The 70,914-nt window shown below is 37.0% G+C and overlaps 9 protein-coding genes and 1 pseudogene across 10 annotated transcripts in view; 6 read left to right on the forward strand and 4 right to left on the reverse strand.

Annotated features, from left to right (window-relative positions):
* Positions 1-9,620: 9,620 nt before the first annotated feature.
* LOC113329607 lies at positions 9,621-11,400 on the reverse strand. The gene is made up of 4 exons (XM_026576466.1): positions 11,188-11,400; positions 11,005-11,105; positions 10,709-10,926; positions 9,621-9,844 (listed from the first exon to the last, which is right to left on the reverse strand). Exons 1-4 carry the CDS (start codon positions 11,389-11,391, stop codon positions 9,837-9,839), a joined length of 531 nt encoding a protein of 176 aa, XP_026432251.1. The 5' UTR covers positions 11,392-11,400; the 3' UTR covers positions 9,621-9,836.
* Positions 11,401-13,846: 2,446 nt separating this feature from the next.
* LOC113330021 lies at positions 13,847-15,517 on the reverse strand. 2 transcript variants are annotated; one of them, XM_026576874.1, is made up of 4 exons: positions 15,283-15,517; positions 14,767-14,831; positions 14,278-14,336; positions 13,847-14,137 (listed from the first exon to the last, which is right to left on the reverse strand). In XM_026576874.1, exons 1-4 carry the CDS (start codon positions 15,463-15,465, stop codon positions 14,118-14,120), a joined length of 327 nt encoding a protein of 108 aa, XP_026432659.1. In that variant the 5' UTR covers positions 15,466-15,517; the 3' UTR covers positions 13,847-14,117. The 2 variants fall into 2 exon arrangements, with proteins under 2 accessions (XP_026432659.1, XP_026432658.1); XM_026576873.1 differs by lacking the exon at positions 14,767-14,831.
* A 2,518-nt stretch (positions 15,518-18,035) lies between these two features.
* LOC113329736 lies at positions 18,036-26,886 on the forward strand (annotated as a pseudogene).
* LOC113330020 lies at positions 18,370-20,257 on the reverse strand. Its single transcript, XM_026576872.1, has 5 exons — positions 20,029-20,257; positions 19,531-19,595; positions 19,330-19,435; positions 18,801-18,859; positions 18,370-18,660 (listed from the first exon to the last, which is right to left on the reverse strand). Exons 1-5 carry the CDS (start codon positions 20,209-20,211, stop codon positions 18,552-18,554), a joined length of 522 nt encoding a protein of 173 aa, XP_026432657.1. The 5' UTR covers positions 20,212-20,257; the 3' UTR covers positions 18,370-18,551.
* Positions 26,887-32,440: 5,554 nt separating the features above from the next.
* On the reverse strand, positions 32,441-33,145 carry LOC113329737 (zinc finger protein ZAT9-like). Its single transcript, XM_026576573.1, has one exon. It carries the CDS (start codon positions 33,143-33,145, stop codon positions 32,441-32,443), a length of 705 nt encoding a protein of 234 aa, XP_026432358.1.
* A 17,956-nt stretch (positions 33,146-51,101) lies between these two features.
* LOC113329490 (leucine-rich repeat extensin-like protein 3) lies at positions 51,102-52,745 on the forward strand. The gene is made up of 5 exons (XM_026576361.1): positions 51,102-51,181; positions 51,286-51,522; positions 51,626-51,763; positions 51,897-52,076; positions 52,214-52,745. The coding sequence occupies exons 1-5, from the start codon at positions 51,112-51,114 to the stop codon at positions 52,600-52,602; spliced, it is 1,014 nt and encodes a 337-aa protein (XP_026432146.1). The 5' UTR covers positions 51,102-51,111; the 3' UTR covers positions 52,603-52,745.
* A 505-nt stretch (positions 52,746-53,250) lies between these two features.
* LOC113329738 (receptor kinase-like protein Xa21) lies at positions 53,251-56,506 on the forward strand. The gene is made up of 3 exons (XM_026576574.1): positions 53,251-54,252; positions 55,330-55,993; positions 56,091-56,506. Exons 1-3 carry the CDS (start codon positions 53,251-53,253, stop codon positions 56,504-56,506), a joined length of 2,082 nt encoding a protein of 693 aa, XP_026432359.1.
* A 5,298-nt stretch (positions 56,507-61,804) lies between these two features.
* LOC113330187 (probable LRR receptor-like serine/threonine-protein kinase At3g47570) lies at positions 61,805-62,161 on the forward strand. The gene has a single exon (XM_026577031.1). The coding sequence runs from the start codon at positions 61,805-61,807 to the stop codon at positions 62,159-62,161; it is 357 nt and encodes a 118-aa protein (XP_026432816.1).
* Positions 62,162-63,929: 1,768 nt separating this feature from the next.
* LOC113329739 (F-box protein At3g07870-like) lies at positions 63,930-65,016 on the forward strand. The gene is made up of 2 exons (XM_026576575.1): positions 63,930-64,362; positions 64,457-65,016. The coding sequence occupies exons 1-2, from the start codon at positions 63,930-63,932 to the stop codon at positions 65,014-65,016; spliced, it is 993 nt and encodes a 330-aa protein (XP_026432360.1).
* Positions 65,017-70,453: 5,437 nt separating this feature from the next.
* LOC113329740 (probable LRR receptor-like serine/threonine-protein kinase At3g47570) overlaps positions 70,454-70,914 on the forward strand; it is a 996-nt gene continuing 535 nt past the window's right edge. Inside the window, exon 1 of the mRNA XM_026576576.1 lies at positions 70,454-70,914. This exon is cut by the window's right edge and continues 535 nt beyond it. Within this exon, the coding sequence (XP_026432361.1) occupies positions 70,454-70,914 (461 nt within the window).

Here is a 70,914-nt window from a genome sequence, read left to right on the forward strand (position 1 = left end):
GGCGCTCTCACTGCGAGCGCGGGCGGCACCAGTGCGAGCGCGGCGACAGCGAACGCCCCTCGCATATTCTCTCTCCAAAACCTGATTATTATAATTATGATTTATTATTTATTATTTATTTTATTAGTTAAGTAATCTGTGGGACCAAACTCTTATTAGTTTATATAAATAAAATTATTAGTGAAAGCCAACTCTTATTAGTTCATGTTAATAAAATCAATAGTGGGACCGTAAAATATCAGATTTGTTCATTTTACCTTGTTTCTCATAGTGGAGAATTGAGTTTGTTCATCCACATGGAACTGCTCTAAAAAATGGGTATACAACACTTAGACCTTGTTTGTTTGCAGCTGACTCGGCATCTGGGTCTGAGTCAACCCCTGACTCGCGCCGAGTCAGCTGTCAGATTGTTTGTTTTGCACTTTTTACAACCTCTGACTCGGCATCTGAGTCAAGGCTAACCCCTGACTCGGGCCTTATAGAGTCAGGCACTTCCATGTCCCTGAGTCACTCACTAGTACCTCTGAGTCGCTGGAATTGGCAAAAATGCCCTCGACACCTTATAACAAAATTTTTTCATTTCTCATTTTCTTTGTCGAGAGAAGAGATGGGTGATACATAACCAAACCCTAGTTGATATCTCCTGCATCTTTCTCATCAAATCCACTGATTTCTATCCATCATCACCCTCGTTTCATCTCTTTCAAATCTGCTTCATCCATATTCATCTTTCAAATCACCCTCGTTTCATCTCTTTCATCTTTAAATCACCTTCGTTTAGAATCGTTATCATATTCAGGTATAATTCTTCATCCATATTCATTTTCGTATGGGTTTTATGTGATTTGGAACATGGGTTTTATCCTTCAGACAGATTTGAAGAATATCTCACATCCACTCGTCCTCTCTCTCTTTCTTCAGACAGATCTGATTACAAGTTGTGGATGATGATTAGGTTTTGGTTTTTCTTTGTTTAAATCGATTGATGATGTTATTATTGTTTGGGTTTGGTAGATTGAAAGTTAGGGTTTTGTGTATTTTGTTTAAATCGATTAATGATGTCTTTTTTTTTGTGTGTTTTGGCAGATTGATAGTTACGGTTGTGTGTATTTTTGATTAAATCGATTAGTCATGTATTTTTTTTGTGTATTTTGGTAGATTGATAGTCAGGGTTTTCTGTATTTTGTTAAAATCAGTTAAACAAGTATTTTTTTTTGTATATTTTGGTAGATTTATAGTTGGGGTTTCATTTTTATGTTTGTTGATGGTTTTTTATGTTGTTTCACCCAGTTAGTGTAGAACAGAGCTAAGATGCTAGTTCAGGTTGATATTGACGAATCCACTTATGCTGTTGTTTCACCCAGTTAGTGTAGAACATAGCTAAGATGCTAGTTGAATTGATATAGACATGTATGTTGTTGTTTCACCCAGTTAAAATGCAAGTACCATACCAGGAGTTGAATTGCTACTGAATGTGTAATCACTTATGCTACTTTTTCTTCTTATGCAGCGGATACAAGAGGAGATAAAAGAAAACCCAGGATCTCATCCTTTTGATGAGGTAATCATCTCTTACTCAATCATGTTTATTATTTTTATATGTGGACATTTAGAGGAGGTTGAGCACTTTATATTCGTGTGAATCATGTTCCTTAGGTACAAATTTGTTTAGAGTTTTTTTTTTACTCAGTCAAAAAATTTGTTTATAGCTTTCTATTGTTTCATGGGGCAAACTTATTTTATCCGCTTTCAATTACTGTAACTGGTAACATCAGATTGTCCACTTGTTACACAGATACTTTACTGTAATACTGGAAATCCTCAACCTGAACTAGCATCAATTTCAGAAAAAATTAAAAACAAAATTAGAACGATCGTAGTTACTGTGCGATCTTATAATAATGTAATACAATACATTCATGGATGTGTACTCTAATTTGTTTGTAAGTACTGTACCCGCGGAGAAAATCAAAAGAACCAAGAAAAAGCATAAGATGACTGCAGTGTTCTTCTTGGCCATCTTCTTCTTTGCGCCCAAAATAAAATTAACTTCTCTTGTTTGTTTTTCTTTCTTTTGTGTAGTTGTTCTGGTATGTGACTCATATTCTACATACACTAGAATTCATTTATATACAGCATGACTAGAAGATACCATAGACATAATGTACATCTAAAACAAGATAAATGATGCCAGAGATAAGATGTACATTTACTTATGCTTACACTAGTTCTGCCCACATTCTACATTGCTATTTCAGTAATCTGTCTCTGCTGCATACTACTACTTCGATTGTAAGAGCATGCTAAGTATCTATGTTTCTATATGTATTGCTCTCGTTGTGTTTAAAGTATCTCTATTTGGAATCTATCAAACTATTTTTACCACAACTATTTTACTCTTGCTTTGTTAAGATGCTTTCCTTGTCAACAATAATCACCAAACTCATATCTAGGCTCTATATATTTAACATTCTTTGTTCTTTAGCTGCTATTAGTCATCTTTAGCTGCTAATAGCCATAGTAAATGGATATTCATCCCTTTTCTTATAGGTTCTTGATTAGTGATCTAAGGTGGTTCTGGCTGTGTTTGTATTAATTCATTTTCGATTATGTTTTGCAGATATTTTTGAATTTCTTACGTACTATTCTGCTGCTTATATCTCATCTGAAACTTCCCCCTTCGACTAGATTTCTCTTTAAGTATTTCATTTTTAGGGTTTTCGATTTTTAATTCTGTAAGGTTTGAGCTTATTTTGGGTCTGATGTTAATTTATGAAATTGACTGATTGGTTGTTTGCTCGTTTGTAAATCAATTTATTCTGTATCTAAAGATGCTCTTACAATCTAGTGATAGATTGAGAGATAAGAATCAAAGTCTTTCCAATAAAAAACCCATTAGAAACCAACAATACATGTAGTGATTCTTATACTGTTTCACCTTGCCACAGCTTTCTCTTGTTGCTTCTTCTTTTAACAGAAAAGGGATATGATCAATGATAAGTAGGACAACCTAAACACTAAACTTGATGGATTCACAGTGTAGTTTTATATGAATAGAACTAAGTATGCGTCAGATGATGCCTATATGCCTATTCATATGTTTAATAATATTATCTTTAATAATATTAATTACCGAGTTAGTGTTTAATGTTTATAAATAAATGTTGTTTGGCTGCATTGCAGGGATAGTTCACATACAACCTTATACATTATCTCAGTATGCAGACATTTGTTGCCATCACTGGATCCTAAAGTAGGTGTTTTCTGCTCGGCCTTTCTCCCATTACATTTAAAATAACAATGTACATACTCTGTTTACTTTCTCAATAGCTAGCACACTCTCTTCTGTTTCAAATTACCCACGTCTTGCCATTATAAACTGTGCTGCCATTATAACATTCAGTCCAAGTATTTTCCATCTTAGGCTGTGTGCAGTGTTCATCAATTGGTCACAATATCGAACTCTACTTAGATTATTTCAGGCCACCCCTGTGCCTGTTAGGATGGGGAATCTGTTCTTTGAACCACCTGTTAAACTACCCACCAAACTTACCAGTGTTAGAATATATGATGTTGTAGTTAAAGTGTAAGCTTTCTCAGTTCTGCATTTCTGCAAGGGATAGAGTAGAGATGCCTGATGTGGATTTCTTTGTTTGTCTTCCGCTTTTTTTTTATTTTAGCTATCTTCTTTGTAGTCTTTTGGCTATCAATTAATAAAGTTCGTGAATTAGCAAAAACAAAAGAACCCTCATTTCATAGAAAGGTGAATAAGGCTTTTGTCAAAATTGTCTACAAAGAGGGCAACTAGGATTTATTGTTGGTAATATCCCCTAAGCACAGTTTCATCTGAATGTTTGTATTCTTGGCTATAAAGAAATAAGAGATACATACCCAGTCTCTCATCATTCATTGTGCCCTTTGCTAATCATTTTGGTTTCATCCTCTGTTAGGCTCCATTGAGATGTGTAATTTATTTTGATTATATTGGCTTGTCATTTAGTAACCAGTACTACTTCTTGAATCAAGCACAAAATTCATCAATTGTTCAACTTCATAATGTTTTTGTTGAAAATTTGCAGAAAAATACTACCTATGTGATGTTGCGTACTCTCATATACAGGGGTTTATGTGTCTGTATCGCAACATAAGGTATTGGATAGGTGATTATCGAAGAGTACCTCCAACAACAAAAGAGGAGAAGTTTAATCAAGCCCATGTTCGATTGAGGAATGTGATTGAGAGACCAATCGGGGTATTGAAAGTAAGATTTCCCGTCTTAAGTAAAATGCCTTCTTACTCATTTGAGACTCAAAGAGATATCGTCATTGCTTGCATGTCAATACATAACTTTCTACGTCGTAATGCATTGGATGATTGGATATTTAAAGAATATGAGAATGAGACATTTGATATGAATGAGACACAGGTGGAAGTCGAAGTGGAAGCGGAAACGGAAGAAAATGCACCTCGTCTGTTTGGACGACAAGAGCAGATATATATGAACAACTTACGTGATGAGATAGCTAGCCTCCTTTAGATTTTGTTGCTTCTTTTATGTTTGTAGGAATGAAGTCTTTAGATTTTATTGTTTGGTAATGTTTAATTCCATCCAAAAGAGAAGTTGTTTAGACTGGAATGGAACAATTTGTGATGTTACAGTAGGTTTGAAATGTGCACAAGGGCATTTTCTGTCCAAAAAAAACAACTCAGCTGAGTCAGATCTGACTCACAAAACAAACATATTTTCTGATTCAGACCTTAGTGAGTCAGATCCATATGAGTCAGGTGATTTCACTCAGATCCATACGACTCAGATGAGTCAGCTGCAAACAAACACCACCTTACTTAGAGGTCCAAAGCTAATTAATTAGTTACACCTGGTTTACATCATAATCTTAATTGGTCATTACTAACGCCAGTTAGCAAAACAATAGGTGGACACTACAGCCCCGTCAGAGTCTAAACCCGTCCACCGAACCATACGACCCAGTCCGATCAAAAATTGGTTCGACGCACCCTAACAGAATAAAATTCTGCAAAATCAAAACAAACAAATTAAGCTTTTTTTAGTGAAATTGATCTAATCAGACTAATGCACACATCAATTTATTCCGTATGAAATAATATCAGGTCAATTGGACGAAAATTTAAAATGATAAATCACCAACTAATTACAGAGAAAGAAAGAGAGAAAAATCTTGGTAAACATCAGGGGTTTTCTGCATACTAATTTTTGGCTAATCACGTAAATTAATTGGTCGTGGTTTTCATTAAGTTTCGATCGAAGATGGGTAATCCTTTTCTAATTAGTTCCAGGTGCATAGTATATGAGCTTAGTTCCGGTAGCCATAATCCTGAGTTAGTTGCTTCGTATGTTCTGCTGGTAGATCCCCATATGTTGATTTTACGTAGTTTGAAATAGTTGATTTGCTTGAACCTGTTACTTCATTTAAAGATCTAATTGCTCTATAAAAATCATCTGCAAATCACAAGAAAATAACAAAATTAGTACAAATCTTTCACTGATACTGATAAAGATAAAAATAGGCGTGTTAGTGTCTGTATATATACCTGTGGGTACTGTGTTAGTGAATAGTGATCGAGGGTTTTCCTTAGCCATTAACAAAAAGGATGAGACAAACGCAACAGAATAAGGGGAAGAGTTTGTTTGGGGAGTAGATGAGAATCAAAGAGAAGAAAAGATATAAAAAACGGGGGGGGGGGGGGGGGGGGGGTTGATGAGTTTTGGATACAATCTGATTTAGAGCTTCTCCAATGAAATGTGTGTGAGTCTATATTCACATAGAATACACATCAATTTTCTCCAAAATCCTTCTGAAATCCTAACTTCTTAAATGAATGTGGAGTGACGTGGCTTAATTTTGAGAAGACAACATTCACCCTGACAATGTCTTCCTATCCTAGTCATTTTTATGTTAGTAAAATAAGTTATAAAATAAAAATAGAATGAATGTTAACCAATTATTAAATGACACTTAAGAAACAAAAGATTAGAAGGTGGAGATGGATTTTTTTAGTTCCCAATATCTAAATAAGGAAATTTTTACCAAGAGAAAGTCAAGACAATATTGACGCATATGAAATAAGCACATCAACCATTGGAGAAGCTCTTAGAAAAACAAGAGGGTGTTCCGAAGTAATAGACGGTTAGATCGGATTGAGAGAGAGATATGAATATGAAAAATAAAGGAGAGAAGGGAAGGGAAGGTAAATGAGTGGACCGGAGAGTAGATCTGTTTACATTTCAAATGACCAGCCTAGCCTGCTGCTCAAGGAATCCAATTGAAGCGGGTGCCAAACATGCATCGAGTATTCCAACACGTATTTAGCATCAACGTTTTCCCTTTTCAGTACAACATAGCAAGTACACGCGGCAAATTAACGTGGTATTGTTGTGTTTACAAAAATGACCAGTGGGATTCCAAAATTGTCTTCATATATTTAGTGAGCTAAAATTATTTTGGATTATACGCAGAAATAGGCCTGTTCTGGATCCTCACTTTCGTTTCTAGGCCAGTTTTTTTATTTATTGCAAATCTAAGCCTATTGAACGGAGTCCATCCAAATCCGTTATCTCAGTCAATATCTCTTGTTGACTTGTCAATATCTCTCCAAAATCTCGTATTGAGAGATCTCATGCAGGTGTTAAGATTACTAAATTGTCCTTTTTGTATGTGTGTCAGTAGATAGTTAATATCACCCACGTTCTGAAAGCCTAATCTAAGAGTGCTGAAATCTCGAAGATAATTGAACGTCTACGATGAAGTCCATAGGACTTAGCGTCACGCGTGTCGGTCTCAGAATGAGTAATCTGACATATCCACATCTCAGAGAAATTGGACGGTCTAGATGCTATGATAACAAGATGATACAGGGGAAAACCCATATAATTGCAGAAAACAGAGAGATCGATTTTCTTCTTCCTGGTTTTCTCTGGATATGAACTGAGAAAGCCATGACTTTCCGTTGATTTGAGAGATGGTGATGAAACACAAGTAGTTTATGGTGGATTTAAGTTGGGTTTCGATCGAATTTGCAATATGACTCTAGTTGGAGATGTTACATAGAAATTAGGGTTGTGTGGTTATCTGCAATCGAGATGAAATTCATGAGGAATTGAAATGATTTTCAGAGATTCGACGGTTTTATTGTGATGAGAAGATGGAGATGTTGATGTCGATCGATTAGATAAATTTAATCTCCTTCTGTACTTTCATCTCATTCTTGAGTTCAGAAGAATCAATATATCAAGGGTTAGGGTTTGTTGCAAAATCTGGAAAAGAAGTCTAGTAACTTGATTCAAAGATGGAGAAGAGAGATTTCAGGAATATAACAGATGAGATTTTCCCAATTCGAAGTTCCACATGAATCTGGGAAGGAATTTGTGGATTTTTGAAGAAATGGGTTTAAATAAGAAAAGATGATGAGCTGATGTTGTTGTTAACCCTTTCTGAGTTCAACAGGATTGAGTTGAAGTTGTTGTTCAAGAAGAACTCACGAAGAAGATAAATTAGGAATTAAGGTTCTTTAATCGTGTTTGAATCTGAAATTTAGAAGGGGCATTTGGAACTGAAGGATTTTGCAGACTGAAGCAGCTGAAAAGTTGAAAGGTTTCTGAAGTTGAATTAGGTTATGAAGATTATGAAGATTATGAAGTTGTTGTTGCTGTTGCAGTGGCTGTTGGTGGTTTTGAGTTGGTTCTGCAACTGGAACAAGGAATTGGCCTGAGTTATGAAGAATGAGTTAGATTGATGGTACGAATTGCAGGCCATAATGCCAATTTGCTGATATTGTTGCAATAGATTGTACAGCTACATATGGTGCAGTTTGCAATGTCTGAAGATGCAGAAAGAGATGGGGTTGTTCTGAATCAGGTAATTATGCAAAAACGAAGAAGGATTGCAGGAACAAGGTTCTGGTGCTGCTGTAATTGGCAGATGATTGTGACGGAATGAGAATAAATCAACCTGAACTCGGCCAGAGAAACGCCAGAAAAATCCAAAACTTTGTCTGAATCAGAGTTAGCCGAGTCAACTCACCGATATTTTTTAGCTCCATTTTGACAATTTGTGTAGTTGATGGAACATTGAAGGACTAAAACGTCTTTTAATCTGGGGAATCCTGAAGACTTCAAGGTCTAGGTAAATAAATATTCCACGTCCAACGATGAGGAAACCGTAATATTTTATCGTCTGAAATAAACTTTTGTTGGTTTTTATGAAAGGAAAGTTTTTGTGAGATAGTTACCAATGTATGACTGGTTTACAAAGAATAAAAAAAGGAAACCAAAATATATTTGGAATTTATGAAGTGATAATATTTAGGTGAATACACTTGGCAACCGTACGACTGGTTTGAAAATTATAAACCTAAAAGGAAAACATAACTTATCATGTTTGGAATTTTATGGAAGTCTAAATTCAATTTGGAAATTGAATAATTTTTATATTAAGACTATTTTTTAAAAAGTAATATATAAATAGGAAAAAAATCCATATATTTTCTACAAAAGTAAATTTTTTTTTTTGCATATATCCTCCACCTATTTAACGTATTTTCCCCGCCACACCAAATCAAAAATACATCTCCACATAGCGGGGCAAAGCCCCGCGCACACCAAATCGAAAATGCATTGCCACGGGGCGGGGCATTGAGTTGAAAAGAAAATATAAAATAAAATTTGCATATATATTTCCAATTATTTAATGTATTTTCCCCGACACACAAATCAAAAATACGTCTCCACCAAATCAAAAATGCATTGCTACTGGGAGGGCGAAGCCCCGCGCAGGCCAAATCAAAGATACATGTCCACTGGGCAGGGAAGAAATCGAAAATGCATTGCCACGGGACGGGGCACACACCAAGTTAAAAGGAAAAAATAAAATAAAATCGGTATATATTTTCCACTTATTTAATGAATTTTCCCCGACCTACTAATCAAAAATATGTCTCCACCAAATCAAAAATGCATCGCTACGGGGCGGACGAAGCCCCGCGCACATCACATCATACATCATCAAGGGGCACACGTCAAAAAATACATCGCGATGGAGTGGGTAAAAAAATAATATGCCCGGTGTGTAGCACGGGCACAAATCTAGTAATGTTTAAGGTTTTACCAAAAGTGAGAAACGAGGAATTCATACTAGACCAGACCTTGCAAAGGGGAATGGTATACTACAGCTAGCCCCTATAAGCCGTGACAGCAATTCAAGACCAAAGATTAAAATGGGAAAATCAAAAAAATCTACTATCAGATAGCTACAATCCTGCATATGGAAGGAAGCCTTAAGGGGACATATAGAAACCCTTTAAGCCATATTACATCACCTAATGTTGGGTGTATGACTTCACAATTATTGACGCAATTTTATCGGTCAAACAAAAAAACCACTCAGCACAAATCAAAAAATCACAAAACAACATTCTCATTGATAAACCTCAAAGTCTTCTTGAGCATGAATCATGTTCTGCCATAATATCGAACTCAAAAACAATAGCTATCTCAAACACAAAATAATTTTCAGACATCTGAAACCTTTCTTCCCAATTAGCAAAACAGTGCCGAATCTCTTAAAGAACAACTAAGTATGTGAACATGCAAAAGAAAGCATAAGTTGTGAAATATTACGCTTTAATAGGTTAATTATGTCTATATAGAAGACATGGAGGTTCTGAGCATATTTAAGTTTTACGGTAAGAGTGATTTTGGGAATTAATAAAGAAGTGCTCATAATTACTGGTAGGGTATGTTACTTAGTGTAAAGCTGAAAAAGACTTCATCTCCATCATCCGCCAAAAATCAACCAGCTTCAGTGGGCTGCAGTAAGAAGAAACTCATTAAGCAACGGGAATGGTTTTATGTTTCAGCAGTATAATATATAGCATTTCAAACTAAGTTTCATATTTCAGACCCAGTTTGAGCACATTGCACTATCACTGCATATGAATGCGGACATGTCAGCGCAACAGGAGCACTTTTGACAATGCAAGTTTCTCACATTTTCTATAATAGAGATAACTTAGTACAAGTAAATGCAATACATGGTGCAGAATCGTAATAGCATGGCAGAAGCGGAACCAACTTCTAGAAGCAAAATTGAATGATCCAGTTTACATTCAATGTGGTAGGAAGTTGAAAATATGACGCATTGAGAATCTAGAATACATATAACCTACAGGATCCTTGTGTTAATCCAATTTGGGTACATTCAATACATTGGTTAGTTGGACACAGACAACATTCAGAATCTGAATACATTTAACCAACTGAATCCAGGTGTGATCCATTTTGGGTACATTCACTAGAATAGTAAGTTGCACAGGTGCAGCATTGAGAACCCATATACAGTTAAGCACCCAAATCCTGGTACTGATCCAATTTCAATACATTCAATACAATATTACTTGGACACGACATTGAGATCTGAACACATTTAATAAACTGAATCCTGGTGTTGATTCAGTTGGACTGAAAGGTAGTGATGACCAGTGGATAATGAGGAAGATATCGGACTGCTTTAAGTTCCATTTTTTAGTTCCTAAAATCATTCTAGGAGGTGAAACTTAAACGCAACAAGAAGACCAAAGCGAATTTAAGTAGCAAAATTTGTATTTACTGTATTGAATTGAATTTAATTAAGTAACTTAAACTTAAGACTATTGAATGCAGATTAATTTATACCTTGATACTTGACAACAGTGGACATATCCAAGAGGGGCTGTTCGTAAGGTTGAAGTTGTCCCCATGGATCCGGAGCAAACCTCTGAAACCCAACGTTGTCGTTGCAGAAATTGCAAAAGATTGGAAGAACGATCACTTCATCAGACATAATTTCAAAAGAAATTCTCTCACCAAACATTGATAATGCTCCACGGTGTGCTTCCAAGTGAGTATTCCACCTATAAATTTTGAAAAAAAATTATAAAATGCCAAATAAAAAGAACAAAAACACTCAAATAAATCGAAAAACTACTCACATTTGGGTCATTGAAGTGACAATCCGGGTAATTATACGCGGATGGACATCTAGAACATCGGCATCAAAATCAAGCCAAGCTAAATATCCAGGAAGATGGATCTGTTGCAAGATAAAATATGTTACATAAACTAAACCAGAGATGAATTCGGAAAGAAGAAAGAAACAAAAACTAAGAACTTACTGGTGGATAAGGTTCAATTTCAGATTCCCATGAAGATAATGATCTTTCTGTAGCTAGATTTCGTGCGTACAAGCATGTAGCACATAAGTGCATATCCTCCTCGTCTCCTTGAACGTCGTAACCAGTAATCATTTCATGATTTACCGGATTGTAGTAATTCGTTCCTCCAATTGTAAAGCAGTGAGGAGCATAAGGTGCCGCCATTAGAGCTAGTTGCTGTGTTCTTTACTCTTTAGAGAGAGAAATGCGGTTCTGATTTTACACTTCTCTTGCTTTTCTTTTTTATAATAGGCATCATAACCGTCGGCACGCTCAGCTTGTACGATTAGGGTTGTTATCCCTCCTATGTTGGGGCAATACCCAAATTAGCTGGGGCATAGGAATTTTTCTCCCAACCAAGGTAAGGGGTTACGGGGCGTTTACATTACATATATTTTTTTTACCATCACAATTTCTTTATTTTTTCTTCTCATACAAGTGATGGTTAAATTCAATTTTCTCTACCGTTTTTTCTCAATTAAAATTTCTTCTGATATCTATTCTAGTCCTTTGAATTTATCAACTGAAATGTCTCAAAGTGCATCTCATGTCAAAAAATCAACAACAACTTAGTGATTTTCCTGAAGCCAAATCCGAAGAAATTGTTGATAAATTGAAAAATGCGCCCCGCGTCGACAATCAATACTAACCTTGTGATTTTCCTGAAACCCAATTGGGAGATGTTGTGCGCTAATTTTAGAAAGAGAAAAAATAGAGAATGGTAGAAGGAAAAGAAAAGTGCAGGTTATAGAAATTAACCCAGGAAAATTAATTGTTAAAATTCAGAATTAGCTCAAGTTTTTAAATTTAATAAACGATGTTGCAAAACCAAGTAAAACTATTTGAAAGCACACTACAGTTACTTTAATGGAAGATACCCTTGAGGCTAAAGATTTCTGTAATTTCTATTGAAGAATTTATTTAAGTTTTTTATGTATAAATTTAAATCTTGTAGAAAATGAGGCACAAATTTAAATTAGGACGAAGAAATAACAGTGGTTATGTCAGGCACAAATTTTCTTCTAGATCATCAAGTTTTGTTAAGATCAAATCTGTACTTCAATTCTTTTCCCACGTTTCTTTCTTAGTTTTAAGGATGAAAACCTCAGTTGGCAACACCGTCTCAACTCCATATGTCAGGCAAAAAGGTGACATTCTTGTAGCTTCTCTCCTGGTTGTTATGTATGCCCATACTGCATTATGCACTTGTTCGCACCACCCTTTGTTGTATCCTTCCAACTTCTTCTTCATTATATCTGCGATTGTCTTGTTAGTTTCCCACTTCTTGTCCATTACTTTGTGGATACAACGGAGGGGATTTTCCACTTTGGATTTTGTATGCATTAAGTAGCATTTCTATGTTTTCTCCTTCAAACTGTTTTCCATTGTCGGAATCTAGTTGTGCGGGGATTTCGAATCTACAAATGATATTCTCAAATATGAATGTGAATATATCTTTATCTCGAATATGCTGCACCGCTTTCACCTCTGCCCACTTTGTGTAATGCTTTCAAAATTTTCATCCCCTCTTTTCGCGTTAAACACCTAAGCGATTGTCCAACGAATGACTTTATAATATAGCGTCATTTAGTTCGTAATTTGTCGTTCAACTCTTTAACTTGTGTGACTCCAACCAAAAAGAAAAAAATACACAGCCAATGTGTTATATGGTGTGTTTACCAGTTTTCCGTTTCATGTGTACAAAATTCGAGAAGGTTAAATGGAGATGCAAGATTGTAATGTCTAGTGCAAAATATTAAGGCCAGCGTACGACACAACGATCTGCTATCACTAAGCAGTTTGGCCCCCATGGCTGGCAGTTCTAGTTGGATGGAAAAAAGTAGTACGCTTCTTAAGAGAAAATATGAATCTAGGCCAAAGGTGTATGAAAACGGAGTTCAATATCAGCACTTGCATTCTGGCATCTCCATTGATTAGTTTTTAAACTGCAAATCTCATCTTCTTCTTCCAGCCTCCTTCTTAGTATTCACATTATTACAACAACAACAACTCTCATGTTGCCCTACAAACATTTACAAACCCTTCTTCTAGTACTGACTGATCGGTAGGTGGGGTTTTGTCCATTGTACCCTTACAATTACATTGCCTTGTCTACAGTGTCCTTCGGGTTTTGACAGCTATATGAGAAGTGGACAATAGAGTGTGTGTGTGTGGGGGGTGGGGGGTGGTCATATATTTTTAGAATTATTTACTGCATTAAATTGAAAAAGAACATTTTACTATTCAAAATATCAGAAATGTGCGCAAATTTATTGCTCGACAAAAATGCCTGAATCAGGTTTGACATCTATAGATTAGAGTTACTGCAATAGTTTAAAGCATTGTACGGTAAAAAATGCTGATCGAGTGGGGAAGAATTAGGGCTATTAGGAATATGCTGGGGAAGACGTTGGATATGGCCAAACCTGCTATGCCTACTTGGAATACCCAAGTATTAGAATTTCCAAAGTGCATGAGTATCTCAAAGTAGAATCTCAATCCTTGGAACTCAATTCCTAGATACTGCCTCTCTCATAAATTTGTTTCCCCTGCGGGCAGACTGCAGAAGTTGTATCAGATTCCTCAGCATCTGACTTTCGAAAGCAACCAAGACTTGGACTGTTTTAACAGAACATCATAAAGAAACTAAACTTATAACCTGAGTTACACCACGATCAAGTACAAAGAAGAGATATTCTTCCTCAGACAGTCTAATCCGTTTATATATAAACTAACCATAACAGCATTAAATTCAACAAGTTATCAACATCCCAGTACATTTAATTAAGCTCGTTTTAGTCCTTAAGCCTCCACTTTGTTCGCGGCCATCAAGTAGGTCATTCTCGCTATCTCAGAGTCACCGCTTGCTATTTCATTCTCTTCTTCTTCATCTAAGAGAACAACCTTTTCCCTGCGTATACAGAGTTACAATGCATGCATGTCAACAATACATTTTAAAAATATGTTGCAAAACACCTCAATTTAGGCAACACAAGTACATCAGAGGTGTCTAGATGCAATTCAGTGTCAATGAGATAGTGAAACAATCACCTGTCCATGTATGTAGCACTCCAGTATAATTGTGAACGGAGTTCGTCTCTCCGGGCAGTCTGAAAAGTGAAGATGCAAATTAAGTTAAAAAGAATTTGTGAGAATGAAAATGAAAAGCAGAAATGTAAAAATACAGAATTCGCTCGATCAGACCATTATATGAAATCTTTGCCGTGGATATTAAACAGCCCCAAGAACAAGGAAAAAAAAATGAAGAACACACAACACCACTATGTGGACTGCGCTTTTCAGGCAAGTCAAATTGCCTCGGATCAGGAGCCGGAGTCCATTATCTTTAATGTTTCTTATGTGAGTAGAGGTAAATGCGGAACTGGGAAATGCTAGAGGACCCAGGGTGGTAACAGACCAAGTAGAAAGCTAGCTGGGCCAGTTTGTATGCAGGGGAGACTAAGACGGCGCTCAGCCAGCACGGCAAAAAGAATCCATTGTAACCTTGCAGGGACCAGGAATTCTCAAGGAACTAATTACCCATAAGGATTAGTGTAATAACGTTGGCCATTGGGTCCCTTCTGGCCAGAGAGAATAGCATTGAGCTGGATCATAAAAAAAAAAAAAAAAAAAAAAAAAAAAAAAAAAAAAAAAAAAAAAAGTGAACATTATAAGGATATGGTTGAATTAATGATGCAATTATATCAAAACGATGATCATAGAAACAATATCCAAAAGGTGATAACACAACAGTGAATAGATGAAAAACAATCGAAAAATCAACTCCTGGATACAACTTGTAACAATTATCAGTTCTAAGATGTAATCAAACTTATGTTCTGGTCATATGTAATCTCCAATCGATCAATATATACAATACATATAAAAACAGCTGAAGCAATGATGTTATTAGTACTAGATAGGTATCATCAACATCAATTTCGACAGTAATCTCATCTTTGTAGATCAAATAATAATAATTTATGATTATCAAACAACAAATAATTGAAATTTTTTTCAAAAATTTCAAAGGGAATCAAAGGGTATCGAACTTACCTTCAAAGTGACTCTCTTTTCAAGAGCAACATGTGTTACTCGTCCATATGAATTAAAGCAAGTAGCACAGCAATATTTCCTTCCTGCTTCCTCAATTTTGGTTGGAACAACAACTTTAGTTGTTTCTTCTTCTTCTGAAACCATTACACCGTTCGATCTGACGTTTGCTACTTCGATCGCCATTTTCGCCGCTCGGAATCGTTTTCACAGATTTGGGGGAAACTATGCCCTAGAATCTCAGATCCCCTTCTCTTTATATATGCCCGTGAACCAAACACTGGCCCGTTAATTCCATGGGCCTTGCTTTTTAGAGACACAAGACTCACCTAAGAAAATTAAGAACCATTTTTTGGGGACCATGGCTTTTTTGAGGGGACCATGTTCTATTTTGGGTATATACATTTAAAGTAATTCTAGGTCACCCTTTATCTAGATATTTATTTAATACCTAATTTACCCTTCTAATTAATTTTGGGTGATCATTAGTAAAATTATTTAGTTAAAAACAATTAGTGAAATTAAATTAAAAGATAGGTTTATTATTAGTTGAGTGAATTTTTATGAGTAGAATTTTTGTGAGATTAGAGTTAGAGAAGATGAATGAAAAAACATGGACAATAACTTTTTTTTGTTAATCTTCAAAATGAACCGGATTTGGCTTATTTCTTAGATGGTGATTGTATTATTCAAGAAGAAACTCAAGATGAAAATGATGGATTTTATCAACCACAACCGGAGGATGAGTATTTGGGTAAACAGGTAGAATGCAAACTGGATTTGGGACTGTTCGGTTACATTATGTGAAGAACATGTAACCGAACTCTCCTGAAGGTGTAGTTCGGTTTCCTTGTGAGGATGAACAAGTAACCGAACTCATTTGAAGATGTAGTTCGGTTACTTGATCCAAACACGCAGGTTACCGAACAGCATAACAATGAAAGTTCTGGCATTCAGTGTTATGTTCGGTTGGTTCGCAACTAACCGAACTTCCCAAAGAAAATTAATTTGATATAAGTGTATAAGGTTCGGTTGGATTGCAAAATGCATGCTTCTGCGATTCAACCGAACTCAGATTAGTCAGTTCGGTTGTTTCGTAAACTTGAACTTAGAGCGTAGCCAACCGAACCTAACAAGATGAATAACCTTGTTTCTATGTTTTTAACCTTAGAGTTCGGTTAGATGGAGGTTTTAAAATGTTTGCGATCTAACGGAACTCATAGGTCATATTTCGGTTACTAGACTAATAAAACCAGTGGGAATAACAGTAAGATTCGGTTACATAAAAAAATTTGTTTCTCTGTTTTTAACCTTAGAGTTCGGTTAGATGGAGGTTTTAAAATGCTTGCGATCGAACCGAACTCATAGGTCATAGTTCGGTTACTAGACTAATAAAACCAGTGGGAATAACAGTAAGGTTCGGTTACATAAAAAATTTTCTTTCTCTGTTTTTAACCTTAGAGTTCGGTTAGATGGAGGTTTTAAAATGTTTGCGATCTAACCGAACTCATAGGTCATAGTTCGGTTACTAGACTAATAAAACCAGTGGGAATAACAGTAAGGTTCGGTTACATAAAAATTTTCTTTCTCTGTTTTTAACCTTAGAGTTCGGTTAGATGGAGGTTTTAAAATGTTTGCGATCTAACCGAACTCATAGGTCATAGTTCGGTTACTAGACTAATAAAACCAGTGGGAATAACAGTAAGGTTCGGTTACATAAAAAATTTTCTTACTCTGTTTTTAACCTTAGAGTTCGGTTAGATGGAGCTTTTAAAATGTTTGCGATCGAACCGAACTCATAGGTCATAGTTCGGTTACTAGACTAATAAAACCAGCGGGAATAACAGTAAGGTTCAGTTACATAAAAAAATTTCTTTCTCTGTTTTTAACCTTAGAGTTCGGTTAGATGGAGGTTTTAAAATGTTTGCGATCGAACCGAACTCATAGGTCATAGTTCGGTTTGAAGTTTAATAAACCAATGGGAACTATAATGTTCGGTTACCTGCAGAATAATACCAGGTAACCGAACCATAGAGAATTACCATAGGTTTTTTAGCTCCACAGTTCGGTTACCTGCGTAATAATACCAGGTAACCGAACCTTTTCCTGGATGTTTTGGAGTTTTTTGTGTTGTTGAGTTCGGTTAGTTGACCAAATCTGAGAAAGAACCGAACCTGTTGATTATCAAGTTCGGTTGTTTACGAAATAATACCAAACTTACTACTAATTTCTTAAAAATTTGAGTTTAATGAAACACATATGAGTCAAATAGCCAAACTATGAAACCAAACTAAGAAACACATATGAGTCAAGTACCACAATAAGTTTTCTAACCGTAAGAAACCAAAGTACTAATTGTTGCAATCACTCATTTATGACCACCTCGTCGTGAAACTTTTCTACTTCTGCGTTTAAGAGCTATAGGTGTTCCTTCATCACTAGGAGTGTCATCTGCACTGCTTTGTTGTTGATCCATCCGACTTGAACCTTCCCCTTCTCGACGACTCCTCTTCGACGACATAGTCTGGCTGATCGGTAGGTGGGGTTTTGTCCATTGTACCCTTACAATTACATTGCCTTGTCTACAGTGTCCTTCGGGTTTTGACAGCTATATGAGAAGTGGACAATAGAGTGTGTGTGTGTGGGGGGTGGGGGGTGGTCATATATTTTTAGAATTATTTACTGCATTAAATTGAAAAAGAACATTTTACTATTCAAAATATCAGAAATGTGCGCAAATTTATTGCTCGACAAAAATGCCTGAATCAGGTTTGACATCTATAGATTAGAGTTACTGCAATAGTTTAAAGCATTGTACGGTAAAAAATGCTGATCGAGTGGGGAAGAATTAGGGCTATTAGGAATATGCTGGGGAAGACGTTGGATATGGCCAAACCTGCTATGCCTACTTGGAATACCCAAGTATTAGAATTTCCAAAGTGCATGAGTATCTCAAAGTAGAATCTCAATCCTTGGAACTCAATTCCTAGATACTGCCTCTCTCATAAATTTGTTTCCCCTGCGGGCAGACTGCAGAAGTTGTATCAGATTCCTCAGCATCTGACTTTCGAAAGCAACCAAGACTTGGACTGTTTTAACAGAACATCATAAAGAAACTAAACTTATAACCTGAGTTACACCACGATCAAGTACAAAGAAGAGATATTCTTCCTCAGACAGTCTAATCCGTTTATATATAAACTAACCATAACAGCATTAAATTCAACAAGTTATCAACATCCCAGTACATTTAATTAAGCTCGTTTTAGTCCTTAAGCCTCCACTTTGTTCGCGGCCATCAAGTAGGTCATTCTCGCTATCTCAGAGTCACCGCTTGCTATTTCATTCTCTTCTTCTTCATCTAAGAGAACAACCTTTTCCCTGCGTATACAGAGTTACAATGCATGCATGTCAACAATACATTTTAAAAATATGTTGCAAAACACCTCAATTTAGGCAACACAAGTACATCAGAGGTGTCTAGATGCAATTCAGTGTCAATGAGATAGTGAAACAATCACCTGTCCATGTATGTAGCACTCCAGTATAATTGTGAACGGAGTTCGTCTCTCCGGGCAGTCTGAAAAGTGAAGATGCAAATTAAGTTAAAAAGAATTTGTGAGAATGAAAATGAAAAGCAGAAATGTAAAAATACAGAATTCGCTCGATCAGACCATTATATGAAATCTTTGCCGTGGATATTAAACAGCCCCAAGAACAAGGAAAAAAAAATGAAGAACACACAACACCACTATGTGGACTGCGCTTTTCAGGCAAGTCAAATTGCCTCGGATCAGGAGCCGGAGTCCATTATCTTTAATGTTTCTTATGTGAGTAGAGGTAAATGCGGAACTGGGAAATGCTAGAGGACCCAGGGTGGTAACAGACCAAGTAGAAAGCTAGCTGGGCCAGTTTGTATGCAGGGGAGACTAAGACGGCGCTCAGCCAGCACGGCAAAAAGAATCCATTGTAACCTTGCAGGGACCAGGAATTCTCAAGGAATTGAAAGACAACTTAAGCTAATTGCAGTAGAGGCTAACAGATAATTACATAGTGCCATCCCACTGTTTCACCACAAAAGTTGCATAGAGTGTCAAACTTCCTGATACGCGCGGGATGATCTAACAATCCTGCTTCCACTTGATTCAAATTGATCCTGTAAATTTGTCCAAGTAAAACATGAGTTGCTTATAAAGTAAGGGACTGAGATTATACATAAGATAGTGAGCTAAAACGCTAGGAACTAATTACCCATAAGGATTAGTGTAATAACGTTGGCCATTGGGTCCCTTCTGGCCAGAGAGAATAGCATTGAGCTGGATCATAAAAAAAAAAAAAAAAAAAAAAAAAAAAAAAAAGAGTGAACATTATAAGGATATGGTTGAATTAATGATGCAATTATATCAAAACGATGATCATAGAAACAATATCCAAAAGGTGATAACACAACAGTGAATAGATGAAAAACAATCGAAAAATCAACTCCTGGATACAACTTGTAACAATTATCAGTTTCTCAGATGTAATTAAACTTATGTTCTGGTCATATGTAATCTCCAAGAGTATCGATCAATATATACAATACATATAAAAACAGCTGAATCGATGATGTTATTAGTACTAGATAGGTATCATCAACATCAATTTCGACTTTGTAGATCAAATAATAATAATTTATGATTATCAAACAACAAATAATTGAAATTTTTTTCAAAAATTTCAAAGGGAATCAAAGGGTATCGATCTTACCTTCAAAGTGACTCTCTTTTCAAGAGCAACATGTGTTACTCGTCCATATGAATTAAAGCAAGTAGCACAGCAATATTTCCTTCCTGCTTCCTCAATTTTGGTTGGAACAACAGCTTTAGTTGTTTCTTCTTCTTCTGAAACCATTACACCGTTCGATCTGACGTTTGCTACTTCGACCGCCATTTTCGCCGCTCGGAATCGTTTTCACAGATTTGGGGGATAAATTGGAAACGATAACCTAGAATCTCAGATCCCCTTCTCTTTATATATGCCCGTGAACCAAACACTGGCCCGTTCATTCCATGGGCCTTGCTTTTTAGTCACGCAAATGCCCAATAACCCAAAGATACTAATTGAGGATGGTTTTATAAAGAACCAACTTCTGGGGACTACTCAAACAATGGGGGAGACTGCTCTCAAGTTTTTGGGGTGGACATTGGTAGTGATTTTGAGTCACCCCTTATCTGATTTTTTTTTTAAATTCCTACTTTATCCTTGATGATAAACTTAGTTAGTGTGATAAATGATTAGTGTTAGTGTAATGATTAGTAAGTGATTAGTGATCAGTGAGTTATATTAGTGGGATTGTTTTGTTATAACATTATTATTGAGCGATAAGAAGAAGAAGAAGAAGGAAATATGAAGAAGAAGATGGGTGAACCCAAAAAATCTTTTTTTGAGTTTAGTAATTATGATTTGAGTGATTCATGGTTGAATTGTGCAAAAATTTGGCCAAACTCAAAATTTCTGGAAAAACTTCGGTTACGTCAACCCAGTTCAGTAACCAAATTTAGCTTGCGAGGTAACCAAACTTTTCTTAATGGGTAGTTTGGTTACAAAATTTAGCACACGCAGGTAACCGAACTACATGTTAATGGTGGTTTTCTAGAGTTCGGTTATGCAATCCCCAGAACATGTAACGGAACTATTTTTATAGAGTTTACAGTGCATAGTTCGTATTAGTCGATATCAATACCTTTGTTACCGAACTATTGAGTTTGGTTTTGTCGAGTTTTTCAGTTTCATGGCCGAACTTTCACAAAGAAAATCTAAATACATAGCTTGGTAAGGCCCAAATATATTTGTAAACAAGAGTTGTTCAGATTTTATGGCCCCAACAACATATTTCGATGTAGCCATTTTTCTTCACCTGAACAACCTTGTTTAAAAGAAAAAATAAAGTTCGGTTAAGATAATTTTTTTTGCGAGCATACCGAACAAACTATTTCAACAGTTCGGTTACCCAGTGAAATTATCGACAAAACCGAACTCATTCTTTCAAAGGAAAAATAGAGTTCGGTTTCGAGAATTTTTTTTGCGAGCGTACCGAACAAATTATTTCAACAGTTCGGTTACCCAGTGAAATTATCGACAAAACAAAACTCATTCTTTCAAAGGAAAAATATATTTCGGTTACGAAATTGGGGTTTGGGTGTATGGGGCTATCTGGAGCTTACAGTTCCGGTGTTAGTGTTAATGATTAAAATTGGGGTTTGGGTGTATGGGGCTATCTGGAGCTTACAGTTTCGGTGTCTCTGATGATACTGGGATTGCAATACCGAAGGAAGCTTTCAATAAAGGAATCACTTTTTTTGACACCTCAGATATCTATGGACCCTCATATTAATGAAATCCTGGTTGGAAAAGCATGTACATTTCGATCCTCTCACTTTTAGCATGTCAAAAAATGAGCTTTTAAACTTTGCTCATTTTCCCTTTTGAATTTCAAGAATGGAGCTCATGTTCATATATGTTGCATAGGGTGCTGTTTATACTGAGATAATTTCACCTTTCAGGCACTGAAAGAATTACCGCGAGAAAAAATTCAAATAGCCACCAAGTTTGGCATTGCTGGAATAACACTTACCGGAATGTTAGTTAACGGGTCACCGGAATATGTACGTTCCTGTTGTGAAGCTAGACTCAAACGCCTTGATGTGGAGTATATTGATCTTTATTATCAACATCGTGTCGACACATCCGTACCAATCGAAGAGACTGTGAGTTCTTATGTTTTAATATTGTCATGGACTCATGGGTTAATATACATATATTACACTCCCATATGAGGATACCAGAATCTATTTTAGTAGCTGATATATAAATGCTTTTCGTGAATGCTAGATGGGGGAACTTAAGAAGTTGGTTGCAGAAGGAAAAATAAAGTACATTGGGTTATCTGAAGCAAGTGTGGATACAATTAGGAGGGCGCATGCAGTTCACCCCATAACCGCGTTACAAATGGAATGGTCCCTCTGGACTCGTGAGATCGAGGAACAGTTACTCCAAATTTCTGCCGATCCAGAAAATAAATTTTTTCTTACTACGCTGATTACTTTTTCTGTGTTCGGGCTTTCATTTTTGACATCTTAGATTTTTTTTGAAGAGAGAGATGGAGGCGGAGCACAGAGACGATTACGATTAGTGTTTTTAAGTAATACAGGTTAGAGTTTTGATCTTTCCATTTTATATTTATTTGATTGATTTTTCTTTTACTTTTTTTTCATTTTTTTGGTTGGATCTGTTTACAGAGATCCCAAATTTAAGAGCAAAAAATGTTTGAAATATCTCGATTTCACTTTAATTTTACTCTACATCTAAAATGAGAAGGTATATTTTTGTTGATTTGTAAAAGTAATTTGGATCTAGTTTCTGAATTTTGGTATGATTTAATCATACACAAGTTGCATCCAGAGCGATTCGATGCCAATTAAATTTGTGGTGGGGTGATTGAGTTGAAACAGTGGAAGATATACAAGAGATTTGATTATTTAAATCCGGATTTCATAAACTGATACATGGATAGTGACTGAAAATAGCATAACCTAAGCACAATTACTACGTTAGGTTCGTTTTATTAGAAATGATTGCACTGGTTCTTTATGGTCAAAAAGTGACTCAAGTTGAGATTTGAATATCGATATCTCTTTTAACCAACAATCTTAGTTTATCTGTATTATATGCTTTGGATGCATATAGGGAATGATTTTTTTATATAATTGTACAAGTAATTTTGTTATGTATTTGAAGTGTTTTGAATTTTATGTTTATAAATCTGATTGTTTGTACACTATGTGTGCCATTACTAGGATCCATGATCCAGTATTTGAGATATTGTTTTATGATTTCATCACCGTAAAACTTTGTTTAACGCCCTGGTTTCGAGTCTCGCTAATAAAAATGTGTGACTACTTTACATTTAGATACGAAATCTCACTCAGGATGCTGGTATAATTGATGGCCTTATTGTACTGCAATATAAAAGATGCTCATGAAGATGCACCATTTTACAATTTGAACGACTGCATTATCCAGTACTAGCGAATGATTGTTTTACTTGTTTTTTAGTTCATATTAGTTATGTTGCTAGGAGTAGTTTGAAACCTTTTTTGCAACAAATGTTGTTGAGATAAGAAGTCAAACAACATCTAATAATTGATGATTATCCATCAATAGAATCCTAAAAGTCTATCAACGCTGGTGCATGCCATATTCTATCAGTTTCTGTTAGGTTTGGGCGTCCAACTTGTATTCACTGTACGAGGTGTATTTATTTTTACACCAGTTTAGTTGGTTCTTAGTTTTATTTGTTTTTGGTTCTTAGTTCATACTCCATCCGTCCTAGTTTACTTGCCAAAATTGAGATTTTTTTAACAAAAGTGTACCAAAAAATTACTATATTTCCCACTAAAATTATCTAATTATCAAGAAAGAAATAAAAACTAGGATACAAAAACTAGTATATTAAACAAGTAATTTGAAAGATTGATGATGTATGTGGAAGTAATTTGAATTTGTTTCAAGTTTTTGCAAAATCCTATTTTGGCAAGTAAACTAGGACGGAGGGAGTATTAGTTATGACATTCAAGGGGTTTGTTATATATTTTTTGCTTTTGGATACATTTAGTTGAATCTTTTTTGGTAGATAAAATTTTAAATTATGATCCAATGTTTTTATCAATTCTTAATGTGCACTTAGTTGTACACGTTGATTCTTAATGTGTACATAATTATACACTTAATAATGTGTACATAATAGTCCAAGAGAAGTGGAAACTATGTGCAGTATGAGACTTATGCTCGGGTAAATAACTAGAGTAGAAATGATTTGGAGGCATGAAACTCAGGCTTATGTAAATTTTTGTTTGTTTCCATGTGTCCCATGTACTATCACTTTAAGCTTGCATTTCTGTTGTGGCTCCAACTTCTATCTTTTGATGTGAGTAAAACCTAGCTCTTCGGTGGGTTTTTTTTTTCTTTTTTCTTTTTTTTACATTTAGGTTTGTGTTAATAAATCTCTATGTTTTGACCACTCTTCAGTTATGTTCGTACACTAACAGTGTGTACACATTAAAATTAACTCCTTTTAAAACTCTTTGTTACTTGTCCTGAAGCTTTTTACTGTTTAGCCCTTCAAATTATTATTATTATGTCCGCATGAACATTAGTTGTAAGGTCTCTTTGGCCGCCAATGATAGTTGGGAGAGACATGGAAAGATAAGATCATTTGGGTATATATGTTTTTGATAGACGTGTAGACAATATGTGTACATAGTTGTAGACATATTGATTATTAATGTGTACATAATCGTACACGTGTTAATTGTTAATGTGTACATAGTTGTAAACATGCTTCTTACTATACAAGAATCTTTTATTTTAGATTTAATTGTTATTTTCTAGTTTACATCTTTAATACGATATGTGGTGTTAACTCAGAGGGACATGGAAAGACTGGATCATTATATAGGCCTGTATATAATTGTACAAGATGATAAAAATGAGTTCCCAACTAATGTTGCTATGCTTGCATCCCAAGATGATGCAACACGCTGCAAGGTATTTGTTCTAGTTGTATATTTTGGTTCCCTTGATGATTCCTACCTTAATATTGGTCCTAACTGATAATATGATTGTGTGCTTTAGGCTTTCTTAGTTGAATTTGATAAGTACAACCTTTGTTTAATGAAATAACATATTGATTCTTAATGTGTACATTATCACATGTAGATAGTTAATGTGTATATAGTTGTACACTTGTTGATTGTTAATATGAATAATTGGTGTTATGCTTGTTTTACAGGGGTGTACATATTGGCGCACCTGTGTAAATCTTATGAAAAAGTAGGCTTCCCTTGTTTTACAACGGTGTACATATTGGTGCGCCTGTAGGAAGTAATTCCCATGAAAAAATAGGTTTGTGTGTGGTTGTGAATGATCATCTTTATGCATGTTTTGAAGCGGTGTACGTATTGGTGCACCTTTGTCATTCCCATGTAAAAGTAGGTTTGTGTGTTGTTATGAATGATCGTTTTTCTACATGTTTTGCAGGGATGTACACATTGCTACACCTGTATAATTCCCATGAAAAAGTGTGCCCGAGAGTGAATTTGAATGACCGATTTTATGCATGTTTTGCAAGGGTGTGCACATTGATGCACCAGTGTATTTTCAATGAAAAAGTAGGTTTGTTTGTGGCTTTGAAGGATTGATTTTAGGAATGTTTCACATGAATGAATAAATTGATGCACCAATATGCTTCTCATGAAAAAGTAGGTCTGGTTGTGAGTATGATTGATCTGTTGTGCATGTTAGTAATCTCCTTTTCAGTAAAATGCAGTGAATCACTGTACTGGGATATTTCGAAGCCATATTAAGTTTGTGTAGTAATACCCACATGGATTGTGTCTCTGACTATAAACTAAGTTTTTATTTTGATCGTTTTTTTGCTTTCTTTTCTTACGTGGATGTTGGTGAAAGGATAATCACTTTCTTTTCAAGCTGCGATTTTATTACGTTCATTGTTTCGTCCTCAATGCAGTCCTGCTATTATGGATGTTATCCAACTGGTGCTTGGCATGGTTGATATTTTTCTCAGTCTGTGCGGACTAGGGTGGCAGTCTGGCTATCATGGATTTTGGTTTTTTTGGATCTTTTCAGCGGTGTACATAATTGTACACACAAATGTAAACTAAAATTTTTTAAAAATGAAAATTATATAGTCATATGGGTACTCTTTTTGTAGCTCTCGGAAAATGCTTTCCAAATATATAAAGTTTGTCGATTTTGGACGAGCGGTTTTTTAATTACTTTTTATATTATTTAAAATTGCTGACGTGTCATTTCCAGGTTGAATGCGTCAGTTACAAAACCATCCCCACTCGCTGCACGTGTGCTGTATGAAACACGTGTGGAGGTCAGCAGCGTCTTTACACAATTTTTGGATTAAACTGTACCTAGTCAACTAGGTCTGGACTAAACTGTTCTATTTAGTGGGATTTTGGACTGAACCGTTTTTTTCTCATCTTAGATTGCCCAACAATGTGGGACTAATAATAATCTCAACACGCCCCTCAATGTAGCCTCGTTGGGTCTAACACGTGGACAATAAATGGGGTGACGTGGAGTAAAGGCGCGTTCAATGACTCGTCGCAAATAGCCTGCTCTGATACCATGTTAGAATCCGGGCATTCAAGTCAAAACCAATTGGCAATGAGTGGAGAGACCCTAAGAGATTATAGACTGCAGGATCTTAGATTGCCCAACGATGTGGGACTAATAATAATCTCCACAGTTGGATACCTTAAGGGGGAGTGAGATGCTAAGGTAATATTACATGCAGGGAATTAGGTATTGGCTTGATACCATACAGCCCACTTGGTCGTGGTTTTTTTGCTGGGAAGGCAATTATCCCTACATGTTAGTGTTAATGATTAAAATTAAATCTAATGATAATTAGTTAGTAATGTTAATGATTGATTAAAATTAAAATCAGATTTATGTGAGTCAGTATGTATTACGGAGAGGAAGAAGAAGAGAGTGAAAAAGATACAGGGGTTTTGGAATTTCAGTGGTTAGAAGTGTCCATAATATGTGTGATTCAAATCATACTCCCATGTATAGTTGTAGACGATGTTTAATTTCCCTTTTTTAGGTTGAATCCTTAAAATTTTTACTTACTTTATCGGATATTCGGTGCTAGGTTCGGCTATAGAATTACTAGTTAAATATTGTTGGGAAGAACCGTTCACTTGATATTTTTAAATGAGAGTGTGTGAAAATAAATATTTGATTGATGATCGACTTATTCGAACTGCATTTGTTGTTGACCGAACTTCTACTTTTGTAAGTTGCTACTTACAGAGTCATGTTCGGCTTACTATTTTACAACCAAACTTGGTAGTGTAAAAGAACGCGCGATCGGGGGATATAAAAAACAATTAGGGGATGCAGGAAAAGGACAAACAATGGATCCAAATATCTAATCAGGGTCACCCCTTATTTAAGTATTTTATGTAATTCCTAATCTACCCCTCACTAATCAGGATTAGTGATTAATAATAATTAGTAAAATCTTAAAATTTTTGATAAATGATTAGTGTGTGTTATTAATTGTGTTTGGGTGAGTGAGGTGAGAGTAGAAGGAGGGAAAGAAAATTTGAGAGGAAATTATTTTGTAAAAATGGAGGATGATTGTGAAGAGAGAATTGCTGTTAAAAGGTTGAAAATTTGATTTTTTTTTCTTTTAATCCACCATTTTTGCAGCTGAAAAAGCTCGGTGTCGACATGGACGTGTTATGAATACCATGTCAGAAGCACCCACACCGGCATTGTATTCATACCACGTTCATGCCGGCACCGAGCTTATCCCCCATTTTGAAATTCAAGCCCGCTATCCATGGGGTCCGGGGGGCGTAACCCCTCCCGGCTGTGTTGGACCTGATGTAAAGTATCCGGCTTGGTTTGAATTTTTTTTCACTTGACTACCGGTTTTGAAATTCAAAAACTATTCTGTTTTTAAAAAAAATTCTGGTTTTAAGTAGTCTTCCAGCACAATTAGTTAATTTCACGAGCATGCTTGTACTGCAACCGGCATAGTTTTTGTTCTCAAATTTCTCTACTGACACATGATGTAAGGTAATCAGGAAACTTCAAAACAATAGAAAGTTGACGATCAACCTGCCAATTAAATATTAATAGAGGGGGTTAGTCCACGAGTGAGTTGGAGGGAGTTTAATGTATTTTGAATCTTGTGGATTTTGAGGGAGTGTAAGAGAGTATAGGGAGTTTGATAGAGTTTGAGATTTTGAGTGTAGGGAGTTTGAGAGACTCTCCCCAAATCTCTACTTTTTTGAGAGATTTGGAGTGAGGCAAAGATACACTGTAAACTCCCCAGAATTCCGCAAAAAAAGACAACTCCCTAGCATTCTAGTTTTTACCACTAACAGGGACTTTAAGAGTTTCTTTCAAACTCCCCCACGACTAACGGGGTTTTATAGGGAGTTTGGGAGACTCTTCTAAACTCTCCCACGACTAACAGAGATTTTAAGAGACTTCTTCGAACTCCCCCATGACTAACAGGAAAAAACTCAACTACACCAAACTCCCCCAACTCCCTTGAGGACTAGCACCCTGATAGTCTCCAGTCATGCTTTCAGTCAAGAAAGTGTTCCAATTAAAGATCAACAATCGCAGTCAACATAAAAAAGTTAACCCTGCCAGTCAAAGTCAAGGGCATTAGTCAATCCTGCTAGCCCATGTAAATTTGGCTCGTTTCCGACCTAGTGCAAAAACCATGGAAGAAAATTCTTGATGTTTCTGGATGACTTGCTGACCAAGTTGTTTCCATATGAATTTTATCTCGAAATTAGGGTTTAACCCATATATTAAATTGTATAAACAGAGAGGAATCTTCAATTTTTTTTCACTTGATTACCGGCAAGATAGATTTCTATCGAGCATGCCAGCAGTTAGTTATGACATTGAATGTTAGTTATCATGGTGCTGGCATGGTCATCACCAATTACGACATGGTCTTCATCAGTTCCGGCGATGTAAACAAATTTATTTCCGACATGGTCTTCATCACTTCCGGCATGGTCTTCATCACTAACGTCATGGTCTTCATCACTTCCGGCTTGGTATTCATCACTACCAGCATGGTATTTATCTCTTCCGAATGTAAAACAAAAAATGTTTTCAAAGTGAGGAGCCGGCATAGAAGGAGATTTCGAATTTGAAAGAGAATGGGAAAAATTTCGAATTTGGAAGGGAGTGGGGAAAATTTCGAATTTGAAAGGAGTGGGGAATATTTAGGTTTCAAGGCCCCTAATCCTAAAAGATATTAATAAGAGGTGAAGATGGAAACGGGGGATGTGATTTTGTTTTTTGATTTTAAGTTTTTTGATTTTTGCTCCCCAAAAACACTCCTTAGCGGACACTATTGGTTGTGAGAAGTAATCTATATCCCCCAATTGGTTTTTATAACCCCCAACAACGCGTACATGTAAAAACAAAAGTTACAGTTTTGAATATACAACCGCATTTCCAATATTATCCGAAATACACAAGGTTCGGATGAAAATAATATGTCATATAATCAAACAAACCTAAAGGTCTTCTTTATTATAATTTGGGATCGGTTGAAAACGTGATGTTTCAATATCTGCCGGACTGTAAAAACCCAAAGCTCTTCTTCATTATAATCTCGTTGTACTTGTAAAACAATTTTTAACATGAATTGTCTTCGAAAAAACGTAATCGGGTCGATAATCATGGCGTGGTTTCTTGTACTTGCCGCCCATATTTGGAACGAAAGGATCTGATGCAACTTCGATCCAAAATATAGTCTCATGTTGATTTTCTTCGTAAATATCCTTAACTATGTAATAATTTATAACTCATTCGGTCTTTTCCTCAACATCCTTCAATCTATGCCTTGGTTGAAATTGGTCTTCATTTCGTTTATGTGCCTTGAGTATGTCTTTTTCTTCCATCACAAAACTTGACGATGATGTGGTAGTTCATTACCTTGTCTTAAGTATTTCTTCAAATGAATTTGTGGATGATAATGATGGAGTAATTCGTTTGCATCTTCTAAGTATGCGTTTGAATGAATTGGTAATTGATTATCATGTATTTGACATCTTCGAACGAAAAAAATGAACAATGGAGAAATATTTCTTTGAATAAGGTAGTGGATGATACAAATTAGGCTCTCTCTTTATATACACAAGAGACCAACGACTATAATTTCAAAAAATAAATAAATTATAATAGTTGTTTGTGGCAATAGAAATTAGGCTCTCTCTTTATATACACAAGGGACCAACGGCTATAATTCCAAAAATAAAGAAATTATAATAGTTGTTTGTGGCAATAATCGGATTATACATAGACACGTATAGTCCGATTGCGAATTTGGAATAATTAAAAAAAACTACATTCTCATATCGGTGTATATGTGAGGCACTTAAAGACCAATTCTTGATTTCTCTACAAATCCAAGTTTGATCCAAAAATCCGTTAATGTGTGAACTAGCACATAAACCAATTGTGGTTGATGTTCATTACATCAACCCAAAATTGGTTTATGTGATCTGTTAATGAACTAATGGGACAAGGGAGTTCGCCATTAGCAAAATTTTACCGGGTTCAGTTTAAATTTGCGTATATTGTTCATCTTTTTAAGTCACATAATGGATATTTTGAACGAGCTATAATGACGTACAAAAATAAGTAATTATGGATTGGCAGTGTCATTTTGATCTCCGTTTGTAATTTCAAACCGTTAGATCTAACGAAGGGTCATGATATAAACAAACTTGAGTGGGTTCTAATAAACCCTAACTAATGTGAACAAACCCTACTGGTATATGTACTGGCTTATGACTCCACTGCCGCCACTATCCACTTCCATCTAGCAGATGAAATCAGATGATGGATTATTCAGTGATGGATTCTCATTTAACATTCAACTTCAATAGGGTTCATTTCATTTCATTCAATTTTCCTAAAACTAGAATTGCTTTCTAATGTATTCTGCAATTTTGGGGGTTACATGATTGATTTATGTTTATCAGCGGTTTTGAAGGGTTTCCTGTTCAATGATGACACCAGAAACATCTAACCCCCTCCATTAACCTTTTCTTTTAGGAAAAACCTACAACTGTTTGAGCTCGGTTTCAAGTAATTCATGATGAATATGAAGATTTTACTAATAAAATCCCAAACCCCATATTCACAAATCCAGTCTCTAGGGTTACAAAATTTACATTCGCATTTACAATTTGAGGATGCACTCATGCAAAAATAGCATTGGTAAGATTACATCCGTTATTTTTATTTAGTTATTTTAACTCTTGATTATAAGTTTAATCCGGGTTTATTAAATGTTTCCTTAAATTGACAGTTAGGGTTTAATATTATTACACTGTTGATTACTCATAGTGAGTTTGAAACCCCATTTTCCATCGAAGTATCAAACTACTCTATCAATATATTTTCCCCTAATGGATTGATTAGAAAACAAAAACAACATTTGACGATAACTTTATATGGGTGATCACTTTAATATGCAAGTTATTGCAAAATCTCTGTTTCTGTAGAAACTACGAAACCAAAAATTATCAAGCTTTTATTCCCATTTTTCTTGCAACACCAAAAATTTCCCCACATACAATATTGTGCAGCCCTAATTTGGTTTGGGCATGTAAAGTAATGGAATGTTCTGTACACTTTTAGTCGATGGAATCTTAGTCCAAGAAGGAGGAGAAATACTTATGGGAAAACTGAAGATAAAGTGTCACAAGAAAAATTATGGTTTGCCAATGTGCAAAGGCACTTGTATGTTCAAGAGTTCGATGGGCTAGACCTGCAGCAGGTTTGGTGAAGATTGACTGTCACAGAGGCCCAAACATTTCGAGTAAGATGTGCCAAATTCATTTTCTCGTGTAATTTTTGCTCATTGTTTTGTGGTTGATAACAGGACCGTGCAGAGAGTTTGTGGCAAATCTTATCGTGTCCAAGTACTTTTCTAAGGTAAAACCAAACATTAGACGAATCATGCCAGGGCTATTCCACTGAGTATAGATAATTAAGTCCACAAAACCTAAGAAGTTAATAGAGTTATATTCTTGAAGCCAAGTACAACAACAGGGTGAGAAATAGTACAACATATGCAAGTCCGAGTTCTACTGGTTTGCCTTCTTCTCCACAATCCAATTTAGTGCTTTCTTCCCCTCGACCAGACCACTACCACCACTACACGAGATCAATTCTGCTAAAAAAAAGGTTGGGGTGCAAGAGCTTAGACGCATTTAAATTTATTTGATTTAAAGTCAATTCTAGCTATCGATCACATTGATCTACGGAAATGCAATGTCATTGTAAAGATATCAAGGAATATCATGTCTCATTCAGTATTTTTTTTCTTCTATTTGTCACGGGCGAGATGCATTTTCCCAGAGTAAATGATTTGTGAAAAGCGACAATATATCATTGCAGCAGAAGTTCCAAAATTCAGAAAACTGTAACATATAGTATGAATTATTACAGTGCTGATTTTACAAGTCAAACCCTAGCGTGTTTATAATATGAACACCTGAGCATCACCAATCATGGATTCGGCATCCTACGGTGGCTTTTCTTTGAGGTCGAACATCATAATCTTCTTATTCAGTACGTTCGCTTGCTCTTCTTGAACTGATGTTGTAGATGACTGAATTAGATGTAAATTAGACTCCTTGATTTCCTTTGGTGGTGGTGAGACTGATGACCTACTAGGTTCAACTTTTTCTGTCTTATGACTCTTTTGATGCCCCCCTAGAGCGCAACCACTCAGAAACACCTTACCGCAAATTTTGCATGGATGGATCTTTGAAGTTGCGTTTGAATCTTGCACTGCAGGTTTGACTACTTGGCTTTTCAAGGATTTGCTCTTGCAGCTTGATTTATGACCACCCAAAGCTTGATAATTATTGAAGGGTTTTCCACAAAATCCATAACTGAATGTACCAGAAACAGAACCTAATAAGATTTCACCCCTGTAATCCTCCACAGTTTCCTTGTCAGTTCTTGGTTTCTTCAACCCATCTTCTGTATAGACGGTATCTTGCAATTTTCGCTTCTTAGTAACTGAAAACTTTGTGCTTCTGTCTTTCTCTGAGTTTGCTGAAACAATAGAATAGCTATTAGACAAATCCCATATATGCATTAGGGTTTCGACTAATTCTTTCTCACCGAACACTGGTTCCTTTTGTTTATCGATAGATGATTTCTCCACAGATGTTGTTGATGTCGATGAGCTCTTTCGGCCTCTTTTTGCAGTTCCTCCCATTTAGGGAACTCCAATTCCTCAAAAGTAGAAATAGACCTTTGGGCATCAAAAGTAGATGGTGAGTTCCTTTGAGCATCAGAAGTAGATGGTGAATTCCTCTTAACATCAAAAGTAGACGGTGAGTTCCTTTGACCATCAGAAGAAGAATGTGAATGCCTTTGAGCACTACAATTATATGGTGGATTCCTTTGAGCACCAGAAGTATAAGGTGAATTCCTCTGAGTATCATGAGTAGATGGTGAATTCCTTTGAGCACCAAAGTAGATGGTGAATTCCTCTGAGCATCAGCAGCAGATGGTGAATTCCTCTTACCATCAGAAATAGAAGGCGAGCTCATGTCTGAGAAACCTACGAATTTATAATTATTATCAACCTTTATGCGTATCTTTGTCAAATTCTTCTCTCTGGATTTGCTAAGAACACAATACAGAAACAGGGTTTTTTGAGTAAACAGAACAGAAACCCTAGAAGACGAACTTGAATGATTGCTAAAAACCAAACAGAATACTGAGAAATATTAACAAGCATCTAGTCCAGTTATATATGCTCCAATTACTTGTTTCTCACTCAAACTTAAATTTACACAATCCTGATTCACTTCAGCTTCGGTCACTCCCAATTTCTAATGTGTGATTTTTTTCAGTCTTTATGTTGAAACTTTGGACAACCCAAGAAATAATGTGTCCCTAGGCGGCACTAAGGAACTTGACTCTCAAGTTGCTAGCTGTAAGCCATTGTGTAGTCGGCGTGCTGTCTAAGTACCACCAGATAATACTATAATAGAGGAATTGCATCATTCATATGATAACAAGCTTTCAAATTCTTGCGACATTGTATTGTAATTGCAAAGCCAGTAATTTGGTGCAGTTTTAAGTATAATAGAATTGGAAGTTCTTAATGTACTTGGGCGCATCAGGGCCAGAGAACAACCCCTTCTATGATGTTTTGTCATTGGACATTTGCTGACGATGGAGAACACAAACAGCTCTCATACAGAGCTCAGGATCCTAAAATTCATGCATCTTCATCTACTTGGACGAAATTTGGGCTTCTTTTTCTTCTCCATCTCCTTGTTGCATCTGATCCAATGTTTGTAATGTTTTTAACAATACTGTCGTTCATTATCTCTTTATTTATGCATCAATGACCATAAATGCATTTGCCATAGTTCCAACATTACGGCAAACCCGTGTCACCACTAACGATCTGGAGGAAAAGTCATTATGAACAACCAGCTAAAATTGAATTAACGGTCTTTAATCTTTTCTTTTCATCTTAAAAATTACAGGTTGTTCAATTTTGAGAGGAAAAGTCATTATGGATCAATTGTGATAATGACTTTTCCTCTCAAAACCAACTTGGTGCTCCAAATCTGAACTGCAAAATAAAGTGCTATGATGGGACAAACAGCAATGGTACTGCATGCATCAAAATTTGGAGGGGATGGATGTATCTCCATTGATGTGCCATAACTGGAAGTAATTAAGTTGAAAAAGCAGATCTGCAGAAAATCAAGATGTTAACCACCTCACCACCAGAATCAAAAGGTCTACAAAACTATGAAAACCAATCAACCATACTCTCTCATAGACAAATTTAAGATGCAAAGAAAATATTAAAGACCATTCAATTTTGGCTCGTGTAAGTTAATTAATTAGCTCAAGTTTGTGGTTGTTCATGCCATTGAGGTCTGAGATGAGTTTTCTAGCTGTGTCGTTGTTATAATGTAATCATCATGAATTGATTACATATCTATTGGAATGTTGTTTGCTTTATTCTGAAATTTATGTATTTATAATTTATAATTCTCAGATGGTTGTAACGTTGGTTACATAATGACACCCAAATGTTCATATATATCAAGGATTACATCAGGTTATTGCCGTATCTGTTCATAGATATGGAAAATCCTTACACTGAAGAATGAAAAAGATCTTGCCAAGAATTTAATTGCTGGGAGAAGATAATGGACATCATTCTTGTATGAACACCTGAACATCACCAATCATGCATTTGTCAATCCCAGGTATTGTGCAAATTAGAGTTCATCTACAACAAACATTTATGAAGCCTCCTACTCCACTTCTTTAAGTACTGTTCAGATAGGGTTTTACATTACCATTATACCCTTTCAATTATTGGCTCCTTTTTAGGCGGTAAATTCTTATTACTACTGATTGAAGCTGTAAGAATCTTTTACTATCTCTAAATGTAAACAGGTGTGAGAATAACCTTTTACGATAACAGTATTATTTCCACCATAGTGTTATATTGAGTTGTTGGCCCTTGATAAGTGCTACTCCCATTAGGGTTAGGCATGATGGATGGATGGATATAACCTTATATAAAAGTATGGCATTTATCTCTCTCCTTCCAAACTAAACTAGCCTCAGCGCCGTCTCTCTTCCCTCTGTTTCTCTTCTTCACTTCTTCCAAAAATTATGAATTGTTTCTCAATCTTGGTTTTGTATCGGAGAGATACAATCATCATCAACAACAATTAATGGATCAAAACCAACTTGTCACTTTTATTTTTGCTAGTGCTGGTGCTCTAAATCTGAATCGGATGTCTGAACAGATTCAATTGCATAGACACAATCATCATCATCAACAATGGATCCATTAGTTGTAACTTTTCCTCTCAAAACCAACTTCTTACTTCCCATGCTTTGACTTGATTTAAGGTAGATCTGCACAAAATCAAGATGTTGAAATTTCTGCTTGCAACTCGGATCTCCATCTTCCTCACCACCAGAATTAGAAGGTCCATGAGACTATGACAACCAATCAACCATGGTCTGTAATCTTTTAAGATCCAAAGAAAACATTACAGACCATTCAATTTTAGCTGGTGTAAGCTAATTAGCTCAAGTTTGTGGTTGTTCATGCCACTGAGATCTGAGATCAGTTTTGTAACTGTGTTCTTGTTATAGTGTAATCATCATGAATTTGTTACATATTCTGTTGGAATGTTGATTGCTTTCCTGATTTATTTGTTAAAACCTGACATAGTCCTATTCACTTTCCGTTGGTCAAACATAAATACAATTCTTTCAAGATGAAAACTTAAGAAAAATCTGTGTCAAGTTTCGGTTTGCATCTATGATTTTGTTTTGTTGACAACCATCTAACAGTTTTTGTTCTTTCATTGAGTTGTTACGGTTAGATGATGATCAACAAGCACATACATAGTAATGCATTCTTACTTCATTTTTCCCGAGAATTCCCTGGATGTGTTTCAGAAATGAGTTTATGGGTAAGAATCAAGAACCCATAAATTCAACTTTTATACTGAATGGTGTTCTAAGGATTAAAGCCTTTATGATGCACAAGAGGAGACCAATTTCATCCTCTGCATTCTTGTAACCATTTATAAGAATCCAACTCGTCCAGATTGAATATCCGGATAACTAGCCCTTGTCACCAAGATACTCACATTTGGGAATCAACTGAATCTCAAGAGCTAGAACTTGAGACACCTAATATTGGATCCAACATATCATAGATACTCAGATTGAATATCCGGATAACTAGCCAATGTACGTCAATTTACCGACCAAAAAGAAATAAATACACATCCGATGTATTATATGGTATGCTAACCAGTTTTCCATTTCATATGTATACAAAATTAGAGGAGGTTAAAAGAGACGCAAGATCTCAATCTCTAGTCATACTTTATAATCTCTAATTCTCCCAAAACTCATAAAAGTGCAACTTAAATGAATTATTACAGTGCCGATTTTACTAGTCAAACCCTAGGGTTTTTATAATATGAACACCTGAACATAACCAATAATGCATTTGTTTGTCGAATCCTGAATAGATATTGGAGATTATCCAAAAATTTGCAGTATGAACACCTAGGGTTTTTATAATATGAACACCTGAACAAACCAATAATGCATTTGTTTCGCAATTATTTTTATCAATGTTTAAGATGGAATCAATTAGGGTTTGATCTTAATTAAGGTCTGTTTTTATTTGAACAGAATATGGAATGGGTGGCGAAGTGTCTACACTAGGTGATGTGTACAGCTATGGGATTCTTTTGCTAGAAACGTTTACAGGAAAAAGACCGACTGACGACATGTTTATGGAGGGTCTAACCATTCATAACTTCTGCAAAATGTATGCATCGCCGGAGCACATTGAGGAGATAATAGATTCACGTTTGTTATTGGATGTAAAAGGAGATTATCATGATGATAGCGCAACAAATATAATAAGACAAATCATGTCTTCGATAATTCAGATTGGGGTTAAATGTTCTTCAGAGTCACCTTCGGACAGAAGCAGCATGAATGAGGTTATCCTGGATGTTCAGGCGGTAAAGAATCGATTTCTTGGTGTTGGAATGTAATCAGAGAATAGAACTCCATTCACAATCCGTGCAGTCCTTTAATCATAATTAATTTGTCTTTGCGCTCTTATTTCCGTACCTATAAATATGTTTTTGCATTCTGTCATTTACAATATACAAAAGCGTTGTACAACTTAGCATCTTATCAACTGTTTGTAGGCTCCTACTAAATATACAACAAGTGCAGGATCCGAAAAGTAGAAGAAGAAGCAGAGTTGGAAAACTTACATATGCAAATTGAGATGATTCTCTGTTACCGTTTAAGAGAAAATACTAGTATATCAACTGATCATTAGTTTCAATCTTACCAATCACCGGTTGGACTATCACCATCATTTCTCTCTAGTTACAACAAAGAGAACTTGGGGAATATTATTTTCTAATGTAATTTGATTGGAGATACCTTAAAAACGGTCAAACGGGTTACATTTGCAAAGTGCTTATTGCCGGGGTGGCGGGTAACCACCGTGATGACATCTGAACCAACCAGCAATACTCATGCTATGGATATTGCAGATGCATGATATCTGTTCTACTTATACCTAGCATGTCATGCGAGATGATTTCATGGGAACTACTTGATTAGCCAATAAATAACAGCGTACCAACTCATCCTTTAACTCAAGGCACATAGTCCATTTCCATTTACTCTGGTAAAAAAAATGCAAACAAAAACTAGAGCAAGGACTATTGCATGTGATTTAATATACTGGAACAGTGTCAAGAATTACTGACCTGTTTATAGGTTTCCAGTGTGGCTCTCTCGACTTTTAAAGGCGGTGATGACTTTTCAAAAGCTTCGGAATACAACCACATGCACAAAGACTTCAATATTCAGTCAAAGGCTAGACCTCTTGTAAGGGAAGAAAAACCATCTCGCCACCTGGTTATACCAAAAGATCAGAAGTTTGGAGGGAAATCTAATCAAAAGTAACGTTTCCCCAAGTAACCATGTTAGTGACTTGTCAAATCAGAGTCGAAATATCAACTTTTTACCTACCCAGTTATGCGAGGCAAGGATGTGTCCCCGAAAAGAATTACCCAGATAAAGACAGCATAAGGAAACAGGATGAGTAACTAACAAGAAAGTGTACCCGAAACACAGTAGACGAAGTAAGGCTCCTTGGATGGAAAGTCAACTAACGAAGAATAAGAGGAAGACGAAGTAATATTGCTTGCCAAGGAAGTTAAACCACGAAGACGATGAACTACTGAATAAGAAAAGAGACAACTATCCCGACAACTCCCCAGAGGTGTCAGCGAAAAGAAGGGAGGACTTGGTCAAAAGTAGATTAGGCGAAGTAAAATTGGATCGGCGAGGAAAATGTAACTATTGGATTTCCAGTAGTTACATTTTGGCGCTAGAAACAGGGAACTTATGGAAGAGAAGAACGTAGAAGATAGAAATCTAGGCGAATTGATCCTTGTAAACATGAAATTTCGTGAAGAAAATCGGGATGAGATTTGGTCTTTGGAAACTGCATGGTGAGATCGGTCTGAGGAATTGGGAACTACTATTCACTAACGAATCAAGAGTTCGACTGATTGCTAGAGCGACATATCGAGCAATGCACTTGATAGCAACGAGAAGAAGCAAACGCTTCGAGGTAAAGAGAGGAAGAAGAATGGAGAGGGGAGAATCGTTGGCTGTTTGAGGAAGGAACGGTACAAATCGACGGAAAAACCAAGAAATTGGTGAAGAAGACTTTAGGGAAGGATCGACACACACTTCGGACACAGACACTGTCGAGAGGGAGGAACCAACACAGGGAGAGATGGAGGTAGGTATCGGCGAGGAGAATATGACGTTAGAGCAGCTAAGGGAGACGCTTCACCTTGAAAGGGAACGAGATAGATACTTAGAGGAGTAGCACACTAGGTTGGCGAGGCAGAACGCTTTACTAACGTTACAAAACCGCAGCTCAATGAAGAAAGACAGGAAAACGTCACGGACTCGGAAACAAGAACGGAGTCATCAAAGGAAAGAGGGTCATGGCGAAAACATCATCGCGAGTATGACGGGGAGGAACGAAGGAAAAAAAGGCCAAGGGAAGATAGAGAAGAACGAAACCTGAGGAGAGCTTTGTAAATCACGAGATGGGAAGATCAAAAGCGGAGATTCGACGAGGACATGAGACAACAAGAAGAAATGAGGAACAAAGAGGAAAGGCGACGAGAGGCAGAAAAACGACGTGAAGAGGAATTGAGGAATGGAATGAATCAAAGACGAATAGTAGAAATAAGGCATGGCGAAATAGAATGTAGCCCCCAAGGAGAATACGAAGGAAACTTGGGCCGAGAGGTCATGAACGAATTACGAGATATGAGGGCCCTAATAAAAAATTCCAGAAGAGGCGAAAGAGTGCAGTTAGAAGAAGTATGGAAGCCGGCAAGTCCCCTTTTACCTACGAGATAATGTATGCAGACATCCCAAAGAAATGTACATTACCCACATTTACGAGCATATTCAGTGGATCAGAAAGTGTGGTGCAGCACCTGAAACAATATACCTTATCCTCTATGCAATGTGGACGGAACGATGCGGTGCTTTGTAAGTATTTACTGGCGAGTTTAACGGGAGATGCCTTGGCCTGGTTTGACGGATTACCGGAAAGATCAATCTCATCATTTAAAGATTTACAGAAGATATTCTTGACGACCTATATAAGCAACAACATGCTGAGACCCTGGAGTGAGACTTTGTTCAATCTGAGGAGAAGGCAAACAGAAAGTCTGCAAGGGTTAGTAACAAGATGAAGGACATTGTGCAGCGAATTGGCAGGGAGAGTAGATGAGAAAAATTTCCTCTTAGCTTTCGTAAATTCTTTAATCCCAACGGACTTGTTGTACACCCAAATATTTATAATTCGAAATTCATTAACAATGAACGAAATAAGAGAATATCAAGAGGAGTACATAGCATTGGAAGAAAAGCAGAGGCAGGTCAGCGGAATAACACCGATCCCAACGAAGGAAGGAAACTCGAGGTTATTACCTAGGGAGGTACATGTCGTAAAGGAAGAAGATTAATATGGGAAGAAGGAATTTGCGGAGCCAGTTCCTGCAAAACTTGTAGCTTTGTCAAGTGGAGACCATAAATTGATAGATCAACAAAGGTACTAGGAGTCGAGGCAAAGGAATAGCGATCCACGAGGCTATAATTCAGGATACCAACAAAGAAACAATCAGGGACCAAGGTTTGGAGAAAGAAAGCCGAATGTACCGGATTTCGAAGACATAAAACTTCCTAGGCTCAGTACGACTGTATAAAAGGTATGGGAAGCGATAATATTAACGGACGAAATTCTACCACCACCCAATCTTGGAAGACAGCCCCCTTCGGGAGGAAGGAGTCATGAGTGTTGCAGAAATCATCGCTTTCATGGACACAACACAAGCGATTGTCGAAATGTCTGAAGAATCATACTTTGTTTGATAAACCATGGAAAGCTCGCACACTTTTCGGAAGAATACGTACCTCCCCGCCACCACCTCGTGACCCTCAACAAGTATATCGGATCGATATAGACCGGGAGCTTAAAAGTTAAATTACAATTCGATAATACACTCAGCAAAGGACATCCAGAACTTTCATGACAATATACTCAAACGAGTATATAAAAGAGACTTTGAAGGAAATGAGATATTCAGTATTGGGAAGAACGAGCCGTGAGAAGAATGGAAAAAAAGAGATAACATTTTCGGCGCGAGATGCCCCAAAAGAAGGAGTCTCGCATACAGATCCATTAGTTGTGACTTTGAATTTTGGAAGATACTCGAAATGGGAAGAAGAGAACGGAAAGAGAGAGAAAAATGGGTCATTGATAGGATCTTGGTTAACACAGGAAGCTACGTGGATATACTATTTTACCATGCATTTAGAACAATGGGATACAAAGATTCCAACCTCGTACCTTCAACATATAACATATACGGGTTTAACGGAGTTGCTTCAAAACCAAAAGGAGAATTGGTTGTGAAGATTTTCGAAGGAGAGCTAGAAACAAAACTAACCGTCTGTGTAATAGAAGTGGACTCTCCCTATAATACATTCATAGGCCGACCATGGATACACGGGATAATGGGAGTGGCATCAAAGTACCACCAATCCATACGGTTCCCATGCCCAGTGCAGTAGGAGAAATCAAGGGAGATCTGAAGGATTCACGGGATTGTAATAAAAAAGATGTTCTCAATTACGAGGAGAATCTAAACAAGAAACTTGAACAAAAAATGAAAGTATGGGAAGCAAAGAAGGAGGAAAGATTAATGATAAATGTCATATAAAGGAGCAAGGAACGAACAGAACCACAAAATGATGAAGAGAAAGACGACGCAACAAAAGAAAATGACCGTGAAGCAATCCCCGAGAAAGATAATCAGGTAGAAACTAAGAAAGGTGGAAGAGCAAAGAAAGGAAATATACTTGAAGGGGATGAAGCAACGAAAAGCGAAATACCTACCCCCGTTGCCAAAGATAAACAAACTCCATGAAGTTTGATAGAGGCGAATACCACTAAGCGAAGAAGAAAATTAAAATCAGGGGTTACAGAAGGCACCGAAGGTGAAGAGGCATGAAATTCAAATTACGATCAAAAGATGAACTACGAGTAGTACGAAGAAATGGAGCTAATAAAAGAAGAACTATACTACGAAAGGCGAAAGTAGGAAGATTAAATAAAGGAACAAATAAGGCTGGAAAGGCATAATGAAAGGCTAATGGTCAAGAATGAATACTTGAAAAGGGAACGAGAAAAGAAAACTTACCAAGGAAAGAAGGTACTTCGGGGAAAGGTATAGAGTTTGAAAGAAGACACGAGTATGGGCAAGGAACTGGAGGAAAAGGGAAACCAGAAGAGTGGAAGGATCTCGAAAAAGCAATATAAGATAACAAGAGATAATGTAAAGAGAAGCAATGTCGGGCGCATCAGTTAGCAAGAACCAATCAAAAGGAAGCCACAAAGAATGGAACAAAAGTAAGGATTACATCGGAGGCACGGGCCAAGGTAACAAACAGGTGTGCCAGTAGAGAGACTTGCAAACCTGACATTGCAGAATTATTTTCATTAAAACAAAGGGAAGGAGAGAGCTTGCGAAGCATTTTCACGAGATGTGAGATGATTTGTGACAAGCTGAAAGGAAGGATATTTGAGGAGGAGCTTGTACGCTCACTCATTTATGCGTTTTCGACAGATTAGCTGCTATTCTTGGCACTGTTCAAGGTCAGGAATTGGACACAGATGAAAGAGTTGAAGGAATATCAATATGATTATATCTGCATGGAAGAAGAAGATCGCTAAACGAAGAAGCGACGAGAAAAGGTGAACATGTATTCAATTAACACATCTAAAAGGAGATGTTATGTATCAGGTGAAAAGGTTGCATTGACACCAAGCACAACACAACTTTTATCAAGTTAGTACCAAAGAAGGATTATATAGAAACTGTTAAAGATTGCAGACCCATTTGCCTTCTTACAAGTGTCTATAAAATTTTATCTAAAGTACTTGCTACTAGATTAAAGTTAGTTATGCCCAAACTGATTTCACCTGTGCAATGTGCATACACAGAGGGTAGACAAATTACAGATGGGATTCTTATTGTTAATGAGTTGGTAGACTCAAGATAAAAATGTGGGAATCCTGGAGTGATTTGCAAAATAGATTTGGAGAAAGCCTTTGATAGAATAAATTGGAGTTATCTGGAGTTCATGATGCAACAAATGGGTTTCAGTAGGAAGTGGATAAATTGGATCAAATTCTGCTACTCTACTGCCACTTTTTCTGTGCTCATTAACGGTTCTGCTTTTGGTTTTTTCAGTAGCTCAAGAGGTGTGAGGCAAGGATGTCCCATTTCCCCTCTTCTTTTCAATATTGCAATGGAAGGATTCTCCAGATACATTGATAAAACAGCGAATTCAAATCTCTTCAATGGTTTTACAATGGTGGATAATGGTCATGTTGTCAATCACTTGCATTATGCAGATGATACCATCTTCTTTGTAGACAACAAGAAGGAGGAGCTCACTAATCTTTTCTCCATTCTTCGTTGCTTTGAATACATCGCAGGGTTGAAGGTAAATAAAGCGAAAACAAGAATTATTGCTATCGGAGATATTCCACACTTCAATGATTGGGCAACAGAGCTGGGGTGTGCAACTGATACGCTTCCTTTCATATATCTGGGATTGCCACTTGGTGCAAAGACAAAGGCTAAGTCCATTTGGGTACCTATTATAGAGAACTTTGATGCAAGACTCAATGTCTGGAATCAAATCTCCGTCACCAAAGGAGGGAAGTTGGCCTTACTTAAGTCCATTCTTACTTCACTTCCCTTGTATTATTTCTCCCTCTTCAGAGCTCCAATTTCAGTCATCAAGATTCTTGAAAGAAAAATGAGAAATTTCTTATGGGGAGGTAGCAGTTGTTCACATTTAATTAAGTGGAGTTTTGTTTATGCTAACAAGGAAAGAGGAGGTCTGGATGTGTTAAACCTGAGGCACATGAATTTATCTCTTTTGGCAAAATGGTGTTGGAGATTTGGTGTTGAAAAAACACAGTTATGGTACAAGCTCATAGTTGAAAAATATGGCTGTTGTTTCTCAAGATGGATTCCTGCTAGTGTTATTACCCCACATGGATTCTAGTTATTTAGTTAGAAAGTACTCTAAAATTCACATACATTCAGGTGATCAGACCTCCTTCTGGTATGATAATTGGGTGGGTGATAATTATCTGGCAAAAAATTTTGGAATTCTTAGTAAGCTAGACAGACTGCAGTTTGGTTCTTTGGCAAGTCACATTACTCAGGATGGTGCGTGGAATTTTGATTTCAAAAGAAACCTTAATGACGCAGAGGCAATCAAGCTGGCTAATCTTTTACATATCATCGGTAGTAATCCACCTGTTATTGATAATTTGCCGGACACAAGAAGATGGGCTCTTCTCTCTACAGGTTGTTTCACGGTTAAGTCTCTTTATCAAACTTTGGTTTTCATGGAAGGTGTTGATAACTTTCCTCATCAGTTTGTTTGGAATCGTGGTGTTCCACCAAAAGTCAACTTCCTTCTTTGGTGTGCAGTTCATGGTAAACTTAATACTCTGGATATGTTACAATGCAAAGGTATGGATATAGATAATTCTTGCATTCTTTGTGGTGATAGTATGGAGTCTCAAGATCATATTTTCCTTCATTGTAAGGTGGATCATTCTATCTGGTCAGCTGTAACTCCAGATGAACACTGGGCATGGGTCTTCCCTAAATCTATTCTAGATTTTGCGCACACTTGGGCTCAAAATAAGTTGTCGTGCTCCGGGAAAGTAGTGTGGGATCTTATCCCTGCTGCAATTATTTGGGTGTAGTGGAGATAACGTAACTGTAGAACTTTTGAAGATGATTATCGGTTCAAAACTGACAGAGATTTAGCTTTAGATGTTAAATTTCTGGTCCTTCGAACACTTTAACTAATTGGGAGACTATTTACTCCTGATTAGTCCTTTGTTTTCTTGGAGACTGTTTACTCCTATTTGGTCCTTTGCTTTTTTGTGTTTTTAGTCTATCTTTGGTAGACTCTTGTACATTCTTCCTCTAATAAATCCTCTCTTCTTATCAAAAAAAAAGGTGCAACAAAGTGGTAATACTAAAATTTTGAATTTTGGTGTATTTAATATGAATTTCCATGATTACAAAGACATGCAAACCAAAATGAACAAATAAGACCTCATATTAGGAGTCAAACAACATCCACGAAATAAAACGTTTCGAGGGAAACCTAAAACCATCGCCTAGGAAGGTTGAGAATTCATGGCATGCACCCTAGTTCGCATGAAAGTACAAGAGACAAGTCCTAACGTGTATCGTGAACAACTCTCAAAAAGATAAAGATAGGGGAAATGATAAGACCTATCCGTAGAGGGTCCCTTTTATGATGGCCTTCAGTGAGGGTGCATAAATAAGCTCATGGCGCTGACGTATTCGGTTGAGCTGCGGGTGCCCGGAACGTCTGGAGCATTTCGTCCATGACCGTATGGCAAGTGTTGGCTACGATGCACTCGATCCCAAAGAAACCCCACCTACGGTGTGACTTCGTAACATGAGTCACATGGGCGAAGGGATAATAAGTCACGAAAACAACTGATGTCGTAATAAATGGATGGGAGGAGACCAAAATGCATTTTAGAGTTAACCTCCTTGAAGGGGCATTCTGGAGAAATATAAAGGGATGGCACCCTCCATATTTGGGAGTTGTGTGACCAGTAAAGACGGCAATATCATGAGGCTTTTATTCACGGGAATAATAAGGCTTGTCGTATTGTCGCGAAATAGTAAAAAATAATGAATATGATAAGGGAGAGGTTGAAAAATTGTTATTCGCAAGAATAATGAGTGTATGAAATCTCACCGAAATTAAACCCTTTATGACAGGGTGAGGCGCGATAAGACCTTAATTAAGAGGCGCAATAAGACCTCGTGAAATAATAGCAACAAGGATTTAATGCTAGCAAGTCACGAAGGAAGGGAGCGATTGGGGAGAAGCAAAGAAAGGCAGACATTGAACACTAGTAGGGCAAGAGGAGAGGTTCGACCTACCGATTTAAAATCCGGGGTTATAGAAGGGAATAAGGATAAACACATGATAAGGAAAAAACAAAATGTCAACGAAACAAAAGGCACGATTCGAGGTATCAATGTTGGTTTTGATCGGCCAATGCTCTATAAAAAAAAAGGCAAGTATATACTTTTATATATTGTGTTCTTAAGAGCAACACCCTCGAAAAACTCGACAAATCAAAGAGTATAGGAAACAGGAAAAGCAAGAAACGCAAAGGCAAAGATGGCCAAGACTGTGCAAGCATGCAATGAGGTCAGGTAGCCACTCACTGAAACACCCAAAAGAATACAAGAGGCACGTGATACTCTCTTGTATAATCCTTTGAAGTATATATTTGAGGGTATGACCGGTAGGGACGTGATGCCTGGAAAAACGGGTTGGCCTAATACGATTACGACGCATTTATAATAACCAAACTTGTCAAATTAAATTAAAAACAACCTAATGTTTTTGCCCCCCAAGCTTGGGAGCGCCCTGGTTAAGTATGTCCATAAAGAAGTTAAAATATCAAGGACATGATGAAGAACACCATCAAGAAAAAAAAGTTCAAGGTTCCCGCTGAATAGGTTGACCCTCCGTGATCTCAATCTCGGGGATACCTTCGCCAATGTTCACACTGATAGAAGCATCTGCCTTAGGTACATCTTCTTCAACTCTCTCTTCCATGATCTGTTCGTCCCTACTATCATCTTCGAAGTTGGCTTCTTCATCACCACCTTCGAAAGCTGGACTTGCTCTTTCACCCCGAGAAGGTTCTTCGTCGGGGAAGATCTCCGGAGGGAAAGTAGGATGAGGAATACCATGTTCGTTACAATGGTTGATGAAGAAAGACATCAGATGAGCCTGGGTATTCTTGCGAGCAGCCCTCGCCACTAAATTGGAATCCTCCTCCATGTCATCCATGTCCGATTCAATTCCATAATCTCTGCCTTAAGACGAGATGTCTCGTTGCGAAACTCCTCCCTCTCATGAGAAAGATTAAGAATTTGGTTCTGAAGGCGTCCCTCATTCTCTGCAAAATGGAAAATTTTGTTAGAAAAGTAGAAAATATATATAATCAAGATTATTCGTACACCCATACTACCTTCCGCTTGCGAGATGGTAACATTTAAAGTTTCTTGATTATCAGAGTAAAGATGGTATAGTATGGAGACTTCGAGGTTCGACTCCTTGAGATGAACACACAACGCATGATACATGTTGTCCCAACCCTTGCCATGACCAGACTTTGAGGTATTCTTTTCTGGTTGAATTATGAGGGCAGCTTTGTTCTTGCGAGAAGAGGAACGTTTGACTTGAGGAGAAGGCTTAGTCTGGAGAAGCACCATCTTTTTCTTCAGGCAGTCGATCTCCTCGTTCAAGGTGGTTACTTCCTTCCGTGAATCGCGTAGATCATCCACAGCTTGATATTTCATGTTGACTACTCGAGCTTTGTCCTCCACTAAAGTCTTGACTAAAAGCCGAGTTGAAGAATGAGATTCTGCGAAGTAGTTAGGGAATTGTTGACTCGACGAAGCTCTGATCTCAAATGCTCATTCTCATCATGAAGATGTTGGTTCAGCTCTTCGTTGCGAGAGAAGCTGGCAGTTAAGCGGTCTACTTGTAAATGAAGGGTCTCAGCCTTCTCATTCAGGACCGTGTTCTTCCCCACATAAAAATCATTCTGGGTGGATAGGTTCAGGTTCTCAGCACAAATATCTTCTAACGAGGTAGACACCTCCGAAGCGTTATTTCGATATTTCATGCACCGAACTTGATGAAACGCGAAATAATAAAATAAATGATGCAAATGCAAAAGGAAGGGATATGATTTACAAGGTAAGAAACTTAATAACTTCTCCATATTCTTCTCCTTCTTGCTCGAGAACTCTTTCTCCTCTTTGAGCTCCTTAGTCAGAGTCTCGATCTGATCAGCATCTCTCTTCACCTTCTGACGAGTAAGCCTTGTCTCAATCATACTCGCCATATGAAGGTAACCTTCTGCGAAGTAGAAAGGCAGGGTTAACAAATATAACGAGGAAACCTGAGGAGAGGTTGATAAAACAAAATTAGGGGAAGATCACCTGGTTCATTGATAAGCATGTAAACGCTATATTTTATATCCATATTTATATTTGGTAGAATACAATATTTTAGTTTCTAATACTATTTTAGTGCTTTTGTAGAAAGTACAAGTGATTTCGATCATCCAGCAAATAAACAGCAAAATCTGAGACTTCATGGTGTTTGCGACGAAAATGATGAAATGTGGTGGGTCTGGTACTTCCATATATCAACAACCACAATGATCAAATATGCTGGCTTGGTATTTCTATATATCAGCAACACTTATTATGCTGGTCTGGTATTTCTATATATCAACAACACTTATCATGTTGGCCTGGTATTTCTATATATCAGCGGCACTTATATATCACGGCACCACGGAGTCAGAGCCTAATCAACTAAGTATGAGACGCCTTGTAATTCCTTTGTGTTTTTCGTACCAACTGAACAATTCCTCGAATAGAAGATGAAGGGAGCATCAGTCAACACACTTTACTCCATGGATCTATTTTACTGGGGAGTGGTTTTACTTGGGTGTGGAGAAGTTTGTTTTTTCTTTTGATCGAGAAAGGGGGAAATTTTATTTTAGAGAGAAGAAAGAATTACAACCAATTTCGCAGAAACATTCCTTTTTGATCGGACTATTTACTAAGGGTTGGTTTAAGAAAAATAAAGAAAAACTAAGACAAACTAATTAAAATTGATGTTTGGGTTTATCAAGGAGATGGGAAACTAGGGTTGGGATTCCACTATTTTGATGTTGTTAATTCACTAATTATAACTTCTACACAATACTCCAAATTACTCAAGGAAGTTTCGAACTCAATCTTATGCCTTCGAGGATAAAGCGTTTTAAAATCTATTTTTATGACTTTGTCCTTATGATTAAGCCTAATTCTACTTCCCCTATAAAAAATTAATAGCTAAACGATTCAAAACAATTTAAATGAGGCATACAAACAAGAGAGAATTGTTAATGAATTATTAGCACATAAGGGGAGTAAATATGATAAAGAAAATAATTATCTAAATAAAATCATCAGAAAATAGCTTCATCCAAACACTAGAAAAGAAATTTAGCTACTCTTGAATCGAAAATGGAGAAATATTGATTTTTCATTATATTCAAAAAGTAATTTAAATAGCTTACAATGATTTCCAGTCGGTAAAGATGTTCAGACACTTCAAAATTGCAATAGTTCAGCAGCAAAAGACCTATTGCAACTAAATCATAAACGATATAGCAATTTTGTGGTTGTAAAACGATAGGCTTTTGCGACTGTTTCTGTTAGGCGTTTTCTTCGTGTTCTTGGTTTAGCAGCAGCAGGAAGAATATTTGTAACTTCTCTATTCTCTATTCTAAGCCTCACTTTCTTCCCTAGACTCTCCATCTCCCTTGCCCAAGCTCCCAACAACCTTTATATACTCGACAAGCACAAAAAAAGAGAAAAGTAAAAAAAAAAGATATCTTTTCTTTTTCTTCCTCTTCAGTGAGGCGTTGAGGCGCGTTGAAAAATCTATAAAATCAAACCACCAACAAAAACTCACAGAGATTGAAAAGTCAGTCTTAGAAATCGGAAACAACACTATTTCACTTCATAGTTAACTTTTTGTTTTTGGAAGTTATAAGAGCTTGTTTGGACACACATCCATAAGTAGCTTTTCGGTTCTAAAAATAAAAAGGAAAGAAGTTAGCATGGATACCCGAAGCAGACGTGTTTCTGCTTTTCCAAAAGCAGAACTCAAAAGCAAAAATATTTTATTTCACAAAAGGTTGATTTTTTTTGCTTTTAGAAATTGTTTTGAAATTTTATTGGGTACATTATTTATATGTCCCTACTTTTGACACTCAATAAATATATCCTTATAAATAAATATGTCCCTACTTTTTAATAACATTATTCATTTAAAATTAGATTACTTTAATACCCTCACCCATGTAATATTTTTCTTTATTTCAAAATGTGACAAATTTCTTCCTCTACCACTTCACCACCACTACCACTACCACCACCATTCAACTACCATTCCACCACCACCGTTCAACAACCACCATCTACCAACCGCCACCACCACTAATGTTCCTCCACCACTCCTTCACCACCACCATTACACCACCACCAGTCCTCCACCATCACTAGCCTGCCACCGCCACCACCATTAGTCCGTCGGCGCCACCACCGCCACCATCACCACGCCACCGTCACCGTCACCACCGCCATCACTGGTTCAGATATTTTTTTATCAACAACAGTAGTTGATCCAAATAAAAATAGAACCAACAGTAAAAGTTAATCCAGTTTAGGGGATCAACAACGGTAGTTGATCCAAAAAAAAATGGATCAACAGTAGAAGTTGATCCATGTAAATGGAGTGAACTTGGCGTGAGTCGAACATGCATCATCTGACATGGAGTCAGTCATGCTACCATTGCACCACAAGTTCAACATTGAGAGAAATTTACATGATTTAAATTACAGGCATAATTATACTAATCCACCCAAGCAGTACTGACGTTTAAGTAAGAGCGTAGTTCGAGATAAGGCCTTGACGAGCCCGTTATAGATGTTCTTTCAATAGAAGCAAAACTATTGACTTCTGACTTACCATTCTGCAATAGAGACGCAGTACATGAAAAAAAAAACTAATAGATGCATGCATCATCTTGGAAGCTTATGCGTAGTGCCTACAACTTGTATTAATTTATTTGTACATTGCTGTAAAGCAACATTAATAACTGCATCGTAAATCAAGATCTAATCCATTGGAATGAACTCGGAACTATTAAAAAAAAAAAACATTTGTTAAACATATAGCTTGCAAGTGTCAAATTAATTATCAGTGGATCGTGAAGAAGTCAACTAAGTGAGGGACATCCCATGAATGCTATAAGTAAACCTAAGTTGGATGTACTCACATTCAACTTCAAAATTGATCTCTAAAATCATGGCTAGAATTCCTTCTTCTTATTCTTTGCTCGGTTTCTTCTTTGTTCTGGCAATTTCATCTCTCTCTCGTAAGTATAACTTTTTCTGTTTAGAAGTTGTCGTATATGATTTTTCTCTAACCCGTCTTACGATAAGATCGATTAATGGTGCTTATTCTGTGATTTGTCTGTAGAGTTGTCAATAGCGGATTATGTATACTGTGGAAAACAAGATGATCCGTATTGCCCTGGTAAAGGTTGTCAAGCTCCAGTTTTTGCCTCCCCTGATCATGGTAGTGACTGCACGACATGTAGCGACAGATGCAAAGGGGATTACCATGATGCCTATAGAGGATCCTTTTGTTACATCAGTCCGCAAGATGCTTTTAATCGTTACTGCCTTTGCTGCGTTCATTATATGCAAGATGATGGTACGTGACCCTAAACTACACAGCCGATAAGAAAATAAACATGAACTGTAAAAAAATGTTGACACATTGTTTTTTTGGGATGGTGTATATGTGCTTAATCCAGCGATATATGTACCACCAACAACGGCACCAGCACCAGGAGAACTTGCTCCACAAACTCCTCCTTATGTGGCACCTCCACCTCCTCATGCTGAATCTCCGCCGCCTCCACAAGTTACCCCAGTCTTTACATTAAATCAAGGTATACACATATTTATAATTTAAAAGCTAGTCTACGGATTATATTTTGCGTTTTGTTTATACTCTAATGTAGATGTACACAAAAAAGATAGTCTAACATTTTAGTATATCATTTTGGTAAAATTTGTGCGTAGATCCGGCCGTTTCTTGCGACAAGGGATATACAGTTACTACCCCTGTTGGTGACTGCTCTGAATGTAACGAAAAATGTAAATCAGGATCATTCAAGGATGACCTTGAAGGAGTTTTTTGTTACGACAAAAGTGCAGGAAAACCTTTCTGCAATTGCTGCATCCGTTATGTGGAAGGTGATGGTATGTGATAAAAACAAACGTAAAGTAATCAATGTTTAAAAATGTATTTGCTGACCAAGGCTCTACTGCCTCACGACTGTATAGCCAGACTGAAATTAACATATTTGATTTGGTTTGTGTGTGGATGGATTATCCAGTGATGCAGGCACCAACAGCGCCACCAATGCCGACTCCAATGGTCCCACCAGTAGTGACAGCGCCACCAATGCCGACACCAATGGTCCCACGAGTAGTGACGCCGACACCACCGACGGAAGATCCACAAACTCCTGGATGTTATGTGCCGGCGACTCCACCTCCTGTTTATCCACCTGCTCTTGTTTATCCACCTGATATTAAACCTGTTGCGTCTCCACCAACTCCTGTTCCCGGTGCCAAAGAACATAAAGGAAAGAATCATCATCCTAACATCCATCCGAAATCAAAAGATCATCATCGTAAGATCCATCGCAAATCACCTAAAGCTGTGGCGCCAATTGCTTCTCCCCAACCGGAAAAACATCAAAAGGGAAATAAAGGACATTAATCTGTCCATCAAAAGTTGGTGACTTACCACATCTAATTAACTATCTAGTACTAAAATAAGACCCACAATGTAATTCTTGTGTTCCATTATGAAAATTTTAAGTTGCATGGGCTACCAAGCTAAACATCTATATTCCATTGCTAATGACTTTTACATTTTTACAAGGATAACTCTGATTTGCAAGCAAAATCACTTCTCAAGCACCCTTTTTAGCACCGACTTATAAAATCCAAGTAAAAAAAAAAAAAATTGATTTTTCATTTATACTTTATAGATTTTTTTTTGCAAATATTTTAAAGCTCTAAATCTTCATAGACTGAGGAAGCTTATATCTGTGAAGTCAGCAGATCTAGAAAATAAAACCAGACAGAGGCTTCAAACAAAGGCTTATTGCTACCTACTAAAGACAGATATCTCTACCAAATACTTAAAAGACTGTCCTTTTAATAAGCACTCAGAAATCCAGCCGAAAGTTGTTTTGCTTCCACTATCTCCATGTGTAGTTTTGTCGCATTTGCTTTTTCTGCTGTTTCCTCGTAGAAAAACTCCTTTTAGGCATCGTTATGTTATATCCAACTAGGGTAAACCTTCGTCTCTATACATTTCAATATCTCAGCAAATTTTTAAGACTCTAAATCTGTACATGCTATGGAGATCAAGTTATTAGCTTGGCATCCGAGTTCTTACATACTATTATTGGTGTCCATGCTCACTCTTATCATCTCATATAAGTCCACGGAAATTCATTGTCTTGCTGCGGTCAATGATAACAATTCAAATGACCGCCTGGCATTAATTGCATTCAAGAGGGAAATTACTCAGGATCCACTGGGAATACTGAGCTCATGGAACAACAGAAGTAATTCTCTTCATTTATGCGAGTGGAGAGGTGTGACATGCAGTGGTAGTAGAGTCTCCGTGTTAGACCTCAATTCCCAAGGATTGGTAGGTTCCATTTCTCCTTACATTGGAAACCTCAGCTTTCTTAAGGATTTCTTCCTCTACAACAACAGTTTAAATGGAGAATTGCCGCAGCAAATTGGTCGTCTTTTGCGTTTAAAAAGGATAGATCTTTCGTATAATTTTCTCAAAGGGGAAATTCCAGAAAATATTTCTAACTGCTCCAATCTCAGAAACCTTGAACTTTCTAACAACAAGCTTGTGGGAAGCATTCCACATAAATTAGGTTCCTTCCACAATCTCATAACATTGGGTCTTCATGACAATAATCTTTCCGGAGAAATTCCATCTTCATTGGGTAACCTTTCATCATCTCTTACTGTTCTTGATGTCGGTTATAACTTCAACTTGAAAGGAAGAATCCCAAGTACTCTAAGCCAACTAACAAGCTTAAAAATTCTGGGGCTGGATTCGAATAAGTTTTCAGGTATTGTACCTTCTTCACTCTATAATATTTCGTCATCACTTGAAGTGTTTTCATTGATGGATAATCAACTCCATGGGAGTATTCCTTCTGATATTGGTTCCACACTTCCAAATCTTACCTATTTTTCGGTTGCAGTTAACAATTTCACTGGAACAATTCCAAGTTCATTTTCCAATATGTCTAAACTTGAAAAGCTCCAACTGGGAACAAATAATTTTGTTGGATCAGTCCCTCTTAAATTTGGTAACTTGAAAAGTCTTAAAGTTTTTCGATTAAGAGAAAATAATCTTGGAAGTAGACAAGCTAATGATCTAAACTTCCTGGATTCTCTAGTCAATTGTACCAACTTGAAGGTTATAGAAGTAAGCTACAACAATTTTGGGGGAGTTTTACCTATCTCTATAGCTAATCTCACAACAAACCTTGTTGAACTAAATATAAGAAGGAATCAGATATATGGAAGTATCCCTAAAGGTATTCAGAATCTGGTTGGTTTATCGACACTCATTTTGGGTTTAAACCAATTGACAGGAAGTATTCCTCCTGGTATTGGGCACCTTCAAAATATGGGAATGTTGGGTTTGGCTGAAAACAAACTCTCTGGTTCAATCCCTTCTTCATTCGGTAACTTAACACGCTTGATCGAACTCTATCTAAATGACAACAAGTTAACGGGTTTAATTCCATCAAGTCTTGGAGATTGTAATTTTCTGCAGATATTGGTCCTGCACACCAACAGATTAAGTGGTAGCATACCCAAACAAGTGTTCCAGCTCCCCTCTCTATCAAGGTTACTCGACTTAAGTAATAATTCACTTACTGGTTCACTTCCATTAGAAGTTAGTAACTTCAAAAGCCTTGGTGTATTAATCCTGTCCAACAACAAACTATCCGGGGAAATCCCAAGCATCATAGGCGAGTGTTTAAGCTTATCAGAACTAAGATTGGACGGTAATCTCTTTCAAGGAAACATTCCTCCAGCTATTTCATCCTTAAAAGGTCTTCAAAGTTTAAGACTTTCTCACAACAATTTGTCTGGTACAATTCCAAAAGGCCTTGAGAATCTAACCACGCTTACTGAATTAGATTTGTCATACAATAATTTGGAGGGAGCGGTACCAAAAGATGGAGTGTTTAAGAACATGACTGCATTTTCAATTGAAGGAAGTAATGAGCTTTGTGGTGGTGTACCTGACCTGAAGTTACCCGATTGTCCAATCCTATTGAAGCAAAAACAGGGAAAGTCGATGCATATAAAGGTTATAGTTATCACCATAGTTTTTGTGATCATGTTTTTAACTTTGATTATGTTCTTCGTCGCTTTCTATTGGAGAAAACAGTCAAAATCCGTACTACCTATAATGCCTTTGGATGTGAGTATACGTTTCAAAGGAGTCTCTTACAATGAGCTCTTTAAAGCTACCAACGGATTTAATGATTCTACCAACTTGCTAGGCAAGGGAAGTTTTGGCTCTGTATACAAGGGAGTTCTCCAAGATGAATCAAATCCTGTCGCAGTTAAGGTTCTACACCTTCAACAAAGAGGTGCAACCAAGAGTTTCATTGCTGAATGTGATGCCCTAAGGAAAGTTAGACATAGAAATTTACTCAGGATTTTAACTTGTTGCTCAAGTAATGATTTCAAAGCTCTGGTTTTTAAGTTCATGGCAAATGGAAGTCTAGAAAATTGGTTGCACCCAACTATGAGTGACACAAACAACAACGATCAACTACAAGTGAAGAATTTGAACCTGAAAAGAAGGTTGAACATTGCAGTTGATGTTGCTTCTGCAGTGAAGTATCTTCACCATGATTGTGAATCGCCCCTTGTTCATTGCGACCTGAAGCCAAGCAATGTCCTTCTTGATGATGATTTAGTTGCCCGAGTAGGAGATTTTGGCTTGGCTAAGTTCCTTCCTCACACCTACAACGATTCTCGACAGCTAAATGGACAAGATGCAAGTTCAATCGCAATAAAGGGCTCCATTGGTTATGTGTCTCCTGGTATGCAAGTTTGTTATGTCTGTATATCAGTAGTTCAATTAGACTAAATTATATTTTGCTCTGCATGTTTTCTAAATCTTCGCTCTGGTTTGAACAGAATATGGAATGGGTGGTGAAGTGTCTACACTAGGCGATGTGTACAGTTATGGGATCCTGTTGTTAGAGATGTTTACAGGAAAGAGACCAACTGATGACATGTTTAAGGATGGTTTAGACATTCATAACTTCTCTAAGATGCATGCATTTCCCGAGCGAGTTTTAGATATTGTCGATTCACGATTGCTGCTGGAATTAGATGGTGAAGACCTTCATAATAACGAAACTAACAATTACAATATGCGACGATGCGAAAGAAGAAACAGAGAAAGACATACTACCAGAAAAATTTTAGCTTCTATTATTGAAATTGGAGTTATATGTTCCTCGGAGTTACCTTCAGACCGAATCAACATGAATGAGATCTTAGTGGATGTACAGGCGGTGAAGAATCAGTTTCTTGGGATCGGAATGTAATAAAATTGAGTTGTTTCCACTGTCCATGTTGTCAGCTTACACGATTAATTTGATTTTGCACTTGTCTTTATTGGTCCCTCCTCCTCTATAAACTGTGTAACGAAATCCAAAGAGTTCAGTGTAGAAGGTTTCTCCAAGGATGTCATTGTAACCTGCAAATGAGAAAGCAATTTAGTGACAAATATTTACCACGTGGCTCACTAATGGCTTTTGTAAATGTTATTTTTGTTACTTATAACACAAATACAGAATATTGTAAATGAGTATATGTCACTCTTCTGTAATCTATACAAAAGAAAGCAGCAAGCATTTCTGCAGTATTGATGTTTCAGGGATATGGCATGCCCCCACTGTGAATTTCTTCACTAGCAAAGAAATAATAAATTGAAGGCATGGAAGTAATTCTATCAAAAGTGAATGGATATAAACAAAATAAATTAGGATACACAGACTAAGCACCTCTCCAGAAACATTACTCACCCATGAATCAGTTGGGAATCAGCTGGAAATCAGCTCCCACATCTGATTCTCTATGTTGATTTCAAGTTTGATTGAAAAGATTGGAAATCCTAAGTCAAATTCAGTAGAGATGTCAATGGAAACATAATCTCAGACTGATTTTTCCCATGTGATTCATTTGGAACTTCTCCGATTTTCCCTAATTTCAGTGAAAACCCACGATTTCTTTTGAATTCCAAGACGAACTCCAAAACTCTCGTTCTGATTGTAGCCGATCGTGGCACTCTTGACTCAACTGTGTACCTCGGCGCCTTGATCGAGTTTCTGCACTCCTTACGAGAGACCTTATCACCTTAATCTTTCGATATAGGCGCCTCTCCTGGATGGGCTTTTATTTCACCCCAAATCTCCATGATTCAAGCTCCAGGATCGATGTAGCTTTCGTTTTAGCCATGCTAACTAGGTTTTCCCAATTATGACGCGCGTTAGGTCTTACTATTGCCTCTTGTTGTATGCGAACTAGGGTGCACGCCACAATTGAATACCTAGCCTCCCTAATTGGAGTCATACTTATGATGCCTTCTATTAAGGTCTTATTTTTTCTTTTTTGAGAATTATGTTTAAAAGAGCGAAATCTTCAAATATATTCATAATTTTGAATAATATATCTTTGTTAAATCTTTATAAATTCGCATCTTCCATTTCGCACACTTTATTTTCAGTTACATCGGATTGCTTGTTGTATGTGTGCGACCATTACCGCATGACTTACGTATAATACTTCTTTAAATATAATCTGTCCCATGGATGTTCAAGATTGCGACCAGTACTCTTCCCTTCAGGGTCCATCAACTCATATACTCCGTTCCCAACTATTCTCTTTATTATGTATGGTCCATCCCATCTTTTTTCCAGTTTTACATCATTTCCTTTCTAATAGGGTGGTATTTCTCGCAACACTAGCTCTCCTGGCTGAAAGTCTCTTACTTTAACGCGCTTGTTATATTCTCAAGCTATCCTTTGTTGGTAATTTTCCATATGTTGTGAAGCGATTTCTATACTTTCTTCTAAATCATCAAGTTTTGTTAAGATCAAATCCGCGCTTAAATTATTTTCCCATGCATCTTTCTTAGTTGTAAGAATGATGACCTCAGTTGGTAACACCGCCTCAACTCCATATGTCAGGCAAAAGGGTAACACCATCTAATAGGATCTGTCAACAAGTCTTCAGGGTTCCCATGCTCTTCATCTACATCCATCATTTCTTCCACACCTTCGTCTTCTTCTAATGGGAATTCTGCTAAGAAATCTGCAATAACCTGTGACTTTGGTGAAGATAATATTTCATACTTGATCTCAAAGTGCCATATTTGTGCATTCCATCTTTCAATTCTTCCTGACCTTTTTGAATTTTTCATCACTGACTCAATTGGTACTCTTGTTAATACCATAATCTTGTGGGCTTGAAAATAGATACAAAGCTTTTGTGTTACATATACTAGTGCGAGGATTAACTTTTCAATTTTTGAATAGTTTTTCTCTGCAGCATTGTACGTTTTGCTTATGTAGTATATCGGCTTTTCCACTCCTTTGTCCAAACGTAACAGTACAACACCTAATGCATGCGGTTTTGATGCAAAATATATCAGTAATTCTTCTCCTGGTTCCGCTTTCTATAGAATAGATAAATTCATTAAGTGGATCTTTATGTTTTGCAGCGCTTTGTCACATTCGTCTGTCCATTTGAATTTGGTCCCCTTCTTTAGGATGTCGAAGAAGTGTTTGCACTTATCTGATGAACACGAAATAAACCACACCAATGATGCTAGGAGTCCATTCAATTTTTGTACATCTTTCACCGTCGCAGGTGTTGGCATGTCTCGAACCGCTTGTACCTTTTCTGGGTCGACTTCTATTCTTTATTTTGATACAATGTATCCTAAGAATTTTCCTGATGCGACTCCGAAAATGCACTTATCTGGATTTATCTTGAAGTTGAATTGCCGCATATGTTCAACTATTTCTCTCAATTTTTCAACATGATCTTCGGCTTTTTTACTTTTTACCAACATGTCATCCACGTATACTTCTAATGTTGTATGTATCCATTTTACAAATACTTTTTCTACCATTCTTTGGTATGTCGCACCTGCATTTCTCAAACCGAAAGGAATTTTTGTATATCAATATAATCCTTTGGGTGCGAAAAAAGCTGTATGTTCTTGATCTTCTTCAGCCAGTGGAATTTGATTGTGACCTTTATATCCGTCCATCAATGATAACCTGTCATTTCCTGACGCCGCTTCGACCATTTGTGGTATATCAGGTCATGGAAAACTGTCCTTCGGACATGCCTTGTTCAAGTCACTGAAATCGATGCAAATCCTTATTCCATTATTCTTCTTCGGAACTACCACTATATTCGCTATCCACTCTGGGTATTTTGCTGGTCTTATAATTCCTACCTCAAGCATCTTCTGTAACTCTTCTTCTATCTGAGGATGGTATGTTGTTGCTATCTTTCTTATCTTCTGCTTAAATGGTCGTGCATTCTTGTTGATATCCAACTTATGACATGCGATAAAAGGATTTATTCCTGGAATTTCTTCCATGTCCCATGCGAAGAAGTCTTTATATTCCCTTAAAATGTTGATCGTTCTTTCTTCTTCTTCCTTTCCCATCTTGGTCCCGATTTTTAATACCTTTGGTTCTTCTGGTGTTCCAATATTTATTTCTTTTGTCGGTTCTGCTGCGGCGAAATTCTCTTTTGGTTCTCCTAATGGTTTTGGCTCTTTTATTTTATGCATCGGTTCTCCTTTTTTGTCTGGAATTTCGCTTGGTATTCCCTTTCCTTCTTGTGCTCTTATCATGTATATTCTGAATTCTTCTTCCTTCTTTAATTCTTTTGCTCTTCTCCAGCGATCTTTTTCCTTCTGTGCGCGTCCCTCATAGTTTCTTACATCTATCTAGTTGAAAATCTTCGCACTCTTAGTATCTCCTTTGATTTCGCCAATTCCGCTTGGTAGTGGGAACCTTATACATTGATGAAGAGTCGATGCTACGGCTTTATCGCATGTATCCATGGTCGTCCCAAGAGTATATTGTACGGTGACTCCACATCAACCACGCATAATTTCACCTGTGTTTCGATTTCTCCCAAAAGTATTCGTACGGTTATCTCTCCCTTTGGTTTTGTTGTTGTTTTATTGAAACCATGGATGTGATAAGTTCAGCAGGTCATATCCGCATCCTTATATCCCATTCCTTTGAATGCGTGGTAGAATAATATATCTACCGAACTTCCCGTGTCCACTAAGGTTCTATTTATCGCCCATTCATCTGAAAATGTCGCTTCCGTAATTCTTTCTTTTCGCGCTGCAGTTATTATAACTACTAAAGGACCTGTGCGCCTTAAGTATTCTTCTGGTATCTCCTTTGCTTTGAATGTTATCTTCTGCTTTTCCCAATCCTTCAAGGGGGATAGCTTTTCTACCGTCATAATTTTCTTTCCTTCAAAATCACGCTTGTATATTTTCCCTATGATTCCTTCATGGAAATCATTGATAATTGTTTTTGTTATTAGGTTACACTGTAATCTCCTGCTACCTGCTCTTGCTTTGATGATTTTGATCGTTTCTGCTTGTTCGTCTCTTGTTTTAGCACCTTCTTGGTTTTTTTAATTGTTCTTTTGTTGGATCTGTTCTCTGATTTGCTATAATTTGTTTTTCGATTCGTCCATTCTTGCTGATTTAACAATTTTATGCTTCTTTCTTCGTAAGATAAGGTCTTTCTTTGGTAACAAATTCCTTTTCAACGAAGAATCACTAATCACCTCAGATTTTCTTTTCAATTTGATTCACCAACAGGGTATATCAATCTGAGTTGTTTTCTAGCGCCAAAATGCAGTTGCAGGAAATCCTACAACCACACCCTTAATGAAATCTATATAAGAACTCAAGTAATCATCATAAAATTCATAAGAACAGTCATTGGATCTTTAATTTGGATACAAAATAACAAGAAAACTCTAACTTGGAGAACAAACAATCTTTCTCTCCTAAATTCCTTGTATAAACTCTCCAAAAAGATCCCCCCTCATACAAGGTCGCTCGATCCCTTATATAGGGGTTTACATAGTGGATGACAGCTAATAAAACCCTTATTTTCGGATCTGGCGTGCGTCATTGACGCACGCTTACATGACTACCTTCGCACATGCTCTATCATATCGCATGGTTCTTCATACTTTTCTCGTGACTAACCTGACGTCATCTGTTGCGTCATTCTGGATGTACTGTTGCGTCATTCTGGATGTACTGTATGCAGTTGTCTTCGCTCAATCCTTATGGTCATTATTTCGCATGTCTAATAGGTGTGCGGTATTTTACTCCTACATTAAGTGCGCTTTCAATTACTGGAAATAATAGGTTGTGCGGTGGTGTACCTGACTTGAAGTTGCAGAACTGTTCCATGTCATTAAACTCAAACTCATATATGAAGCGAAAACATTGGAAATCAGTGAAGATCAAAGTTATTATTATCATCATAATTCTTGTGATCTTACTTTTAACTTTGATTCTCTCATTTCTCATTCTTTATTGGAGAAAGAAGTCAAAAACCAAACTGCCTTCGTCAGCTTTAGACGTGGGTGAACGGTTATTCATGGGAGTGTCTTACAATGAGCTTCTCAAAGCTACCAACGGATTTAATAATTCTACCAACTTGATTGGTCGGGGAAGTTTCGGTTCTGTGTATAAGAGAATTCTTCAACAAGATGAATCAAAACCTGTTGCAGTTAAGGTTATACACCTAAAACAAAGAGGTACAACTAAGAGTTTCATGGCTGAATGTGATGCTCTAAGGAGAGCTAGACATAGAAATTTACTCAAGATTATAACATGTTGTTCGAGTACGGATTTTCATGGAAATCCTTTCAAAGCTCTGGTTTTTGAGTTCATGGCTAATGGGAGTCTAGAGAACTGGCTGCACCCGCCTGAAGGTGACTCATCAAATGATGATCAACTACATGAGAGGAATTTGGACTTAGAGAGAAGATTGAACATTGCAGTTGATGTTGCTTCTACGTTAAATTATCCTCACCATGATTGTGAATCACCCATTGTGCATTGTGATGTGAAACCAAGCAATGTCCTTCTTGATGACGATTTAACTGCCCATGTGGTTTGGCTTGGCTAAATTTCTTTTCAATCCCTCCAGTAATTCTAGACAGCTGAATGAACAAGACGCAAGCTCGCAAGCTCACTTGCAATAAAGGGCTCCATTGGTTATGTTTCACCAGGTAAGAAAATAAAATTTATTAGCAATTGGTTGTTTAATTAGAATCATCATCAGTTTTGTTTTCTTGAGGTGCAGTTGTATTTTGGTTTAAGCAAAATATGGGATGGGTGGCGAAGTGTCAACACAAGGTGACGTCTATAGCTATGGGATTCTTTTGCTAGAGATGTTTACAGGAAAGAGGCCAACTGATGATATATTTAAGGGTGGTCTAAACATTCATAACTTCTGTACGATGCATGAGTTTCCAGAGCTCGTGCAAGAGGTTATCGATTCACATTTATTGCTTGAATCAAGAGAAGATTATAATGATACTGAAGTCACCAAGTACAATATGAGGAACGAAGGAAGAAACATACGTAGAGATGCAATGAGACAAGTCTTGGGTTCAATAATTCAGATTGGAGTTGAATGTTCTTCAGATTTATCTTCAGACAGATGCATCATGATCCAGGTTGTTGTCGATGTACAAGCCGTTAAGAATCAGTTTCTAAATGTTATGTTGTAACCGGAAAACTGAACTCGTTTCAATAATCCATTTAGTTCCCTAATAATAATTTACATCATCAATGTAAATTTGGTGGATTCCTGGAAAGCTATTTTACCCGTACTTTCGTTTTTAGTTAGCCAAACAGGCCTTGTTATTTTATTTTTTCAATAATTTATTTTATTTTTTCAGTAAAATTTGTTTAAATACTTTTAAGACTCTTAAGAAGCTTCCAGAAAATAGACCTCGTGCTTATAGGACTAGGAAACAGAAAACCTCTCCAAAAATAGAATTCGCTTTCTGCTGCCTAAACTGGTGACCCTTATTCTGCACTTCACCTATATATAGATATAGATCTCCGGTGAGGGATTACAAGTTCATATAGTTACTTTCACTTCTCTGATCAAGAGCTACAAGAAGAAGAAGAAGAAAAGTTTTTTGTTATTAAGGAATCAATAATGGAGAATTATGGTGCAGGAGGAAAAGTGGAGAAACTTCTCTCAGATGTCACCTTAGATATATTTAACAGGTTGCCTAAGAGCGTCCACAATGGACGACTAAACCCAAAAATTTGGTCCAGTGGATAGGCGTAGTGGGACGAACCATCGATCAAAATTTGATCAAAGACTAAAATCCAGACCAAATTTGGTCGGCGATCAAGACCAAACCCAAATATAGTCGGGCGTTTATATAGTCCACGCCCCATCACCAGGCGGACGTATAGTCCACGCCCCACATCAGGCGGACGTATAGTGCACGCCTGTTTTTTTTTTTTCTTTTGTGTGGGGCGTGGTTTATACCTCCGCCCCACTCTTTACAAATTTCAAATGCATGGGGCGGGCTTAATACCTCTGCCCCATTTTTTTTTTTTTTTTAAATCTTTCTGCACCGGGCGAACGTATAGTCTCCGTCCCACACCAGGCATTGGTATAGTCCACGCCCCACACCAGGCGAACGTATAATGTACGTCTGACCAAATTTAGTTTTTCCACCGTAGCGTCACACACCAGACTAAACCCAAAATTTGGTCTTTTTTTCCCTCTTTGGTCTTTGGTTATACTCGCACCACTGCAGTTGCTCTAAGGAATCAGTCTTGCAGAGTAGGAAAGTATGCAGGTCATGGAGAAGCCTCATTAGCAAACCCAAGATTGGTCTCCTTTCTGCGTCTCGTCAAACACGAGCATGGACAGTAAAGTTCGACTCTACTATGGAGAAACATATAATGAAGAACTTATCGAGGATGCGGAACAATATTCGTATGAGGCACTTGCAAAGATTGATCTATCTCTTATGATAAATCACTCTTATGTTGGTAGTTTTATCTTAAGACCTTACATGGTTGGTTCTTGCAATGGCCTTGTTTGTTTTAATGTATACCACCATGACATCTGTGATCCTGTTTATATTTGCAACCCATTAACAGGAGAGTGCACTCATCTTCCAAAGATAGAACGAAGAGATGCATCACCAATTGCAAAGAATATCGTGTTTGCTGGTTTCGGTTATTCTCAGTCCACTAACGAGTACAAGGTTATTAGAATTTACTATGACGAGAAGTCCCAGGTAACAGGCAGTTCCAAAAGTGTTGGGAAAGTGCAAGTATACACTCTTGGAGGTAGTGGATGGAGATACAAAAAAAGATACCTCATATGATTTCAGGGATTCGGGTGTTTTTGCACATGGAGCTGTTTATTGGTTGGATCGCCAAGGAAGAAGTAGAACTATTGTTGCATTTGATTTAAAGGATGAAAAGTTCCGGAAAATCCCATCACCACTACTTAACATCCCAGACGAAGATTTCCGCATTGCTGGACTCAGGTTGCTGGGAGGTAATTTATGTGTTTATCACACTGACGAATGCAAGTTTGTCGACATATGGACAATTCAGAAGGGGAATAGTCGTAGTATATGGACACTTCACAAGGAGAATAATCGTTGGAATAAGGAGTTCTCTATAATTTTGGAAAACTCGAACGTGGATTGGCCAGTTTGTTATCCGCTTGCTTTCCTGAACCGCAATGAGCTTCTGTTGCGGTACAATGGCAATCTATATCTATATGACTTGACAACCTCTACTTTAAAGAAGATTTGGGAAGATGTTTCCAACAAAACAGCTATTGAATCTATTCCTCACATGCACAGCCTTGTTTCACCAGAAGCTCTTGGTCCACTTAACCGGGGTGCATATTCTTCCCTTCCTCACTGGTTACGTTCATCATGGATAATATTTTTTCCAATATCAGTTGTTCTCCTTACATTACTATATTGATGGAAAAATCATCGAGATTCTTTACCATCGGAAGGAGTGGAATATGCAGCCTGGCACTCCTCTTGTAGTCACCATGCATGCACTGAGTCCCAACCGTTGCTACACATTTACGGCTAGGTCGTAAAAAACTCCTAGCCGTAATTCTCCAAGAACCAGTTTTCCTAAACCCTAAATTCTTCAATCTTACCTGTTATGCCAATTAAAAAGAAAAATAAATGGTGGGTTTTTGAATTGTTAGCATTCTGGAGGATTTAATGGTGTTTAGACAGATTCATTCACCTAATCTTCAATCTTAAATTTGTGGTTCAACACCTTCATAAGCGATAGAATCATAACAAGTCTATGATAATCCAAATCGTCCTAATCTTTTCATATTGAGAATAATCTTAATAAACATTTTTTTGAAAATTAATGGAGATTTGATAAAAAAATTCAAAGTTTTGTTTGATTTTGTGAAGAAGAAGAAAAGGGGTGTGGTTGAATTAGTTTTGGTTTTGAAATTGGATTTAGTTTGATTTTAGGTATAACAATGATCAACAGTATAGTTGACTTTTCATAAGAATTAGGTCCCCTATCCTCTAAGGATATTACATAAGCATATAAAGCCCCCAAATTCCAAAAAATCCGAGCCCCACTAATAGGATTTGGAAAATAACATAAAAATGCTGCCTGCAAAGTAGAATTGTGGCTGATTACTTATGTCTACAAAATGCATATACAAGTATACAACATTGCATTAATTGCACATGATTTGCAAAGAACTTCACTATAAATTAAAGACTTCAACTGCAGACGAAAAGGAAAGGAAGAGACCAGTGAAAAACGTCATGCGTGCTAGGATGGGTTGTGCCAGATATTCAGACCAGCTGTGCTGTGTTATATGGCGTGTCGTGCTGTGTTGTGTCAGAAAAATAAACGTGTTGTGTCGTGCTGTGCTACGCTAGCACACTTATTTTATGTTTTCCAAAACAAATATTTTTGAAATATTTTAGTTGGTACATGTATTATTACAAAAAAAAATAGCATAACGAAAAAAAAAAGTCAGAAATTGGCTGAAACAATGATTCTTTTATGAAATATGCATCTAATGTGATGTATTGTGTAGTATTTTACACATGACGTGGCGTGCTTTCTTCGCGTGTCGTGTTGTGCTGTGCTGATGTGCATGTTTATCAGGCACAACATGACACGTTAAACAAATGTGTTGTGCCTGTGTTGGACCAGTCACGTGTTGTGCCGTGTGCTCGAATTTTAAAGTGTTGTGATGTGCCATAACCGTGCTGGCCCGTCCCAATAGACAATCAATAGGTGCTGATAATGAGATTCTCACTGCACCTTACATTAAAAAGATGGCGTTCTGGAGTGGTGATGACTAAACAGTCCGTGCCAACCCATTGAACATGCACCAAACACCACATTGTCCAGGTTTCCAACTAAACCCGTCTCCCTAAAATTTAAATCACGCCGCAAAAAGACTCGATAAAAAAAAGGAAAAAAAAAATTCTAGACCACCATTTCTGACTGCGGTAAACTTATAAATCGATCACTTTCTCAAAAATTCTCCTATAGTATTCACTTAGGGTAATGAAGCTTCATATGAACATTAACGAAATGCTAAATAGTGATCTAAACCCAACTTAGGCTTTGTTAAGAATTGTAGGAATAGAAGAATGATCCATAACTGAACATTTACGGTGTAAATTCATGCCACTACACTACAAAACAAAAGGCTTCTTGGGACGGGTAAAAAGCGTCCCAAGAGGCCCAAATCCGTCCCAAGAAAATATTAATGACGTTTTTCTGATTGTCCCCTGTTCCACCGTCACTAATACTATTTGGTCGTCATTTCTTTTAGGGACGGTCATATTATTGCCTTAATTTAAAAATTTGATCACTAATAGGGACGAGTACTCCATGAACGTCCCAAATAACCCTCTTTAGGGACGGTTTTGAAAAAACAGCCTTTCCCTAGAAGCTACTTATTTTGTATAGCTAGTAAATAGTGATCTTATTCCCGTGAGAAACAGAACCTGGCAACTACAAACAACACAAAAATGCACTCAATGGTAATTCCATCTTAACTGTCACATGTGCCTCCTTAATGTCTCAGTATTATACTTATATTCCTTCACGGCAGAAAATCAATAAGAGTTATCACCCCTGCATAGGAACGTACTTACCCATATAACCCAACCAAGAATTCAGTAACTAAACCAAAGGTATAGACGATTCGTACTTACTTTATAGTGCTTGAACCGTCACCTTCTACTTCTTGAGACTCCAATACTATGGCATAAAATCCTTCCTTCGCGACAAAAAATCATTAAGTGTTATCCTGTATAGGAAACATACGTACCCAAGTAATTAACCCAACCAAAGATTCACAAACTAAGCCAGCGGAAGATATTATTATACGTACATTACTTTATAATGTTTGAACCATTACCTTCAACTTCTTGGGACTCCAATACCATGTCACCGACCGACAAAATGATTTCCATAACGTTCGCGATGAAAATAAAAAAAGATGGAGCAAATTGAGAAACTAATACAGTGAGTCCAATCTATATTACTGTTGTTTTTTGCCTGCCAAAATTAACCATTTTCTCACTGTTGCTCTCTGTTTGAGTGAGATAACCTCAATAGTCATAGTAGAAGTATTAGTATTTAGTTTTAGAACTACCTATCTACCATCAAATAAAGGTATGACAAAAAGCATACGCATGGTACATCAAATAAGGTTATGGTAAAAAGCATAGGCATGGTACATGAACAGGTGACATCAAAAGCGTTTAAGAAATCAATACCATAAAGCAACCCAGTTTGCTAACCAAACCTGTTGGCGTTACGATTTTCCCTTCCGCACACCATAAACGAACAACAATTCTCCCTTTCATGTTGATTAGGAGGGACCATGTTACCAAGCAAAGCATAAATTTCTAGACATGGTAAATATTTTGGCTCCCCCATGGTTAAACCCTACACAGAGAAAGAAGAAGAGGATGGAAAATAAGATTCTTACCTGTGCAAATAATTTGCGGAGGATTGGAGAATGGCTCATAACGAAGGTGCAATTCGGAACTTTATCACGAAGTTGCACAAACTTTGTTGTTCCCTACTACTACAACGCCAACTCCGTTGCATTCGACATTAAAGTTCTTCTTGACAATTTTTTAGAGATTTTTTATCGAATAAATATGGTTCAGAGTCGTAACTCTACTTTCCTTTTCAAGCGACTCCTAAAGAGAGTCGTGTTCTTTTGATCTGGCATTGACTTCAGCCCTTTCGTCCTGTTGGTTCAGTCAAGCCATGACAGACTTTTTCTTGACTCTCGCTTATCAGACCTCAATCTAATGATTCTTCAGTGTATCTAGTGATTCAAATCTGCAAATCCAACAAACTGTAGAGAAAGATAATTGTATTTGGACTATTTATTTGGTGTGGTGAAGGTGAATCTATTAATATACTTATTCAAAATGGACCGTCTTTTCGAAATATTTCTTTACACAATGACCAATAGTCGTGTCTTTTCAGAAAAGTTACGATTTCGTATCTTTACATTTAAAACATTTGAGATCGTATCTTTTCGTAACGGTAACAAATCGTTTAGTATATTGCAGGTGGCCTATTTCTATTGGACAAAATATCAAGAATGTTGTGGTTCTACCACGTCAGCAAATTCATTCTCCTTTATATTACGGTCTTGCTAGACCCACCAAAGAATTTGCACCATGAATACACCGAGGAAAATTGCACGGCCACAGGATAATGTTTGGTGCATTGGGATAGGGGTGAGGTAGAAGTGGGCACCACCCATACTCTCACACGGTAAGAATGTGGTGCAAATTTCTCGGTGAGTAAATCATTTTCGTTTATATCAAGAAGAATCGACAAGAAGAGAAGATGTTTTGAAGGAAATTATGCTTCTTTGTTTTAAGTATCCTAAATAAATCGATAATACTGGAACTCAGATTTGTATGGCTATAAAAAGAAAAATTCTTCAAACCGAAAATGCATCTTAATCAAGCTAAGGGCATGTGATGAGTTTAGGGACTGTATATAAAAACTTCTGCTGGATATATATAGCTCTTTCGATGCATGGTAGTCTCTACCCTTGACGGACCTTGAATATATTAAAACAAAAACACACACACAAAAAGTACAGAAAAGACGCAGAAGTGCGTACGCGTGAGATTAATTAAAACCCTAACCTTGTTTTTCGTTTTGTTTAAATCGTTTGATTGCGATCAGCCACCTAAATATTTTGATCGGAGATTAACCACCTAAATATTTTGGTCAAAAGGGGTACATTTGCAAAGTGCCTATTGCCGGGGTGGCGGGTGACTACCGTGATAACAATCTGAACCAACCAGCAATACCCATGCTATTGATATTGCATATGCATGATATATGTTCAATTTATCCTTAGCATGTCATGAGCCGATAAATAACACCGTTCAACCCAATCTTTTAACTCAAGGCACACAGTCCATTTCCATTTACTCTGGTATAAAAAAATGGAAACAAAAACTAGACCAAGGACTATTGCATGTGATTGGAAATTCTGGAACAGTGGCAAGAATTAGTGACCTGTTTATGGGTATCTTCCAGTGTGGCTCTCTCAACTTTTAAAGGCTGTGATGGCTTTTCAAAGCCTTCCGGATACAACCACATGCACAGAGACTTCAATATTCAATCGAAGGTGTAGTTGCAGGAAATTCTACGGCCACATCCATATAAGAACCTAAACAATACTCTAAGAAATCATAGTGAAAATCATTCGTTTATTCATTGAGATCTTAAGTTGGATACAAGATAATACAAAGATCTAACTTGCTCTCCAAATAAACTTTCTCTCTCCTAATTTCTTGTCTAACACACTCTAAAGGATCTCTCCTATTACATGATAGCCCTTCCCCTTATATAGGATATTACATAGTGGATGACAACTAATAGATCCCCTGTTATCAAAATTATTGTGCGTTACAATAGCTCATGCACATTCGCTCAACTTCGCACAGATCATCACACTTTACTCGTGATTATGTTGACATTATCAAATACGTCATCTCAATTTTATCATGTACGATGATCTTTGCTTATATTAGATGACCTTTACTCCGCATATATAATGAATGTGCGACAATTCACTCCTACAAAAGGCATCTAGCTAGAGGCTAGACCTCTATCCAACGTTAATAATTATCGCAAAGACTTGAAAAGCGGTCCTTATTTTTGGACTACGTCATATAAAACGCCAACGTAATTAAACCCTCATCCCTGCAAGTTTACAACATCTTTACAGATTTCTTAAACTTGATATCTCTTCATGCATTTTTTGAAGATGAAGTTATTAGCAAAGCATCAAAACTTTTTGAACTTGAGTACTATACTATTATGCAGCCTTACTACTTTCATCATTTCTTCTTATATGTCCATGGGTACTAGTCTTAATGGTATTGCTGCTCCTATCAAAGATAACAGATCAGAAGACGACCGACTGGCATTAATTTCTTTTAAGAATGGAATTACTGGAGATCCACTTGGAACATTGAGTTCCTGGAACGACAAGAATACTTCAGTCCACTTCTGCGAGTGGCAGGGTGTTACATGCAGTCGTAGTCATCCTAGTAGAGTGGCCGTGATTGATCTTGATTCCCAAGGATTGGTAGGTTCCATTTCTCCCCAAATTGGAAACCTTAGCTTTCTTAAGGATCTCTTCCTCGGAAACAACAGTTTAAATGGTAAAATCCCACTGCAGATTGATCGTCTTTTTCGGTTAAAATGCTTGAATCTTTCAAGTAATTCCTTGGAAGGAGAAATTCCGCACAATATTTCTCGTTGCTCCGATTTCATATACCTTGTCCTTACTCATAACAAGTTTGTGGGGAGAATTCC

The sequence above is a fragment of the Papaver somniferum genome, unplaced genomic scaffold (assembly GCF_003573695.1).
Source record: "Papaver somniferum cultivar HN1 unplaced genomic scaffold, ASM357369v1 unplaced-scaffold_117, whole genome shotgun sequence".
Taxonomy (NCBI): domain Eukaryota; kingdom Viridiplantae; phylum Streptophyta; class Magnoliopsida; order Ranunculales; family Papaveraceae; genus Papaver; species Papaver somniferum.

Coding starts and splice junctions, on each gene's coding strand:
- LOC113330021 (XM_026576873.1), bottom strand. CDS start 15,465: ATGGCGATCGAAGTAGCAAACGTCAGATCGAACGGTGTAATGGTTTCA. Junction 14,337..15,282: donor AAAAGAGAGTCACTTTGAAG/GTAAGTTCGATA, acceptor TTCACTTTTCAG/ACTGCCCGGAGAGACGAACT. Junction 14,138..14,277: donor AGTGCTACATACATGGACAG/GTGATTGTTTCA, acceptor CTGTATACGCAG/GGAAAAGGTTGTTCTCTTAG.
- LOC113329607 (XM_026576466.1), bottom strand. CDS start 11,391: ATGGCGGCACCTTATGCTCCTCACTGCTTTACAATTGGAGGAACGAAT. Junction 11,106..11,187: donor AAATTGAACCTTATCCACCA/GTAAGTTCTTAG, acceptor ATCTTGCAACAG/ATCCATCTTCCTGGATATTT. Junction 10,927..11,004: donor GTCACTTCAATGACCCAAAT/GTGAGTAGTTTT, acceptor CAAAATTTATAG/GTGGAATACTCACTTGGAAG.
- LOC113329490 (XM_026576361.1), top strand. CDS start 51,112: ATGGCTAGAATTCCTTCTTCTTATTCTTTGCTCGGTTTCTTCTTTGTT. Junction 51,523..51,625: donor TCATTATATGCAAGATGATG/GTACGTGACCCT, acceptor TGCTTAATCCAG/CGATATATGTACCACCAACA. Junction 51,764..51,896: donor AGTCTTTACATTAAATCAAG/GTATACACATAT, acceptor ATTTGTGCGTAG/ATCCGGCCGTTTCTTGCGAC.
- LOC113329739 (XM_026576575.1), top strand. CDS start 63,930: ATGGACAGTAAAGTTCGACTCTACTATGGAGAAACATATAATGAAGAA. Junction 64,363..64,456: donor GCAAGTATACACTCTTGGAG/GTAGTGGATGGA, acceptor TGGATCGCCAAG/GAAGAAGTAGAACTATTGTT.
- LOC113330187 (XM_026577031.1), top strand. CDS start 61,805: ATGGCTGAATGTGATGCTCTAAGGAGAGCTAGACATAGAAATTTACTC.
- LOC113329737 (XM_026576573.1), bottom strand. CDS start 33,145: ATGGGAGGAACTGCAAAAAGAGGCCGAAAGAGCTCATCGACATCAACA.
- LOC113329738 (XM_026576574.1), top strand. CDS start 53,251: ATGGAGATCAAGTTATTAGCTTGGCATCCGAGTTCTTACATACTATTA. Junction 54,253..55,329: donor GTAACTTGAAAAGTCTTAAA/GTTTTTCGATTA, acceptor TGGAGAAAACAG/TCAAAATCCGTACTACCTAT. Junction 55,994..56,090: donor CATTGGTTATGTGTCTCCTG/GTATGCAAGTTT, acceptor TGGTTTGAACAG/AATATGGAATGGGTGGTGAA.
- LOC113330020 (XM_026576872.1), bottom strand. CDS start 20,211: ATGGCGGTCGAAGTAGCAAACGTCAGATCGAACGGTGTAATGGTTTCA. Junction 19,436..19,530: donor TATTACACTAATCCTTATGG/GTAATTAGTTCC, acceptor ACAAATTTACAG/GATCAATTTGAATCAAGTGG. Junction 18,860..19,329: donor AAACAGTGGGATGGCACTAT/GTAATTATCTGT, acceptor TTCACTTTTCAG/ACTGCCCGGAGAGACGAACT.